Source organism: Pleurodeles waltl, chromosome 3_1 (genome assembly GCF_031143425.1).
Source record: "Pleurodeles waltl isolate 20211129_DDA chromosome 3_1, aPleWal1.hap1.20221129, whole genome shotgun sequence".
Lineage (NCBI taxonomy): Eukaryota > Metazoa > Chordata > Amphibia > Caudata > Salamandridae > Pleurodeles > Pleurodeles waltl.
The window spans coordinates 851,544,381-851,616,469 of NC_090440.1; positions in this window are offsets into that span (position 1 = coordinate 851,544,381).

A 72,089-nucleotide genomic window follows, 5' to 3' on the forward strand; every position below is an offset into this window, starting at 1 on the left:
ATATGGGATTTTGAGAAAAGGTTTGGGCCCCAGCAATTAATATGATGCAAATTAAGCACTTGTGCAGATACACCGATTCTTACATGTTAATCCCAAACTCCCGTAACTGTTTAATGTCCCTTACTCACTGCTACTGTTACCAGTAATTTCAGGGAAGGGGTAAATTGCAAAAATCAGCTTGAATCCTATTGGGCTTCGTATTAGAGTTTACAATACACTTACCGGTTCTATCAATAGACTATAAAACATACCATAAAATGATATAGTTGGAATGAGGCGTGATTTGATGGATATGCTGTGATTGAGAGACATCTACTCTGACACACCAAAGACTACTTGAGAAACAGAAAGCTTGATGACCTTTCTCACTTCAACAATTATGGAAATTAAGGGTATGCAGAGTTCCAAGGTTTTTTTTAGCTTCCTAACCCCTAAGGTTTTCAAACCTGGCAAAGTTTAGGATGGTTTTGAAAACTACATTGTAAGAAAAACAATTCTACAAAAGAATACGTTGTAGAATGCAAACATAGCAAATCCAGCTATAAGGGGGTAAGTCCAGCTATTTTCTTGCTCACTCATTGTCTCTAGACAGCCGGTAAGTTGCCTGTTGCAGTGATATTGGCCTGCCAGACAGGGCCAGCCCTATGTCTTATGTTTGAAGAACAGGTGTTTTTTTTAATTGCCACTGTGGTAAAGCTGTTAGCTTTGGGCTGGTATATATCACAACCTCGCAGTGTGGACAATAGGAGTGAAGAATATATATATGCCCCATCAACTTAAAGAAAATAAAATGATTCTCTATACAGAATGTTATCTTGCCACTGTCTTGTGGAGAGCATATCTCGTGCTATACAAGGTGTTATGAGCCATTTCATTTATACCATGTGATTGGAAAATGCTATCAGGAACACATTTGCCATGCACATGTAATGGAAACTGAAATGAACTTGGACCATGTTTGATGTCACTTATCATATACTATAATAATTGTTATGCCATTTATTACTACCTAAGATTAGCAACAGTGCATTCCAGTGACATGCACATTTTTGTCAGGTATCAAACTAGATTGAGACTGTTGAATGACCCAGTTCCCCATTGGCAACTGCAAAGGACTGGTCACACAATACTCATTCTGGATTGGAGGACTCATCGGGGCCTGCCAGAATAGAATCTGTTGGATCCTCCATATTCTGAAGGGGAAGGGTGGAAACAGGGACAATGGCTGCCATCAGAGAGGAGACCAGAGCCTGGATTGATCTCTGTTGGGCCGTTAAGCCAGTGTGAATGCCCTCCAGGAATGCATTACTCTGTTGCATTTGGGCTGCCAGCCCCTGGATGGCATTCACAATGGTTGACTGCCCTACAGCCATGGATCGCAGGAGGTCAATGGCCTCCTCACTCAGGGCAGCATGGCTAACTGGGGTAGGGCCTGAGGTGCCTGGGGCAAAGGAGATGTCCACCCTCCAGGGTGTGAGGGCACGGGCAACTCAATGAGGGGCTGCTGGGAGGGGGTTGCTGCTACAGGGGGTGGCGGCTGTACATGTAGCTGGGGTGGTCACAGAGGTGTCCGCCACCACCAGGGAGCTTCCATCGGAGGAGGTATCTGTGTCCGAACTGTCCCCTCCTGTCTCTGTCGTGGTGCTCCCCTCGCCCTCCGTCCCCCTGGTGCCCTCACTGTTGGTAGACTCTGCCTCCTGGGTCCTGTGGGATGCAGCTCCCTCCATCGTCGGTGCCTCTGCTCCTCTCCCAGATGATGCTAATGCACATAAGAACAGGGTGACAAAACAAAAAGGGGGGGAAGAGACAAAGGATACACTTGGTCAATGGCTGCTCTAACACCACTGTTGGCGTACACAACACCGTTACACACAGGGAACAGCCCTACGCACAAACCAATGCACTACCACTAATAGTGCTAACCACCAGGGCATGGGGAGGGGCACACACCGCCAACTGCAGCACACCTGGGACCCACACAGCCCTGACCAGAAGTGGATGCCTACAAGCTAGGTAGCAGGATTATCACTTCAGAACCCTGCCCAACATGGGACCCACTCTGCAAAGTCAGGCCTTGCCTAGGGGCACCCACTGACGCACATCCCCCCCTCCCCCCGGGCACCCCATGCGGAAGTTGTGATGATGGGCACTGTACTTACCCCCTTGTGGCTGCTGTGATACCCTCAAGCGCCCATCCAGCTCCGGATAGGCCACCGCCAGTATGCTGGCCAGCAGGGGGGGTCAGGATTAGACGGGCAAAACTTCCTCGTTGGGAAGCCATCACCAGCTGGGCCTCCACCGTCTTCCATGCCCAGCATCTCAGGTCCTCCCACCACTTCCGACAATGGGTGCTCTGCTTGCCGTAGACCCCCAGGGTCCGCACGTCCTTGGCGATGGCATGCCCGCCATATACCCTTCTTTTGATGGGCAGTGACCTGCAGAGAAATACACACAGGAAAAGGTATCAGTCAGACTGTCCCGCCTGTTGCACTTATGGCCCACCATACCCCTTCACATCGCCATTTGCACACACAGAGGCCAGCACACAAGCTGTACGCCGCCCAGGGGACATCCACCCACCCCCCCTACACAAGGCCTTCACACACACCACTCCATGCATTCATGTCACATGCACTGTGCTCACAGTGTACTCACCTGTTGGTCAGGAGGCCCAAACAGCAGTCCGTACTGGGGTAGGACCCCATCCACCAGTCACTCCATCTCTGTCAAGGTGAAGGCAGGGGCCCTTTCCCCAGTCACATGAGCCATGGTAGGTTCCAGACACAGGTCACAGTGGCACATGCAGTGTAGGTCCTCTCCTGTTGAAGGTCAGGGAGCAAGTGAGTGATCAAATAAAAAATGGCGGTCGCATCTGCGGTGGTGCATCCCGTCACCACCGGCGTACATCACCATTGGCGCTGTACCCCATAGGGCCCAATAATAACCAATGAGGAGTTGCACAATGGTGCACGACCGCCTACAAAACATCAGCAGAATTACCTCACTTCCACCTGTCCCTCCACACATGACAGGTGAATGCTATTTCGGGGTGGGGGGGGCAGGCCCTGGATAATAACTGCTTCACAGTTCAAAATTGGACATACCGGACAAATGGCACTTATACATTGAAATTTAACATCATGCATTGTACGGTTGTGGCTATGACGTACAGTTTGTGACCGGCTTCTCACTCTTTTGCCCCATAGATGGCTACTGCTGAGGATGAAAAGGAGATGGAGACACACCCTCATGTAGGGACCCCTGGTGGACTTGGCAACAACGGAGGACAGGCACATTATCCTCACCTATAGACTTGACAGAGCCACAATCACAGAGCGGTGTGCCCAACTGGAGCCTGAACGGATCTCTGCTATCCGTCACCCCACTGGGATCCCTCCTCTTGTGCAAGTCTTATCTGTGCTCTATTTCTTGGCAACTGGTTCTTTCCAAGTGACAGTGGGCTTGGCAGCAGGAATGTCACAGCCAATGTTCTCAATAGTGCTGACAAGAGTGTTGTCTGCTCTGATTAAACACATGTGCAGCTACATTGTTTTCCCCCAGGTGGAGGATTTGGCCACAGTGAAAGCTGACTTCTATGCAAAGGGATATTTCCCCAACAAAATTGGGGCAATTGATGGTACACGTATTGCATTTGTCCCCCCGTCAAAATGAACAGGTGTTCAGAAATCGTAAGAGTTTTCACTCAATGAATGTTCAGATGGTGTGCTTGGCAGACCAGTACATCTCCCATGTCAATGCTAAGTATCCTAGGTTGGTGCATGATGCCTATATCCTGAGGAATACAGCATCCAAAATGTGATGGCCCAACTACAGAGACACAGTGTGGCTAATAGGTGAGCCCTGGTTCACACTCAGTAGATGTTGGCTTGTGGGTATGGTATGGGCCATATGGGATAGTGTGTGGCTAAACGTTGTCCCTCAATATTTGCAGGTGACTCTGGTTACCCAAACCTATCATGGCTACTGACCCCTGTGAGGAATCCCAGGACAAGGACAGAAGAGCGTTATAATGAGGCACATGGGCGGACAAGAAGGATTTTCAAATGTACCTTTGGCCAGGTTTTGGTGCCTCAATCTAAAAGGTGGAACCCTGTGCTACTCACCCAAGAAGGTCTGTCAAATAATCGTGGCATGCTGCATGTTGCACAACCTGGCCCTCAGGCGCCATGTGCCTTTTCTGCAGGAGGAGGAGGCTGGAGATGGCCGTGTGGCAGCAGTGGACCCTGTGGACAGTGAGGATGAGGAGGCAGAGGATGAGGATGAGTACAACAGAACTGCAGTGATTCGACAATACTTCCAATGACACACAGGTAAGACAGTGTTACTACATATTACATTTTCATTTTATGGTTAATCTTTGTCACTGGCATGCTGTTATTTCTCACTTCTATGCCCACTCACTGTACCCTTTGGCAACTCATTTTGCAGATGTTGGTGCCCCACTATCACTCCTGGTGTGATCACTGCAGCCACCTACAGGTCTTTCCTATTTGAAATTTACTGTACAGTTGAATTGCAATGTTTGAACCTGTTGAAACAAATACATACTAAAATAAGTTTAACATATCAGTACTTTTTTAAAAGTGTGTTTATTTCAGTGCTAAGAAGTAGAGGGGCAAGTGCAATGGGCTGGGGTTATGATGGAGGAAAGTCCAGGGTATTGTTCCAGACTATTGGTAGCACAGGTGCATTGTCCAAGGGGCCATAGGAAGGGGAGCAATGGCAGTTCAAGGTGGACATGGTGACAGAGTGGGACACAAGGGTGACAATCAGGAGAGTCTCATTTCCTGGCGGGGGTCTTGGCAATAGTCTCTGGCTTCTGCCTGGATCAGAGGGACTGTTTGCGGGGAGGTTCTCCTTCTGCAGGGGGAGGGGTTCTGGTGGCCTGTTGGTCCTGTGGCAGGGCCTCCTGTCCACTAGCGGCAGCAGAGGTGTAAGGCAGTTCAGATGTCTGGCTAGTAGCAGGGGCCCGTTGTTGTAAGACTGCCTCCCTCATGATGTTGGCCATGTCTGCCAGCATTCCTGCCGCCTGTTCTCCTGCACGTTGCCCAGGATCTGGCCCAGTGTATCCTGGTAATGTTGGGAAATGAAAAGAACCGGGTGCAAAATGAGGAGATATGGCGCTCAGGGTGCCTAATCTACCCAAGTATATAACGGGGAACCCCACTAGGGAAACACCCAACCCTTGGAGGTCAAACAACCTCACAACTCAAAAAATACACAACAAGGTGCCCCTAAAGTATACAGATAACAACAAGATACAGAATTCACATATATATTCTTGCAAAAATCAGTCCATACTGCCACCAGTAAGTCTTGGAGTAAATCAGTGCAGGAAATAAATCAGTCCAGAGTTTAATGAGAATATGATTTCATATTAAACAGTCAGCCATCCAAAGCAATATGTACTTCCAGCTTTCCAGCCAACACGTGTTTAGTCTTTGGGAATAATCATCCCTTACGACTTCTTCAGGGCTTAAACATCCAATAACACCTTTAGTAATAGTCAATGATGTCAAATGATCCATAAATGATATGTTGCAATATAAAAATCCACCGGACATAAGTTCAAATACACTCAATGTTCTCAAGTTAGTATCTCCAATACACAAGTGCCGGCGCCTCCGTGTCAGGACGTCCAGCGAGTGCGCTGGTAATGTTGGTATGCTCCCAGGATCTCGGTGAGTGCCTCCCGGAGAGTCGGTTCCCTGGGCCTGTCCTCCCCCTGGCGCACAGCACTCCTCCCAGTTTCCCTGTTGTCCTGTGCCTCTGTCCCCTGAACCATGTGCCCACTGCCACTGACCACAGGTCACTGATTGTCTTGGGTATGAGGTGTGCTCTGGGGTCCCTGTAGTGGTGGACACACTGCTGATTGACGTGTCCTGGGGACAGAGGTATGGGTATGATGGGTGAGTGCTGTGGTGGTGTTTCCTGATGGGGGAGGCTCTGTGGTGGTGTGTGACTGTGCCTGGGCAACCAACTGTCCAGAGGTCCATGATGGGCCAGGTTGATCATCCAGATCCAGGCATCCAGAGTTGCTGTCATCACTGTGGGCCTCTTCTGTTGGGGGACTGGATATTGCTGGTACCTCCTCTCCACTCACATTGGCAGGGATACCTGTGGGGATGTAAATGCTGTGTTGTTGTTTCGGTTTCTGACATATTGTGCATGCATGGCTTGCCCTCTTTGTTTGTATTTGCACTGGCAGCTTTCACTTGTGTAAGTTGGTATATGCTGGGTTAGCTGATTCTCTCTAGTGTGCATTCTTTAGTGATAGGTGTCCATGCAGGTCTGTGAGTGGTGTCCATGCATTGGTATGACATGCAGTGCTTGGCATTGGGATAAGTGAGATGTGATGGTGGGGTGTGTGGGAGGTGGTGGAGTGATGGGAGTGAGGGTGTGGGTGGGGGTATGTGATGGCATGCAGGTAGGGGGGTGATAGCAGTATAGAGTTGACTTACCAGAATCTAGTCCACCTGTTCTCTGGTCAGGCCCTCAGGATGCATGATTGCCAAGACTAGCTCCTCCCATGTTGTTAGTTGTGGGGGAGGAGGTAGGGGTCCACCGCCAGTCCTCTGTACAGCGAGTTGGTGTCTTGCTGCAATGGAACGCACCTTCCCTGTAGGTCGTACCACCTCTTCCTGATGTCGTCCCTTGTTCTGGGGTGCTGTCCCACGGCATTGACCCTATCGGCGATCCTCCACCGTAGCTCCATCTTCCTTGCAATTAATATCTGCTGCACCTGTGCTCCAAATAGCTGTGGCTCTACCCAGATGTTTTCCTCCACCATGACCCTTAGCTCCTCCTCTGAGAATCTGGATTGTCTTTGTGGTGCCATGAGTGTTGTGTGAGTTGTGTGGGTGAGGGTGTGTAGGGTGATATATTCGGGTGTGTGATGTGGGGTGCCTGGGTGGTGTATAGGTGATGGTCGTGTGTGGCTCTGTCTGGTCTGAAGTCGTGGTGTCTGTATTGTGCCAATTGTTTGTATTAGTAAGGGGTTGTGTGTATTGTGGGTGTGTGTTTTATAGTGGTGTGGGTGTGGTGAGTGTATGAGTGTCAGGTGTGTGTAGTTTGAATTGTCCAATGTGGTTTTGCTTTGTATGTGTGTGTGTATTTTGAGCGCGGCGGTATGTACCAATAATGGTATACCACCATTGAATATCCGCTGTGGTGGTTCGTGGGTCATAATGTGCTGGGCGTTGTTCTGTTGGAGTAACAGTGTGGATTTTGATACCACCAGTTTATCACTGACCTTTGGTGTGGCGGACTTGTGTCTATTGCTGAACAGTGACGGATTGGTGTGTGTGTCATAATATGATGAATAGATAGCCACTGCTGTGGCTGTATGTTGGCGCAGTCAGCATGGCTCTAAGTGGGATTTACCGCCAATGTCATAATGAGGACCATAATCTTTCTTTTCTTATCCAGAGGATCAGCAAAATAATAAATGTTTTCTACGATTTGGCCAGCGTTCGGCTAATTATTGAAAACTTAGGGCCTCATTACCAGTTTGACGGTCGGACCACCAGACCGCCATGTTGGCAGTCCTAAAAAGCCTGTTTTTTGGTGGTCTTACAAACCGCCCTAACACCAGTCATACGGGCAGGACCGCTGAACACCAACCAAAAAAGGCAGACCCGCAGTGGCACAGAGGCCTGGAAATAAGTGTTCTGACCTTCAGTGCCGACAACACAGTGACCAACCACCGAGCATATTGCAAGCACATAGTCGCAGTGGCGGACACATATGGCAGTTAGCCAATGGTGGTTTAAACCATGGCTGCTTGCGATCAGCAAGGTAATACACAAAGGCACATTGGATGGATTTGAAAACAACAAAGCTGACACACATCACCACACTGGACTCACCTGCAAAGGACACTATGAAACAAACTCCTTGACACATCACAATTTTCACAGCAAGAGCCAGCAAGACAAATCTAATTTAATAATCCACACACAATAAAGTGGGCACCTCTTTTTTTAAATTATCTCACACAACTCCCTGTCCACACTTCACTCCATTGACACCCTATTGCACTACCCCTGTTTAGTAAGTCACTGTCACCCATTTTTATATATATTTTTTTCTCATTCAAAAAATCCCCTTTTTTCTGAAGATGAGTTGAGTCATGATGGATAAAATCATAAGAGTAGAGCCAGAATTGTTAGGAGCACAAGTCCAGCACACTCCTGTCAGTAGGAAAATGGAAATGTAGGACAGGATCATCGACAGAGTGAATGCTGTAGGCACCACCCATCGCACAAAGGAGGACATCAGGAAGAGGTGTAATGAACTCAGGGGCAATGCCCATTCCCTGGTCTTCAGACACCAGCTGCAGACTAAGAAGACTGGCGGTGGCCCTCCCAGTGCCACAAATACATCGCTTTCCCTGGGAGGAGAAAGTCTTGGCCATCCTCCATCCCAAGGGCTTGATTGAAATACCTGGGGGAGTGGAGTCTGACAAGTCACAACAAAAATGTCACCAAAATGTTATGTCATGTATGCTCACTACTCACCTTTTGCCACTTTTACTGATACTCCACTCGCCAGCCCATTGTTCACTTGCCCAAAGAACCCTCTTTGGCAACTCACAATTGAAATCTACTCACCTGGGTGGTTAACATTTGTATAGAGTGTGTAGTAAAGGGACTGACATGACTCCAACTCCCAGGAGGCACTGTTTTACTAACTCCAACCACCAGCACCGTGTTCTCTTCTCCAAATACTCCTGTTTGTGAACTCCCAATTGAAGTATACTTACCTGGGAGGATACCACAGGCTAACTGTAGAGAAGTAGAGGGAGTGACATGACTGTAAAGTCCAATAGCCCCTGTTTCTCTGAAACCAACCACCAGCCCAGTGTTCACATGCCCAAATAAGCCTGTTAGTGAACTCTCAAATGAAGTTTACCCACCTGGAAGTATATCATCTGTCAGGTGTGCGTAGTATAGAGAGTGACATGACTACAAAGCCCAATGTACACTGTTTCTGTAACTCCAAACATCAGCCCAGTGTTCGCTTGCCCATATACCCTTGTTTGACAGCTCAAAAATGAAGTGTACTCACCTGGGGGCACTATATGGATGATATGTGTAGTAAAGGGACCAACATAAATGCAAATCCCAGGAGGCTCTGATACAGTTACCTCAACCAACAGCAGAGTGCCCTAATCTCCAAATACCCTGGTTTGTAACTCCCAAATGAAGTGCACTCACCTGGGGGGATAACAGTTGTATAGTGGTGTAGTAGAGAGAGGACTACAAATCCCAGGAGGCACTGTTTCCATAACTCCAAACACCAGCACAGTTTTCCCTTGACCAAAAACCCTTGTTTTTCAACTCACAAACAAGGTTTACTCACATGGGAGGATGCTATTTGTCAAGTGTGTGAGGTAAAGGGAATAACCTGACTGCAACTCACAGGAAGCACTGTTTCTTTGACTCCAAGCACCAGAACAGTGTACATTCGATCAAAGAGCCTAGGTTGGCAAACCACAATGTACATTTACTCAGATGTGAGGATTCCATTTATGAAGTGTGTAGTAGAGGGAATGACCTAACTGCTAAGGCCAGGACGCTCGGCATCTCTCACGCCAAACAAAAACCCAGGGTCCGGATGCCCAAATAGCCATGTCTGTGAAATCCCAATTGAAGTTCACTTACCTGGGAGGATACCTTATGAAAAGTGGTGGGAAGTAGAGGAAGTGACCATAATGCAAAACCCAATTGGCCCTGTTTCCCTAACTCCAACAACAAAACCAGTTTCACTTGCCCAAATCCATCTAGTAAAGAACTCCAAAATTAACTCTACACATCTGGGAAGATGAAAATCATCAAGTGCGTGCAGTAGAGACAATGACATGACTGTAACTCCCAGGAGGTACTATATCTTTAACTCAAAACACCACACCAGTGGTTACGTGATCAAATACCCTTGCCTGCTATGCCACATTTGAGGTTTATTCATCTTGGAGTGACCAGGATACAGACCATGCCCAACTCTGAGATGTGTCTGGCTACCTAGCTCCATCTTGACCTTCTAACCCAAGAAGAAACTATTGAAGACAGAAAGGAGAGCTTACCTAGTGGGCAAAATAATGATCCCAAAGGCCTCAAGATGCATCACCAGAATGGTATTACCAGCAGACACATTCGCAATGCACTGACCACATGATAACTCCTGTCAGATATACTATAAACGCCTGGGTCTGCCTGCATCACATTCGACTGGGCCTCAAAATGGGCCAAAATCATAGCTTGCCTAACCACTGTGTAGCCAGCGCTGTTGGCAAGATGACATTTTCAGGGCATCCACCCAAGGGATAATATTGTGCCCATCACAGCAGCTGTTTTTGGCATGCTCCACAAATGTCATGTCAATACAACCAATACCATGTGTACCTATCACAATAGGAATGCCTGCAAATCAACTAAGTATAAGGTCTTTCTGAAATGACACTGTAGACTTGTCACTCTACAACCATAACATTGTATCTTTCAGATCAACAGGTTGTGCTGCCACTGGCCACATAGAGGCCACAGAACAAACTACTACTACCCCCCTGGATAAAGCCCTCAGTGATGAAGACACTCCTGGACATCAGGACGTGGAGGACAGTTCTGGCCCATCTGGGTAACCTAGTCAGACACCAACAGTGAGTCTCATTGTGGCTACTACATCACCTCCCAGCCCGGTTGCCTCTACACTACAGGCAACCATGCACCCCCATCAGTGTCCCTAGCACAGTGTCAACCGTCGTGTGCCCCCCAGTCCTGGATCCTGAGTCGCAGCATAAAACTTATGACAATGATGGTCCAGGAACCAGTGAGAGAGGGCACCCTGTGGCAAGGGGACAGGCCTGTGCGGGTAGGGTGCATGAGAGGGATGCTGTGGGCCAGCAGGGTGAGGCCACTGGGGAGTCTCCTAGCCAGGACACCATCAGCCACATCTTGGGGGGTCTATCAGAAGTCCCAAGGCATGATGAGCCAGATACTTTCTGAACTCCAGGAAATGAAGCAGCTACAGAGGGACTCCCATCGTGAAATGTGTGAACAGTGGGAGGCTCACAATGCCAACATGGCCTTCCTAACAGGGGTGGTGAGGGATATTAACACCACCCTAAACAGGTATCGACAACAACACTCTACCTCTTCCTTTGGCACATCTACACCAGGCTCTTCATTGGTGCCAGCCACTGGAAGGGAGACCCTGTCAGGGGAAGATCCTACCCAAGCCCTCCTGCCACTGTAGCACCAGATCACCCCAACACAAAACAGGGACATCTAGCAAGGAATCCAGGAGGTGTGGATGGCAAGACACCCACCACTGCCAGCAAGTGACCTCTTACAAAATGATCACCTTTTTTGTGCCACATATTCACTCTGTTGACTGTTCTTCAACCACCTTCCATTTCCAATTAGAGGAGTACACTGACCTTTGGACTTCCAATAATGTGGCATCTACACCATGACCTGCCCCTTTCAATTTTCAGTTGCATCATGCCCTAATTTAATTTTCTGCACGGATTTTCAATAAATCCACCTATCACAAAGTAATTGTCAGCTTGCTTCTGTTCCACATTTCACTATGTAGATATGTAAGACCATATGAAGCAATTAAGGAAGACCCAAGATACTAATGCAATGAGGGATATGTTACAGGTGCAGTGTCCTGCTAAGGATTACTATCAACACACAAACACATTGCTACAAGTGTCTGGTCACACCAAACATTTTATTTCACTGTGCAGCACATGGGCTGTTTAAATGTCTGGACTGTCATAGCCAAGAATGGCTGACTCATATTGACCCAAAGAACAGACCACGGAAGGAAGGGACTTGTCAGACATTGCCTTGTAGAATAGGAAAAAAGGAAAAGTGGCTGGTGTCACCAGCATGAGCCTTATCACATACCACACCAGAGTAATCCAACATCACATAAACCAAGGGACAGACAGAGGGCAGTGCTACGGTCCCTGATCACACAGCCATCATAACCCAATGCCCATGCATCTGGTGGTATGACACAAAAATATGTCAGTGTTGTGGCACAGGCACTAGTGGGTGCAATGATGAAACACAGCTACATACATGTCATACAAGAAGAGTGTTTAGCCAATGTGAAGGATGCATGATTTGCTTACAATTGATCACTACATATTTTATGCCCACGTGATGACACACATGATGCAATCAGCCCAACACAGCACACAAAACCTGTCCAACATGCACTTCTGACCTGTCACCCAAATACTGTTCAAGCTGCCTTGGCACGGGTCTCATACACCCCAAATCTGTGACCTACATTACCTGGAAAAATCCAAGTCCACTTTATATGTCAGAACAGTAGCAGATACCTGCCAATGTCAAATTCTGAAATGCCCTCACGAGGATGTCAACGTGAAGGTATCTGTACAAAGACAAAGCAAGGAGTATAGGCTTGAAAACATCCCTATTACACAAATCACATAGCAAGCATCTGGAAATTAAATTACATTGCAATGAGACTGACACAAACAAAGCAGCATCATTAAGGTTAGGATATGTCAAAGGCTAACTCTTCAAGCACACTTTGGCTGAATATTGCAGAGCATCAGCTCCCTTCTAATTGCCAAAACACTCAACTACACACATTCTCGCAACTACAGTTCTTTGTACCGTCACAGCCATTACATCACATGACATACACTCATGGAAAGTAGTTGTCGATGAGATCTTCCTGAAAGTCAGCTTCTTCCTCTTCACCACTGTCATCCTCACTTGGCATTTCAGGAGTCTCACCCAGTGGCACTGTAGGCTCCCCCTCCTCTGGGATGGATGAGATATTCTTCCGCAGGGCTATGTTGTGGACCATGCAGCATGCCACAGTGATCTGACACAATTTTCCAGGTGAGTAGTGAACGGCTCCAACAGTCCAGACCAGCCACCTAAATCTGACCTTCAGGAGCCCAAAAGCCTGCTCCACTACCAGCCTTTTACTTCCATGGGCCTCATTGAAGAGGACTTCCCCTGGTGTAGTTGGATTCCTCATTGGTATCAACAACCAAGGACGGTTTGGGTATGCGGAGTCTCCTGTTAAGGAATGCGGCATATGTTCAACAATAAGTCACTCACTTCATGATTCTAGCACTACACTGCACACACACAAACATGACATATGCGACTTACCAACCAGACAGGCCCTCTCTGGGTACAGTTGTGACATCAGATGGAGTATGGTTCTGTTCAGCATTATGAAGACATCATGGGCTTAACCCGGATAACGGGCACAGACCTGTGAAATGTAGAGATCCACCAAACAGACAACTTGCACTTTGATGGAATAGAAGTTCTTTCTGTTGTGGATACTTATTGATTGTCCAGTGGTGGGACCAAGCACACATGTGTGCCATCAATGGCCCCCAACCCATGTGGGATGCATGCAAAACCATAAAAGTCAGACTTCACATGGGCTAAATCCGTATGTCAGGGAAACTTGATATTGCTGTCCAGGTGTTTCAACATTGCTGACAGGACATCCTTCAACACCACACTAAACATAATTTGGGACATGCCAGCTTATAGGGCTACTGCATGTTGGAAGGACACTGTGGCTAGGAAGTGCAATATTGACATAACTTGTATAATGGGTGGTATGCTGGTTGGATAACTAATAGCTGCCCTCAGATCTGGCTCCAACTGACAACATAAGTCCACTATTGTTTGCCTTTTCAGAGGGTAGAGCAGGATAATGTAGCATTCTTCCAGGGTCTGAAGATCTGGCAGTGTATGGTAGACAGGAGGTTGTTGCATCATCCCTTTTCCTAGGTACCAGTGTATTACAAGACATGATTTGTAACATTAGTCATTGTTTCCAATGCAATAAACATGATGCATGTTAATGATATCATGTGAAAAGGCATTTTTCAATGGATCGACTTGGCAACCAGTGCACATTACAGCTGCAAAGTACACCAGGATCACAAGTGACCCCTATGGTTTTCCACACATGTGGACCAATCTCAAGGATGTGCAACACAATTGCCCCTCGAAATGTGACTGTCAAAATGACCTTCGGTGGGGGTGGACTGTGGCTTCGTGTTAATTGCCATCTGTGTCCTACAACATACTACAATGGTGTTTGAGTAGTAGGGCACACAAGACAGGATAAGCATGTTTGTGAGGTCAAAAATACATTTTCTCAGGTGTGACATAGTTTATATAGCCCAATACAGCATTTCAGGCTGCCAAAATGGTGGCTGTCTGACCTACTCCACTGGACATTAGGAACTGCCTGCGACTGCCAGCGGAAGTCATCATGGCGGTAGGCAGTTGCAACTGTGGCGGACACAGCCATGGGCTAATGTTGTTGCCAGTGGCGGTTGCGGGCCAATTGCTGTGTCTTCCCGCATTGACAACTGCATGCATGATGGACGTAACCGCCATGTTCTGCAGATTCAATCACCTGACCCCTAACTCTGCTGCCAGCAAGACCTCCATGACCTGAGCTGCTGTGTACTGCTCCTGGAAGAAATCATGCCACGCCCAGCAGATGATTGGGCCCATGCCTTCTCCCTAAGAGGAGCCGGAAAGGCTAGTGAATGAGGTCCTACCCCTGTATGGACAGTTCTTTGGTCCCCAGAAGAGCTGGTAAGGCCCTCACCATCCCTTACCTCCTCACAGACTAGAATGTGCCCATGTGTGCCAGTTTGACTACTCACGTGCCTGCTTTTGCAGACTGTGTAGTATCAATGGGATGTACAATGTGCAGTTATTGGTGGCCAGTTCCATATGTTACGTTCAGTCACATTGTGTTGTGTGAGGTTTTTGGGGTCCTAGATTCTCCTTGTGTTGGATGCTTAACTAGGTCAGAAGACATTACTCCCATCCACTGACATCTCTTTCCTCATGATTGTTGTAAATGTCAGACAACCTGTATGTGCATGACAGCATGAGCTGTGTATGCATGTTGTATGAGTCAGTTGAGAGTCCCGTGAGCAATGTGTTTAGTGCCACAGAGATTTCAAACCACATCTGCCCTTGCTAAACTGTTGTTTGGAAGACATATCATGACTCACTGTGCCCTTCAGGTTGTCACACACACCACATGCCAAATTGCTGTTGGCTACATGATGTACTATCATGCATGGAAGTGATGGGAATGGAGTGTTACGTAGATTCTGTCAGCTTAGCTTGCAGAGACCAGGGTCAGTCACATGTATCTCCCAGTATGGGACCTAGTCTAGGCTGTGGTAGAGTCACTGTTTCTATGCAACTGTGGCACTATGCCCACTGCCTGTACCCCAGCAGATCCTGTCATGTGGCTAGTACGAGGCTCTGGTGGCAAAACCTGCCCTAAATGTCTCATTCCTTGACTAGATTAGGAATGGGTACAGGGTAAGTCATTAATCTAAGCCATATGTGCACTTAACATCATTGTCGATGTGTTTCTTTGACTCATGACAGGTCCCTTACTCCTACAGCTCTGTTGTCTCCTTCCCACAGGTCATATTTGTCTAGGCTTATAGATTAACTGATAGTCCCACAGTGCAGACTGTGGTGCTCATTATGAGATCAGTGGTAAAAACCGCCACGGGGACAGCCGCCAAAATACCACCACCTTACGAGCACTGCTTGATTTCCGCCACAAGAAGGGCGGAAATCCGGCAATGCTCATGGTGGTGGATGGTGGTAAGCTGGCTCTGCTACCACCAGCACGCAAGTAGAATGCAAGTAGAACGCCGCCAGCTGTATTATAACAATTCATACGGCCTGGCGGTGTTCTGCTGGCGGGGTGCTGCTGGCGGTAGCAGCGCCCCTTTCCAGTTTCCTGCCGGAAGACCTCCTCGCTCAAGGTAAGTCGGGCTTCTGAGAGGGGAGGGGGGGAGGGAAGTTGTTGTGTGTGTGTATCTGAGTGTGTGCATGAATGTGTGAGTGTGTGAATGCGTCTGTGTGTGTTGTGTTGTTTGCGTGGTTGTATGTGTGTGAGTGAATGCATGTAAGAATGGTGAAGTGGGTGCGTGTCTGCATGTCAGTGTGATAGTTGTAAGAAAGTGTGTGAGCATGTCTGGATGTATGTGTGCATGAATGCATGTATGCCAGTGTGTGTATGAATGTGTGTATGCCAGTGTGAGTGATTGAGTGTATGCATGGTGCATGTCTGCAGGTGTGTGCATGTATGGGGGTGAGAGGGTGTGTCTGAAGATCGGAGGGGGTGGGGGGATGTGTCTGACGATCGGAGGGTGTGAGGGGTGTGTGTGAGGATCGGAGGGGGTGGGGGGTGTTTGGATGGAGGGGTGGGGGTGTCAGGTGAGTGTTGAAGAGATGGGGAGCTGCCACAGGTAGGACATACCGCCATGGTTTTCATGGAGTTACCATGGTGGTAGGCAGGCTCATAATGCTGGCGGCAGTACTATGCCGGCCTCCGGGCTGGAGATACACATCTCCGGCTGGTGGCTCGTACCGCCATGGCGGTATGAGTTGAGAAGTGGTGGGTTGGATGCGGCCAACCCACCAATCTCATAATGTGGCGGTATGTACCACCAGCCTGTTGGCAGTCATACTGCCACATTAACACTCATAATGACTCCCAGTGTGTTGATTACTGGGAGGCCATGATACTTGACTCAGATGTTTGGAAACATAGCAGATGCTGTAAAATGCATGCCTTTGTTTGTTGAATGCCATCTTTGTAGGATGGGGGCATATGTCCAAAAGAGTGTTCTGTGGTACAGGTACATAACACATAAACCCACCCCCTGAAGTGGCATGAGTTTGCATTTGTTATTCATCATGTCCACACATGGCCAGGGCAGAAACTTTTTGTACCCACCATGCCAGTCCCTTCATTGTTACTCATTTGTAATGTGTGAGTTTGTACTCTGGCTGTTTCCTATAGAGACTGCATGCAGTGAGTCATTCTCATAGAGTGTGAATGTGTTCGTCCATTCTTGTCTAGGGAGTTTACTCTTCAGAAGCCACATATGTGTGTAGTGTTTCATAGTGGCTCACATCACAGTACAGGTTGCTAGAGCATGGGCTACATGCTGTCAGTAAGTTTGCTGAGTCATTGTAGGGCCTGAGCAGCATAGTGGGTTCCTTCGCAGTCATGTCCCTGTACTTATTGGCTTGTATGTGTCACACTTGGGGAGTATTGACTAATAGAAAAGTCCTTGCTTGATGTTACTGACATATGTGACTCAACCATTTGTGATTAAACTTGTGATCCTTATCTCTTGATTTGTCTTTTACATCCATGCAGGTCAACATCCATCAAAACAGGCACTATGGAGAGCCATCGCCCAGAAGCTGTGGAAACCGGGGGGTCCACAGCCGGAAGAGAGCCCACTGCAGGAAAAGTTGGGAAGGTCTGAGATGCTGGTCCAGGAAAGTCACTGAGGTGCACCAGCTGGGGATTTCCTCCCAGCCCATCGGACCATGACCCCCCCCCATTGTACGTATTCTGGCAGTGGCCTATCCAGAGCTTGATGAGCATTTGAGGACAGCACATCAGCCACAATGGGGTGAATACAGGGCAAATGCCTGCCTGTCACATTGCCAAGTGAATGTGTCTAGGTTCTGCCAGATCCCCCTGACAATTAGGGATGAGCCAAGGGTCACATAGTAGATGAGTGATTGTTTGTGTAGACATGTCATGTGGTGCATCCTGATTTGCCTTGCCTATTTGCTAAGGAACCTAGGACACCACTGGGTAGAATCCAAAAACAACTTGCTCACCGGGGACGATATGTGACTGTGTACATTGATCAATCAACTACCTTTTGTTGTAATAGCGTGTGTAATTTCTATGCAACAGACCACTACTCCTCAATGTTTTATGCAAATGGTAAGTAAGTGATAGATCACTGTACTCAGCCATGTGTCTGGTGATATAAGTATATTGGCATCTATCTCCCAGGGGCTAGTTGTCGTCAGCATATGACGGGTGCTGATGCATCACTGCAGTCTGTAATGTGAAGATGACCATCATACATGTGACAGAGACTACTTTTTTTGGGGCCAGTTATAGATTAATACTTTCCTTTGGTACGTGGTGAATGTCTATTGACATGATTTATGTGCCATCACTGTTGCCAAAATTCTAAGTGCCTACATGTCAGCATATGTCCCTTTCTCATTAGTAAAACATTTGTAAGCTGCTTTTTCATGCATGGTCTACCTGGGTTGATGGGATGATGTCTGTATTCCCTCACATATATTTGCATGGCAGCCTGTGTGTGGAATAAGACATTTACAATGCGGGTGCATTTCATGTTGTGCCACATACAGGAGTGTCTCACCTTTGTTTATTGGCTGACACATTCCCTGACACATTCCCTCATGCATAAGAGCATGTCATTTGGCATGTACAACTGCAGTAGCAATGAGGGACATCACAGACAGGCCTAGAGATTTGAGCCACAATGTGCATTTCTATGCCCTTGGTGTAGCAGCATGTATCAAACTGCACTGCACATTTTAAATGGGTAAAGTTTGTGACCTGGCTGTTGACATGCATCAAGATATGACTTGCAGTTATGTTGAAATCACATGTGTTTTGGTACAGCCATTCATCCTCAGATAGACATCTGGGTCTACAAGACCATAATGGAGACAATCATGTAGCTTCCAATTGGGCAACATATTGTGGGCCTTCAAATCTCTGGGCCTCTTCAACACCCAAGAGACTAATGCCGTCTATTGATGCACTCAAAATCTGTCATTTTAAGGGGTGTCAGATAGTCTTGATTACCTTGGGGCTTGCTAATTCATTGTGTTGTGGATTTTGGGCACATCTCTCCGTGACATATTGCACATGATGTCTACAGAGTTTTTTCCATGCACATGTGTGGCCTATCAGAGCAACATTAGTACTACTCTATTTGGACAAATATCACTTGGTGACGTGCTCATTCTTGATATGTTTTCAGTGTGATATGAGTATTTGCATGTCACCTTCTCCAGGCTATTGTTCCTTTGTCATCAACATGGCAGGTTTTTTGAGCATCATTTCTTATTGTTGTGTCATTATGTATTTGACAAATAGATGTGTGCATCAACTTGTGTGGGATCTTAGAATGCATTTGTCATTGGCCTACTATTGATGACAACAGGTAACTGATGTCTACTCCATGGGGCAAAGCTTTGAGGGTGATGAGGTCTCCTACTTTTGAATGGTTACTGTGATTGCACAACTTTAGCCATGTAATTGTAGTTCTCTGAAATGCTGATTGTTCCTGCGGGCAACTGTTGACCGTGCATAGGGCATGAATGCATATGGTATGGCACATGTTTGGACCACTTAGGTAGAGTTTGTTACTGGGGCCAACTTGAGATCATGGCAATGTTTGGTTGTTCAAGTGTGATCATAGACCTGTGATGACCATATTTCTCTTTGAATTTGCAGCATCAGCACCAACAAGCAAGGGAGACATCATCATCAGATTCATCCTCCAGTGGACACTCCCTAGATGTGGTGGACCCATCAGGGCATCCCTGTACAATTTTTGTTCACCACCCTCTTTTCTATCACTGCCCTCCCTGTTGCTACTGACCCAGTTAGCTGTGCTCCCTCACCCAAGAGGGTGGGTGTCTCCTTTGAAGCAGGCACCTCCGCTCCAGCCGCAGTTAGCCCTGCTGCCCTCCGTTAGGACACTATTGACTTCCTGAAAAATATCTCTGTGTGTCAGTCAGCCATTGTGAATGCCATCCAGGGATTGGCAACCCAACTCCAGCAAACTAATGTATTCCTGGAAGACATTTCAGGCTCTGGCCTTCACACTGACGGCAGCCAGTCACCCCCACTTTCCATCCCCACTCCAGCACCCTCTTCCCAATCCAAATCCCCCTTTCCACTACGTACTTAAAGCACACAGACCAATCCGCAGGCACCCACTTCAAAACACCGGAACGCAACCAAACAATAGACACCCACAGACACAACATCAGTCACCACTTTCACAGACATCCCTATCACCCCCAGCATAACACACACCACATCAAGCATAGCCGGAGACACCACACCAACATTCAGTGACACACCCACCACGCCCAGCATAACTGCAGACACCACCCCAGCAGACAGCAGACATCCACCACAAGTACTATACATGTACACCACCCAGACAGACAGACATCGACCACATCCAGCCTACCGCAGACATCACCCCCAACAAACACACACATCTACCACTCAATCCCCCAGCACCTCCACCTCCCAGACCTCAAGACGCACAAAGGCACTCACTCCCCCATGCAACAGACACCACCCAACACACAAGCATCCCTCCCAGAAGGATGAACCTACGACATCCGCACCAACACAAAAGACAACAACTCACTCAACCTCTAAATCCCCACCTCCTTCTGCTGTCCATCCCCATGTACCAAAGTCTGACTTTTGTTTGAGCTTGCCCTTTCCCCTATTCCCTCTAAACGCCCCAGACCCAAGAGGTCCGACCCACCTCCCAACCCCACCTATCCCACCTCCAAGTCCTTCTCTTCCCCCTGTAAGCACCCACACCCCTCCCCCCCAAGAAGAAGACTATGCCTCCCAAGAAACAGCCCACTCCTCCCAAAACCAAACCCACCCCTCCTTAATCCAACACACTCCCTCCCCAAAGATGATCTCTGAGGTGCCTTCCTGCCCACTTGATGCCCATTCATGTAGAGGTTCCCTGGCAGTTAGGAGTCAAGTGACAGCACCATGATGTCCCTGTGCCAACACACATGGACAGGCCATGGACTGTTCATGTTTTGAAGTTAGTAAACCCAAACAGTTGCCTTTTTGGGTATTCATTTGTCCTGCATTTCCTTTTCTACCTTTATGTCATTCCTGAGTAACTTGTGTTGTCTGCCTACAGATGTGTGTGTTTCAGCCTGCCAGATGATTCATTTGCTGTTGTTTGCAGTATCTGACTTTGTGGGCAGTGCTTGTGTACCCTAAGACAAGGGTATATGTTGACTGTATGGATATGTGGGTCTAAATGCAATGATAATGTCATGGCATTGTGTTCTGTTTGTTATGGTAAATAGTCTGTCTTGTGTTGTCCAATGTAAGCATGTATGGTGTTATACTTGTTCCCCTGATATGGATTATGTATTCATCTGATGTGTGACAGCTTGAGTTTTGTTTGTGCAGACACGGAGTGTGTTCAACTGTGCTACCTTTGTTTGCATTTGACTGTGCATATGTCCATTTAGCTGTGTGTACCTTGCAGCTACTTCATGTAAAGGCATGTCCCATGCAGTTGGAGTTGTATGTGCTTTGTTGACTTGTACATCGACATTGTGCAGATAAGCATATCATTTGGGTCCAGTATTGTTTGTCCCAGAGATATCTGAATGGCCATTTCCTGTGCAAATGTTGTTTTATGGGCAGCTGTAAGGTAATATTTGTCCCAGTGTAACTTCCTTCACTGGGTGTTCCTACTGGCCCCATCCCAAATGCGCAGGAATTGTTTGCATAATGAGGTTTGTTTATTTGTCTCTTTGACTATTGTGCATCCCATTGTTTTTCCATTGTATTGTAATGTGGGTGATGTGGGTGTCCATTGCAGGGCTGTTTACTGGGAGTGTTGTTTGTGTTCCATGCCACATCCATATATATGTGTCTTGACTGTGATGACAGCCCATGGCATGTGAGGAATGTGATTGTGTGAGTTGTACTTCTATATGTGATGTTTGTGTGTTGTTGGTGTTGTGTAAGACAATGTTGTGCACTCTTTACTATCCCTGTGCCTGAGCTGAGCAGACGTGGGTTTTTGTGTAGTGTTGCAGTGCAGTGTGTGAGAGACGTGCCCAAGGGGGCGTATTGTGACTGCGCATGTGCCCTTCTCTGTGCATGACTCTGGCTGTGTACACAATGACATGTGTAATTGGTGTCCGTAGCGTGACCCCCATATCATGTGGGTGAAGGTGCAATGATCTTTTGTCACGGTTAATAACACAGGTAGATGTGTGTATGTACGGCAGCACCGGATGTATAAGACTGCCACCTGCTGAGACATGGTGGTTGGACCGCCACAGTCAGTGTGCAACCTCATAATGTGTTCAGTGGCAACACAAGCTCTGCCGGCCTGTTTGTGCAGCCTTGTGACCGTTATAGTTTGTGCTGCCTGGCAGTGCCAGTGGACCGTGGCAGTCTTTGCTCCATAGGCCAGCATGACTCGTAATCTGGCAGTCCGACCGCCAACCCCATGGCAGTCAGACCCCCTCCACCATGGTGGTCCTAAGACCTCCAAACACAAAATGAGGCACTTAATTATTCATCTGGCTACTAGCTAAATCGAAGAGAGAACTTCCTACTTCACTGCTACTTCCTTGGCAACTGTATATATAGTGTGGAGGATTATTTAGCCAAATGTACAAAAAATGGAATCCAGGCACCCAGTGACTGGTGGTGGGCATCTTATAATATAAATACAAGAAAGTATCTGAAATGTTTCTAATTTAGTGCATAAATAAACATGCAAAATTATGTACAAAAGTAAGTGTATGAATTGAACTAAATATACAGATTTTTTTTTAAACAATAAAATCAATGTGAAACAAATACATATTATATAAAATTTAAATAAGAAATGTACAAATCAAACTTCTGTTTCAGGAGCTTTGGGTTACGGCGCACAGTCTTGGAGTATTTGTCTGTCTGCGTTTGACACTATGAATTTGAGAATGTTTTAAATGCATGTTGCATAACCGTTGCCTTCATTCATGAGAATGAATTTTTTAATGTTCTTAATCCACTTTTGAGTGATTTCTCAGAGCTGCATCCATTTTGAGTTTGACATGTAGATAAGTGGGCTCATGTCACGAGTAGCCCCTTAGCCCATTGAGCCATCCACACTGGCATTGTAGTCACCTGCCTAATGTGCCTTAGAATCGTAGTTTCTTTTGTAATTGTAATTGTATTTATATGTCACTTGCCACCTCCCACAAAGTATTGAAATGCTACTCCGGAACCGAACCTGGATCAGTGGTGGATTAGTATGGGAAATATAAGGTGTTAATTGGAGCAGAGGACAAGTGAGGCTGTTTCAGAATCTTTGGGTTATGACCCTGATTACGAGGTGCACGGTGCTGGCAGGGTGCAAACCTTCATGTGAAACTTACATTACCACGTGGTAACACTACCATTACTACGTAATTATAACTTGAACCATCTGGAATGAGCAATTGCTATCATAAACCATGCATAATTCCCAATTGTGTGGAGTTTGATGAATCTATTTTACCACCTACCATGATTAGTCAGTAAGTGTATGCAGGGACACTTTGTGGGCTTGGGTGGAGGGAGATAGTGTGGCAAGATCAGGTATGCTACAGCTAAAGTTTCATGCAATTTCATCTATCTGAATTAGATCCTGGAGAAATCCGGTCCAGTGATCCAGAACCCATGACAACCAGGTGCTATAACATTGGACCACTTATGATAAGGCAGAGCAAAGTTCCAAGTTTTAAATCCAGTCCGCCTAACTGATATGCATCACCTGTGCAGTGTTTTAAGTGAGTTGAGTCCTGTCGTTGCGGACCCTCAATTTGTCTACGCGAAAGAAAACTGGGAACCAAAAAATATAAAATCTTAGTGACATGCTTGGAGCCTGTAGCAGACTCAAGTCATGGTGTATGGGACCAGATGGGTACAAAAAGAAAAGGAAGGGGAGGAACAGGACCAGGAGAAACATGACTAGGGGTTTAGAAATCTCATGAGGACTGGGAGGATCAAGAACAAGGCATCCGGGGCCACAAGGAAGAGAAAGACTGGGGTAGGAGGACCAGGAGACACTGAAACAGCAGAACGAGGAGGGCTAGGAGGGTCTGAGAGCACCAACCAGGACTAGGGTGACAAGCAGAACTAAGTGGACCGAACTTAGAGGAACAGTACCAGATGAACAAGGGGCATAAGGGTCACGTACAGAAAAAAAACAGAAGCACAGAGATCAGATCAAGGAAGACCAGAGGGCCAAAAATACTAGGACAGCTATAAGAACCATGAAGGTCAGGACCTAAGGGACAGGGCCAAGAGTACAAAGTGGAGGTGACTGACCAGAACCTGAAGTAGCAAGACTAAGGAAGGGAAATCAGATGTTACAAGACTAATTAGAGTTAGGAAGTCCAAGGGTAAAGGACAAGGGTGTCCAAGAGGACCAGGACCAGGGTGACCAGGCTCAGGAGGAGCAGAATAAAAGTACCAGGACTGTTGGGTGCGGTACCTGAAGTAACAAGAGGACAGAGAACGGAGCCAGAAGCATCTGGACAACCCAAAACTAGCTGAGGAAGACTCGGTCAAGGTGACCCAGGCCTAGGGAATCATAAAGGAACAGGGCAGGAGGGGCCAGGACTTGGGAATGAGGAGAACCATACATTTTGTAATGACCAGCATGAGTGGGCAAGAACAAAAAGGGTCAGGAGGATGATATTCAAGGGGACCAAGACTGATATGGCTAAGGGGGCCAAGAGAATAAAACCCACAAGTCTTCAAAGTATAAGGACCAGGACTAAGAGGCTCAGGTCCAGTGAACACAAAATAACAAGAGGGACAAGGACTATGAAAACTAAAAATAGAAATGACTAGAACTAGGAGGGCCAAGTCATAGATGACAAGGGCCGGATCAGATCAGAGACTCCGGCACCTAGAGCCATAAAGATGATTCTAAGAGGACCAGTACCCCAAGGGGCAGTGGGACAAGGACCAAGGAGACCAACAATATCAGGGCAAAGAGGGCCAGGACCTGGCATAGCAGTACCAGGAGGAGCAATGAGAGGAAGAAAAGGAGAATCAGGAGTAGGGAAATCAAGGGCCAGGTGATGCAATACTAAATGGATCAAAAGGATAGGGACCAGGAGGATCCAATCCAGGAAGACTAAGATTGCCAGACACAGGAGGACTAGGCTGGGAAGGGTCCTGTTCCACAGGCCCAAGAAGACCAGCAAGACCAATGTGGGGTGAATCAATAAGCTCAAGACAAAAAGAACAAGTACCAGGAGGACTAAGAAGGACCAATACAAGGAAGGGTCAGAACAGGAAATTGCCAGGAGGGAGAAGGACATGCTTGGCCATCCTCAACACAGCAGACAAAAGAGCTATTATTCTACTCTGTGTAAAGGGAGGTTCATAGTTTGTTTTCTTCAAATGATTTTCTTGGATGAGCAGAAAAGTTATTTGTAAATGGACTCAAAACTGGTTTAGAAGATATGTGTGGTATAAGCCCACTGGGGTGCAATTGTAAAGTACATAAATTAATTTCTTTAATTAAATTAATTTCTTTAGTCATTTATTGAATTCTTTAAATGTGCAATCTTCCGCTGATTCAAGGCCTGGGGGGCCCACTCGAGCGTGATCTACGATGCCTATGATGGGGTATATACCAACTGATCATTTAATAAACTTTTTGGACTACAATCTTAAAGCAAATAGATTACGAACTGTGGATATTAAGGGGCATATTTAGGAGCCCCTAGCACCTTCTTGTGACACATTAACGTCACTTTTTTCTGATGCTTATGTGGCACAACAAGGCCAAAATCCCTGTGCCATATTTACAAAGTGGTGCAATGCTTGCATTGCACCACCTTGAAACCCTTGGAGCTACATTATGCCTGCACCAGGCAAAATGTATTAAAAGGGGGTGCTCCCCCTTTTGCGGGGGGTGGGAAAAAAATGGTGCAAGGAAATCTAAGAGATTTCTTTGCACCATTGTTTTCAGCACTTTTAACGCCTGCTCAGAGCAGGTGTTAAAAGGGGGCACACCATTGTTTATAATGGGCCGATTTGTACTCTGCATTAGTAGAGGCAACATTTTGGTGCTACACCGGCAAAGTACATCAATAGCGTCATAAAAAATGACACTATTGCATCCTACCCTGTGCCAGGGTGTGCCATATTTTAAATACGGCTCACGCATGGCGGAGATAGGGGGCGGTAAATGGCGCTAGAAACGTGGTGCTGCACTGTATGCTACCGTTCTTAAATATGCCCCTAAGAGTGCCCAGAGTTTGTATGAGATATGTCAACACAATATTGTAGCATTTAAAGATGTCATCACATTTGTGAAAGGGAGAGTAGCCCTTCAATTGTGTTGCTAACTTGAATGCTGTTTTTAAAAAAAATGAAGTTCACTGCACATTAACGTTGTGACCAAGACTACGAAAGCTAAAACATACGGGCTCTGCTGTACCAGCCTAACCGCTCAGTTTATAATAAAGGATTTGGAGTGCCGTTTTGTGTATTAAGGGACACTGAGTGCAATATATATATATATATATGTGCACACATATATATATATATATATATATATATATATATATATATATATATATATATATATATATATATATATATATATATATATACATATATATATATATTTACATAAATGTGTGTGTATGAAGGGAAACAGATGAAAACATTGCTCCTGCAAGCAGGGAGCTGCTATTTCAAGCATCTCCCGCAGGTTGTGGGGAGCTGGCTATGACTGAGGGGTCCTTGATGCTCCCCTGGTGGTCCTGTCAGCAAACATCTTGCTTATGTACTGCTTTGAAGTCATAGAATGTCTTTGAAGCAGCACACAAGCAATATGTTTTATTCAAATGTTGCTTCTGGCTTACCGGTAAAGCTCACAGACTGTCACTCAGCAGGTTGAAGGTTCAAATCCTGGTATCTCATAGCAGTGTATCTGCTTATAGCATTTTGAATGGTAAACTTTCCTTGTGATGAAACAGTGAAGCCTTTTTTCCCTGGTAAAATCTGTGGGTTGAATGTCATAGTAATGTCTGGATGCTGTATAATCAGGATTAACCTGTGGTGAAGTGTTTAAGGTCTTTGACACTCACACTGAAAGATGAGAGTTCTAATTGAGGTGTATCTGGGGTCATTTCTATGCTTGAGTTTCTTTTCGACTTCAAATGTTTACAGTATATTCTGAAAGTCATCTCACTCTTCTTAATTGACAAATGCATTTTTCTTTTCAATTTCTCCTAAAGTATCTCATTCTAAGTGTATCATTCATCAAAATTGGTGATTATAGAGGAATGTCCCTGTGCGCATATGGTTGGGTGGTTATAGGGGTTGGCCCCAGAGCATGTGCGGCACTGGTTTGATTAACGTATAGTAATTAAAATTACTTTACATTAAAAAAGCATTGAAATTCACTAAAAATAAACAAAGGTTACAGAGACTTTATAATTAGGTTCTGAATTTACTTGCACAAAAGAAAACTATAGAAATTCAGCAGTTATGGTTATAGTGTTAATTCAAGTAACTATAACTCGCTCCTTAAGGTAACTATAACTAGTGCCCTCCTCATACACTGCTAATTACCCCAGATATTACAGCACTCATGGAAACTTCTATAACATCATTAAAAATATAAATGAAAGTTAACAGTCAAATTACTGAGGAAAGCACTGCATGGCGGGGGTGCGAGTTATAGTTACCTTACAGCGCATGTTATTGTTACTTGAAATAACTCTAACTATAACTGCTGAATATCTTTGGTTTGTACAAGTAAATTCAGAACCTAACTATTACATCCCTGTAACCTTTGTTTTTTCAGCAAATATATATATATGTGTTTATGTATGTATGTATATATATATATAAATTTATATATATTTAGATATATTGCCTACTGCCGTTCCCCAGTAGGTAGTCATAGTTAGAATCATGTTTTCATTGAAAAAGCATTTTTTGACTTGCCTGCATCTTTGGTGTTGTTTGACGGATCTTCATGAAATTTTTCAAAAAAAGAGTGTCAGTGATTCTTTTTAAGCAAGGAAAGTTTTGGGGTAATCTGTTGGGGGGGCAAGGAAAAAGGAGGGGGGGTAAAAAGACATGGGCTTCCCATGTTAATTCCATAGGAGTTTTAAACACGGCTACAGCCCGAACCGCTGGACACAATTACACCAAATTTGGCAGAAAGCTAAAAAAAAATCCACAGATTGTGCTTTTTATCATTTAGTGTAAATCAGTTCAGTAGTTTTTGAGATAGTAGAGGGAAAATTAATTTGTATATCTATGCCCATGGATCCATTGCAACATTTTCACAGTGAATGAGCGTGCCAACAGGAATACTGTGATTGGCTGGCCGAAACCTGAGCAGAAAGATGCGGCCTCCATTTTAGGTTATGGGACCAGTCCTCGGGCTCAAAAAAAAAAAAAAAAGTTGAGTATGTGATGAGGGTGGAGGTACCGTGATCCCAGGGGTGTAATGTTGGGGTCTTTGAGAGTCAAATTATGACCTTAAAATTAGATTTCTTTCCACGACACTCGATATTTGAAAATATGTCACGATGCTCAGCATAGGCCCAGTGTAACGTTGTGACGAATTTGCGGATATCCGTGAAATGTAAAAAAAACATTTGCAGACTCCTTCATACACTAAATCATTCACACATAGAAGCAGACACTCATGCACCCCATCACAGACACACTCAGAGAGTCATACACCCACTTTCAGACCCACTCAGACACTAACACACCCTCTCACAGATCCACTCAGACCCTCACGCACACACTCACTGACCCACTCAGACCCTCACCTACTCACTCACAGACCCACTCAGGCACTCCTACTTTGTCCATTGTAGGAAAGTAGCCTCTTTCTAGCATGGTTACCCCCATTTGTGACCTGTTTGTCAGTGTGTTTGACTGTGTCTACTGGGATCCTGCTAACCAGGACCCCAGTAGCTACGCTCTCTCCCTCTAAATTTGGTTTTTGGATACTGTCAACACAGTATTTCACTCATAATTGGCATACTGGTGCCCCCTTATAAGTTCCTAGTATATGGTACCTAGGTACCCAGGGCATTGGGGTTCCAGAAGTTCCCTATGGGCTGCAGCCTTTCTTTTGCCACCCATCGGGAGCCCATGCAAAGGCACCTACAGGGCTGCCATTGCAGCCTGTGTGAAAAGGTGCATCCACCCTTTCACTGCCATTTACACTGCACCAGGTCACTTATAAGTCACTCCTATTGCAGGCCTTCCAGCCCTGAAGGCAGGGTACAGAGTACCTGTGTGTGAGAGCACCCCTGCACTAGCAGAGGTGCCCTCACAACCTCCAGGACCATTTCCCCGGACTTCGTGAGTGCAGGGACGCCATTTTACGCGTGCACTGGACATAGGTCACCACCTATGTCCAGCTTCACAATGGTAACTCTGAATATGCCATGTTTGGTATCAAACATGTTGGAATCATACCCAAATGCTTTTGCAAGCATTGGTTTTATGATTCCATGCACTCTGGGGGCTCATTAGAGGACCCCCAGTACTGCAATTACAGCCTTCTGAGGTTTTCCAGGCAGCCCCAGCTGCTGCCACCTCACAGACAGGTTGCTGCCCTCTTGTTGCTCAAGCAGCTCGAGCCCAGGAAGACAGAACAAAGCATTTCCTTTGGGAGAGGGGTGTTACACCCTCTCCCTTGGGAAATAGGTGTTATGGCATGGTAGGGGTAGCCTCCAAGAGCCTCTGGAAATGCTTTGCAGGGCACAGATGGTGTCCTCCTTGCATAATCCAGTCTACACCAGTTCCAGGACCCCCAGTTCCTGCTCTGGTGTGAAACTGGACAAAGGAAAGTGGAGTGAGGGTCCCTAGGTTTTGCCATCTTGGATTCCAAGTTGGCAGGGAACTCTGGGAGCATCTGAGTGGCCAATGCCAACAGGTGACATCAGAGCCATCCCCTGATAGGTTCTTATCCGGGTAGGTGACCAGTCCCCCTTTCTGGGCTATTTAGGGTCGCTCTTGTGGGTGGCTCTTCAGATTCGGAATGCAAGACTCCAGCAGGAATCCTCTACATCCTTTACTTCACCTTCACACCAATGGAACTGCATCTGAACCCTCCAGGAACTCTACAAACTGCAACAAAGGAGCAAATATGACTTCTGCAACATTGTAACTTCAGATCCTGCCAGCAACTGCACCTGTTTCCAGGTTGTGCATCCTCCAAGGAGTGCCTGTTTTCAGCCTGCACCAGAAGAACAAAGGAATCTCCCTTGAAGTGAAGGAGTCACTTCCCTGCTTCAGCAGGCACCCCTCTGCAGCGACGACCGGTGGCTTGGGTCCCTTCTCCTAAAGAAGTGCATGGATCCAGCAATACGAGTCGTGGACTGACATGTCCTGACGGTCCAGACGTCCAACTGTCCAACTTTGGTGGAGGTAAGAGCTTGCCTAGCCATGCAAGACAGTATACCTGTGCAGTTGCCAAGGCTTGTTGGCATCCTTCCACAAAGTTCTTCATGTACCATGCAGCTCCGGCCTCCAGCACTCTACCCTGCTATGCACAGCTTCCTGCGTGGTTCTTCGGCAGCGTGGGGCCCCTATGTGTAGTGCTGCATGGACCTTCTTTTCCACTTTCTTTGTCCCCAAGCTGTGGGACTCCTGTGCATGCTGCATGGTCTTCTGAGGGCTCTCTGAGTTGCTGAGAGCCCCCTCTGTCTCCCCTCCTGGGTAAAGGCCACCAGGTCCCTCCTGGTCCCGGACAGTGCCATTTTCTAGTAACCGTGAGCTTTGCATGTGCCAAGGCTTGTTGGCGGATTTTAGCAACACAAACCAGACTGCAATCTTCCATCCAGCGAGGGACATTATCTGCACTGTACTGACTGTTATTCTTCACTGGTGGTTCTTCTTAAGCACCTTCAACCGGGTTAGTAGGGGCTCCTGTTCTCCCCGGACTCTTCAGTGCTTCTTGGACTTGTTTCCCTTCTTTCACATGTCTTCAGGTCCAGGAATCCATTGTTGGTGTCTTGCAGTCTCTTCTGATTCTTCCATAATCTTCTTTCTTGTGTTCTTGTATGTTCTAGGAAAGTTACTGTGATTTACTCCTGCTTTTCTGGGCTCTGGGTGGGTTCTATTACTTACCTTTGGTGTTTTCTCATTCTCCCAGCGTCCCTCTACACACTGCACTTGCCTAGGTGGCAAACCAACTTTTGCATTCCACTATTTTAGTATATGGTTTGTGTTGCCCTTAGGCCCATTTCTAACTATTGTGATTTTCACTATTTGCACTGTTTTCTAACTGTTTTACAGCTATTTCTGCATACTAGTGTATATATTGTGTATATTACTTACCTAAGGGAGTATAGTCTCTAAGGTATTTTTTGCATTTGTATCACCAAAATAAAGTACCTTTGTTTTTGTAACACTGAGTAGTTTCTTTCATGTGTGTGAGTACTGTGTGACTACAGTGGTATTGCATGAGCTTTGTATATCTCCTAGTTAGGCCTTGGCTGCTCATCCACGCTACCCCTAGAGAGCCTGGCTTCTAGACACTGACTACATTTCAATAATAATGGATAACTGGACCTGGTATAAAGTGTAAGTACCCTTGGTACCCACTATAAACCAGACATCCATGCTTTAAAATGCCTCCCTTCTCCTTTCTCTCACTGGTCCTAATGCCCATAATCAGTTTCTGTCTGTAACAGCGGATACTCCAACGAAACAACCCATACAACTAGTGTTAAAAGTGAAAGAGCGAAGGCCGATATTCCAAAATGCCAAGGGTAGTCAAAGTAATACCAAACACCATTTGCCCTTTCTAACACCACATATGTTATCCATTGCATCATCACTAGCGCCTAAACAGCCTACCAAAAGCTGCAGAAGGGATCGAGAAGGGATCAGGACTATAACCTCCATAAATTAAAGAGAACTTTTGGAGACATTTACTTTTTTATATTTTGGCTGCTGCTTCTTAACTCTATGAACAGAGGTGGAGAAGGTGGACAGGGGTACCTGAGTGCAAATCAGGTGTAGTATTTGTTGCCCATGGTTACCCTAAAATGATGTGGTGGACACAAGAACGGTGTCAAGTGCCCTGGTGCAGGTAAGGAACACCTCTCCTGGCCTCTGGATGAATAGTAAAAGACAGAGATTTATGGCTAACAAACAACCCCTTATAATGTGGTGCCCTGGTGCCACTGCACCTACTGCATTAATGGTAGCTACCCATCTCCCACCTGCTAACTACCGTGGGTGGATAGATTATGCAACGAGGCAGATTTTCACATAGACAATGACATGAAAGCGCAAACGTTGCAGACATATGAGCTCCTCATAGCTTTATGAAAAAAAGCACACAGTGAAAAGTCTCTGTGGTAAACTTGTTGTGTGGAAAATGATGTATAATGATTTCTGCCAACTGTGATTGTGACATATGTGACTCACTTGGAGTGGGGTTCAAGAGCCCACTGCTGAGAACACCATCACAGAGCCCACTGCTGAGAACACCATCACCGCCTCTCCTCTGTTTCACCCTGGATGATATGCTTGGGGGTTAAGCTTTGTGTAGCAGGGCTTACTGCAACTTTCTCAGCATCAGCTATGCTGCAGCACAGCTTATTTGTGTCATGGGATTTTATCTCATGGAATTTTATATTACGTTATCTCACGTTATGTTATTAGAGATTATCTTGAGCTAAATTCCTGAAGCAGAACAGTGTTGAGTCCCAGGGAAACTCAAATAAAAGAAATCGGGATGAGGTTAGGAGGGTTGGGAAAGTAGGAATGGATGCCATGGTGTGCGGTATTGTAAATATGCTGCTACCATGGTGTCATTAGGTGGGGCGGGAGGGCACTAAAAAAGTGGTGCATCTGGAGTGATGCACCACTTTTCTGGTAAATTGTGCCCTAAGCGTGCGTGATGCACAATGCAACACATACTGAACAATTAAATAATTGGGACATACAAAGATCTCAGACACCCTCTTGTCACTGCTACCCCACTCCTGAGTTGTTGGACAATACTGAAGCAATCCCATATGTCTAAAATTGGAATGTATTAGAAGCTACGCGGTTTACACATGTATAGCATGGGAATACCCCCAGCAATACACATTGAATGCCAACTACAGCAGTGCCAGGCGTAAATGGGGCCATGAGAAGGCATGCAAGGTGCCTTTCATTGGCATGGTAAATATGAGCTGGTACACTGTATCACTGGAGTGTAATGTAAAAAATATGCACTGGTGGGGCACTATGATGTCAGTGTCTGGGAAATGTGGCACATTATCACCCAGGTATGATGAAATGATGAAGGGCAGTGTAGTGCAGCAGCCCAGCTTCATGTGCTGTGCTGCATCATTTCAAATGTGCAGGGGTGTGTAGTTGTCACTGACATGCAAAGCATCTCTTTACTTCCCTTGATGATATATATGATGGCCAACACCAACACAGCCACACAATCTGCATAGAGTAGGAGTGTCTCTGTTGCAGGTCCAAATGCACATGTGTAGAAAGGGACACATCCTTTAACATTTACTAACAGGAATACTGCCTGCCACTTACAATCACTGTTGATCATTGTAACACACATTGAAAGATACAAAAACTAGTCCAACAAGGTCAGTCCTTTGTAGCACTACTATCATGCCACCTCTGGGATAGGTGGCATAGCAAACTGATGCATCAACACATAATCAAGTTTGAAAATGTGTTAGGTCATTATGCCACCACATATTTGTTGTAAGAGTGATGGAAGGGAGTGAGCTGACCCCATGCACCCTCCTTGACACTTTGAGTCATATGTTCTGCATCCTGCACCACCCATTGTAAGGATCAAGCACCTTTTGTTTATGTGTTCAAACAGGGAGGTCTCCCTTCCTGCACAACAACACAAATAAAATAACTCTCTGGTGGCACAGTGTGCCACTAGGGGCCCATAAATGAGGGCCTTGGTGAGTGGCTCTGCACCATGTAACTAATGTACCAGGATCAAGAAACTGATGACTTCTGTCAACAGCGACTACAGCCCAAGATTGACATTTCTCTATCCCATTGCAGAGGATGATACCTTACCTCGTACGAAGCTGCCTGTCCTGGATTTCTCTGATGAAGTGGATCACCAGCTGCTGACCACCATTGCCGACACTCTCCAGGACAACCTCAGTGCCATGCAGACACTATCTCCAGTCGCATGAAGGGCACACAGCATTGCGGGATCTCCACATGACACACACAACAGACAATACACACCACTAGCCAGCCCAGCCACAGCCCTGGACTCCCATAACCCAGACATTATCTTCCAGAAAACAGCAGTAGGAGTCCAGCGTGAGCTGGCACAGCAGGTGGGGGTGGGGGTGGGGATGGAGAACATGGCAGGCAGCCTAGAGGGAGTCCAGAGATGCCTCAGTCCAAATAAGGTCAACTCCGCTGCCATCAGAGGCACCCACTCTCAGCTACTGGGACTCCAGCAGTCCCTGGCTGACAAAGTTGGTGTCCTGAGGCAGAGGCTTGAACAAATGCCCTCCCAAAGTGGCACCAGTGTGATTGACAACAGGGTGGGTCTATCCAAACTGTCCTGGAGTCCATGCAGTGGATGCTGACCTCCCTCAGTGACAACCTGGCTGCCTATCACTGTGATGCTGCTGCTTTCTTGCTTCAGTGATACCTTTCATATTTCCCCAGATGACAGCTGCCAGGGCCTTTGAATCCACATCTCTAGCCCCTGAGGTGTATGAGCCCCATCACCTTCAACACCAGCACCACCCATGGCATGGGAGGCACCGCACACATCAGAGGATGAAGATGTGAAAGGTGCATCATTCACCTAAAAAACCACCCGGTAGCTACAGTCTGTAGCACATGGACAGTATCTCCTTAGTTGTATACTTAAAATCATGCCAGTGTTATAACAACTGGCAATGTCCCCCCTTCACTCTCCCATGTTGACTCATCATGCATGGACTGTCATTGTGCCAATCCTAACTATTGGCAATTTCAACACCTCCTCACTGATGCACTCCTCTCCTACACATGTCTCATGAAATGACCCCCCTCTAACCCCACCCTTGGACTCTGACTGGACATCCAGTGGCTTGGGGTCTCTCATGGGGTCAATCTCCTGTACAATGTACATCATCAGAAACAAAATTTGCACATGTAAATACATTCACTAAAATTACACTTGTGTTGAAGTTATGTCTGATGCAGTAACTGTTTGAACTGTATGCATTGTGTGAAGACAATACACTGAGTACTTGCCAAAACCAAATGCATGGCTTTGTGTGAGACACCAAGCCACACATGATGACTGAAACATGATTGAGGTTGCTGATAACTAAGTGGACTAGCAATTTATTTTTGAGTCTCTTGAGCATGTCATGTAACAGATGGCATGCATGTATTGCAATGACTTGTATGATATACTACACAAGTGTATGGGAAAAGCTAGGATGGTAGCACCACTAGAACATTGATGTGGCAACCACATTATTCATGTGTAAGACTGTGAGGGGCAGCCATGAATGTGCCATTATCAATTTCCCAATTTAGGAGATGTGCAAAGACAACAACTTCTACAAATATGCAAGTCTCATTACTTACCAACTCCAAGAAATGCTGTAAGATAACCTGTTTTGGTATGTGTAACCATACACATCCAGAGTGTCATGTACATTGCTGAAGAATGTCTTGAGTAGCTGATGTGATACCATTGCCAATCTGACAGCTACTTGGTCATAGGGGATACACATTAACTACTGGTTGCAAACACAAAGGCATGTGTCTAACTTGATTTGTGCAGACATGATACCACCCAGACAATAAATCATGATGGAGACCATATAGTGATAAATAACTAGATTTGACAATACAAAAAAAGTTATGTCTAAAAATCCCTAAACTGACTAACCTACCTACGCTAATCTAACCTATACTATCTTATCAAAACGTATTCCGACAGCTAACTTATCCAATTGTAACCTATACTATACACGTAACACCACATGATAAACATCAACCCCACCCCTCCTTAAGAGATATCAGTATACAAGGACAACAGTGAGTACAGCTAAACATTGTCTTATTAAACTTATAGCCTAAACAAATATATATATTTTTGTATTTTTTAAAACTTTTATTTAATTTATTTATTTGTTTATGTAACACAAATACCCAAAACCTATGCCATCCCCCAAAAAACACCGAAGAACTGTAGAAATCCAAAAACCCACCACCTAAGAATAAAAGTGATGTCCTAAAACTAATCTACACTACGATAACTAAACTAACCTTAACTATCTAAAATTCCAACTGTTAAGAAACTTATAAAACAAGGGGAAGGGAAGATATGCTCCACAAGGTAGGGCCCAAAATGATCTCCTGCTGCTTTATTTCTTCATGGAATTGAGCATTTTGTAGATTTTGCCTGTTTTTTTTCTAATTTGTCCATCCTCATCTTCAGGGGAGTCACATCCTGGCGCATTTCTTGCTCAAAGGTTTGTGCCATAAGTGGAGGTCCTGGCTGGGGATGTGATGGTGCTGCTGTTGGTTGTCTTGAGGTAGATGGTGTGGGACATGCAGAGCCACCCCTGCCCTCTTCCTTTAACTTGCCTGGTGTGTGGGTGCTGGTTTGTGGGTGTTTGGGTAGTCATCCATGGGGAAATGCCTGTCAGGACCCCAATGCTTTTTCTATTGTGTAACACCGGGCCATCCCTCAGAATCCTTTTTCCACGGCACGGATGTGCCGGTACTGTTCAGCACGTTTCTCAAAACCTTCGCTTCTGTGCTGATGACATGTTGGCTGCTGAAACATGGATGTAACATGTCATGAAAATGTGCATTGGGCAGAGGATGAACAAGCATGCAATATAAACAGCATCATTAGATCACACATGTTGGCCACCACAACTCACAATAACAACATCAAGGCCAAGGTAAACACACATTTGCACCACACCCACCTTCTACATATTGTTCATGTCCGAGGTGTCAAAGCTAACCAATGTTGTGCAATACCAGTGGGCAAGCTTGTAACATCTCCCAAAGACCAGACCAATATTCACCATGCTCATCCTACATACCAGTTGTATGACCATGGTAGGTCGCACTAATCATGCTGGATATCTCTTTATTGTCCCTCGGAATATACCATTTACCTTGGATATGTTGACATGTGCCACACTCATCAAAACAAGGTCTGCAAGTAAAATGTGGACTCATCAGCCTGTGTGCCTGATATGGCAGGACAGATGTATGGACACACAGCAATATTGAATATACATGTTACAGTTATTGTATGTGATAATAAGTCAATAAGTTAAGGTCAGTGTGTTGCACAACAACATTCAGCACCCCCATCTCAAAAGTGCGGGCATGCATGCCCCACATCTTATCAGCACAGGGATCTAGCAACAGCACTGGCTAATACTGTTCATTGTGTGAAGCTGTTTGAATTACATCATGGACACTCTCAGGACCTGACATATCTGAAGAGGTAGTGAGTACAGGCATGTCGTGTGACAATGTTGTATGGACATCCCTCATGTCACACGCACATGTCAAGATCTATGAGGATGACCTAGCTTGCCTATGTTGCCACATCCAAAATAGAGAATGGGTTATAAACAACATGGGTGTGCAAATCAAATGCCGTGTTCATGTGTGGTATATAGAGCTATGTCCTGCCTGTCTGAGGTGCTATTTACGAGCCACTTGCGCCTTTGGTGTGTCACTTTTCATAGGGCAAAAGGTGAAGTACAGGCGGCACAAGGGGGTTAATATTAAGCCCCTTAGTGACCTATCACATGGTCCCTAATCCTACATGCCCTGAGCAACTTTGTGCTCCTTGTGGCACACAGAGCAGTGACATATATTGTGACCTCCATATTGCCACCCTGCATGTATGCTTTGAACCCTGTTCTTCTGGCACATCACTGTGTTTGTCTGGATATACACCGTGTCCACCAAACAAAAGGCCCTTGCAGCACACATTGCCCCCAGTGCATCACTTTGTTGTAATACACATCCTCGACATAACATCTGACATAGTGTCCATTTCCAAGTATGGATAGTGGGGTCCAAATTGCCATAAATGCAAATTTAAAATGGCAATGAACACATCATACAACATCACACACCACCCTTGCATTACACATTAGACATACAGGATGACACTGAATGGTAGCATTGGGGTGTTCAAAGTTTGCCACCTCTCCAATGGGGTAAGAGGCGGGTCCACCTGTAAGACATGATATGAGGCATAGCACTATGAATGTTGAACAATTAATACCATGGACAAATGCTACACATTACCCATGTTTTGCTGATGGACATAGAAGAGTTAGATTAGGAAGGAAGCATACATGTGAGCCCTCAGCATGTCTCTGTGATAGCCACTGGTAGGCCAGTCTAACATACACAGATATGTGCTGGAGCCATACATACAAGTCACTGATACATCAGTCACGTTTTGCAGAGGACATTCTGCAGACAATTTTCACAAGCATAGCACACTGTTCAGTCACTCTGCACATACATGACTCATGGAACACACTCATCCATGACTCCCTATACTCCTGCATCATTTTAGACATCACATGTACATGACCATGCAACATGCTACAGTGGTCAGGCCCTTGATGAACATAGACATTTGTCTCTCGTTACCATGTACTCTTGCACCATGACACGTGTGTATTGGCTTTGGTGCACTTCAAAGTCTTCTGGCTAAACACAGGAAACTAAGACAGTGTTAGAAACGAGTCTTTGGTTGTCAGTCAGGTTACCCCCGTCCAAGGAAGGACCCTCACTCTAGTCAGGGCAAAGGAGAAACAAACCTGGTTAAACCCCACTCACCCCTCAGTAGCTTGGCACGAGAAGGGAGGCTTAACTCAGAAGCAATGTGTAAAGTATTTATACCAACACACACAGTAATACAGTGAAACACTACAAAATGGACACCACACCAGTTTAGAAAAATAGGCAATATTTATCTAAATAAAACAAGACCAAAATGACAAAAATCCAACAGACACAAGTTAAAATCTGAATTTTCAAAAGAATATGGCCCTCATTATGAAATTGGCTGTAAATCCCACTTACCCTCATTCTGACTGCTGCCAACATACCGCTGCCGCAGCGGATTATCGCCACCCATATTATGACCCACACATAGCAATCCATCACTACACAACAACACACATGAGTCCACCAGCCCAAAGGTCAGTGAAAAACTGGCGGTAACAAAACCCACACCATTACGCCAACAGAACTACGCCCACAGCATTATGACACACGAATCACCACAGCGGACATTCAATGGTGCTAAACCATTGGCGGTACATACCGCCGCACTCAAAATACACACAACCTAACAAAACTACACCACATTGGAAAATTCAAACTACATACACTTGACACAGATACACACACCACACCCACACACCCACACCACTATAAAACACACACCCACATTACCCACAACCCTTTACCATTACAAACAAGTGCCACAAGAGAGATAGCAAGACCACAGACACACACCACCATCACCTATACACCATCCACGCACCCTACATCACACACCCCAACACAGCACCCCACACCCCCTCACCCACACTACTCACAATACACCCATGGCAGAGCAACGACACCCCAGGTTCTCTGAGGAGGAGCTAAGGGTCATGGTGGAGGAAATAATCCGGGTAGAGCCACAGCTATTCGGATCACAGGTGCAGCAGACTTCCATTGCGAGGAAGATGCAGCTATGGCGGAGAATCGTGGACAGGGTCAACGCCGTGGGACATCACCCCAGAACAAGGGATGACATTAGGAAGAGGTGGAACGACCTACAGGGGAATGTATGTTCCACGGCAGCAAGACACCAAATAGCTATACAGAGGACTGGCAGTGGACCCCCACCTCCTCCCCCACAACTAACAACATGGGAGGAGCAAGTCTTGGCGATCATGCATCCTGAGGGCCTGGCAGGAGTAGGAGAAGGACTGGACTATGGTAAGTCAAATCTCTATTACTATCACCCCCCTACCTGTATGCCATCACAAACCCCCACCCTTAACCTCACTTCCATCACTTCACCACCTCCCACATACCCCACCATCACAACCCACTCATCCCAATACCAAGCCCTTCATGCAACACCAATGCATGGACACCCCTCACAGACCTGCATGGACACCCATCACTAAAGCATGCACATAAGAAAGAATCACCTAGCCCACAAAATCACTACTCACACAAGGCAAAGCTGGCAGGGCAATAACAACCATACAGGGCAACACACCCATGCACAAGATGACACACACAGAAACAATAACACTGCATTGACATCCCCATAGGTCCCCCACCCAACGTCACTGGAGAGGAGGGGCCAGCAACTTCCAGTCCACCCCCAGAAGAGTCCCACAATGATGACAGCAGCTCTGGACGCCTGGATCTGAATGACCAACTTGGCCCATCAGGTATCTCCGGATAATCGGTAACCCAGGCACAGTCCCATACCACCACAGAGCCTCCCCCCTCAGGAAACACCAGCACAGTACCCACCCAGCAGGCCCATACCTCTGTCCCGAGGACATGTCAAACAGCAGTGTGTCCACCACTAGAGGGACCCCAGGTCACCCCACAAACACAGGACGATCAAGGACCTGGGGTCAGTGGCATTTGGCACACAGTTCAGGGGACAGAGGTACAGGACAACAGGGAAGCTGGGAGGACTGCTGTGCAACAGGTGAAGGACAGGCGCAGGGAACCAACTCTCCAGGAGGCACTCACCAACATCCTGGGAGCATACCACCATTCCCAGGAGATGATGGGCCAGATACTGGACAGGTTGCAGGAGACCCCGCGGCTACAGGAGGGACAGTACCTGGGGATCAGGGAGGACTTGAAGGACATCAACACCACCCTGGTCTCCATTGCAGGGATGCCAACACCATGAGGGAGGCAGTGGCACACCACCGAGCCCCTGACACTAGCCAAACCAATGAACAGCCCTCCACCTCTGCTGCCGCTAGTGGACAGGAGGCCCCGCCACAGGAACAACAGGCCACCAGCACCCCACCCCCTGTAGAAGGAGAACCACCCCGCAAACGGTTCCTGAGTTCCAGGCAGAAGCCAGAGAACATTGCCAAGACCCCTGTGAGGAAATAAGACTCTCCTGAATGTCACCCTTGTGTCCCACTCTGTCACCCCGTCCACCTTGAAAAGCCATTGTTCCCCTTCCAGTGCCTCCTTGGACAATGCACCTGTGATACAAATAGACGGGACTCTATCCTGGACTTTCCTCCATCATCACCCCAGGGCAGTGCACATCCCCCTCTAATCATTAGCACTTAAATAAACACCATTTGAATAAATACAATTATGGAGTCTGTCAAATCATTTAACCATGTATTTGTTTAACAAGCTTTAAACACTGCAATATAACTGTACAGTAATGTATACATAGAAATGACCTGTAGTTGGCTGAAGTCAACACACCAGGAGCGATAGTGGGGCACAAATATCTGCAAATAGAGATGCCAAAGGGTGCAGTAAGTGGCCATAGAAGTGGGAAAATCAGCCTGTCAGTGACAATGTCAAATACAAAACTGTCAATGTAAAGTGTAATTACAGTGTCTTACCTGTGTGTCATTGGAAGTACTGTCGTATTATAGCACTTCTGTAGTCCTCATCCTCATTCTCGGCCTCCTCATCTTCACTTTCCATAGGGTCCACTGCTGCCACACGCCCATCTCCAGCCTCATCCTCCTGCAGAAAAAGCACCTGGTGACGTAAGGCAAGGTTGTGCAACATACAGCATGCCACGATGATCTGGCACACCCTTTTGGGTGAGTAGTACAGTAGTCCACCTGTTAGATGGAGGCAATCGAACCTGTCCTTCAGGAGGCCGAATTTCCTTTCTGTTATTCTTCTTGTTCGCCCATGTGCCTCATTGTAACATTCCTCTGCCCTTGTCCTGGAATTCCTCACAGGCCTCAGTAGCCATGAGAGGTTGGGGTAACCAGAGTCACCTGAAAATATTGAGGGAAAACTGTTAGACACACACTAACCCTTAGGGCCCACACCATACCCATACACCAACAATCCCTGGGTGGGAACCAGGGCTCACCTATTAGCCACATCCGGAGCCCCTGGAGTTGAGCCATCACATATGGGATGCTGCTATTCCTCAGGATAAAGGCATCATGCACAGACCCAGGATACTTTGCACTGACATGGGAGATGTACTGGCCCGCCAGGCACACTATCTGCACATTCATGGAGTGAAAGCTCTTTCGATTTCTGAACACCTGTTTATTTCTCCAGGGGGGGGGGGGGCAAATGCAATATGTGTACCATCTATTGCCCCAATAATGTTGGGGATATGTCCCATAGCATAGAAATCAACTTTCACTGTGGCCAAATCCTCCACCTGGGGGAAAACGATGTAGCTGCACATGTGGTTAATCAGGGCAGACAACACTCTGGTCAGCACTATTGAGAACATTGGCTGAGACATTCCTGCTGCCAAGCCCACTGTCAATGGAACACAGATAGGATAGGAAATGGAGCACAGATAGGACTTGCACAAGAAGGGGGATCCCGGTTGGCTGATGGATAGCAGATATCAGGTCAGTTTCCAATTCGGCACACAGCTCTGTGATAGTGGCCATGTCCAGTCTATAGGTGAGGATAATGTGCCTGTCCTCTATTGTTGCCAAGTCCACCAAGGGTCTGTACACGGGGGATGTCTCCATCTCCTATTCATCCACAGCGGTTGCAATCTAGGGGGCAAACGGTGAGTAGCTGGTCAGTATTCCATATTTCCAAACACTGCACTGCATTGCATGTTGTGACTGTAACACAATATTGTTGTTTAGGCCCAACTAGTGCCTATGTGTACTGTGACGCAGTTAGGTGCCATGGCCTGCCCCCTCCCCGAAATGACGTCTGTCTGTCCTGTATGGAGGGCCAGGTGGAAATAAGGTAATTCTTCTGATGTTGAGCACCGTTGCGCAAGGCGGTCGAAAACCGCAGTGCAAATCCTCATTGGATCCCATTGGGCCCTATGGGTTACAGTGGCCAATGGTGATGTACGCCGGTGGTGACGGTACGCACCGCCTGGACGTGACCACCAGTTTCTATCTCTTCACTCATTTGCTACCTGACCTTCAACAGGAGAGGACCTACACTGCAAGTGATGCTGTGACCTGTGTCTGTAACCGAGCATGGCTCATGTCACTGCGGAGTTGGAGAGACTGGTGGATGGGGTCCTACCCCAGTACCGAATGCTGTATGGGCCTTCAGACCAATAGGTGAGTACACTGTAAGCACGATGAATGGGTCATGAATGCATGGAGTGCTGTGTGTGAGGGACTCGTGTAGGGGCAGTTGGGATAAGGGCCCTGGGCAGTGTGCTGCATGTATGGTGGGCAATGTCTGTGCGTAAGGGGATGTGAGGGCTGTAGTGGGCCGCGAATATAACAGGCAGGACGATCTGACTGATACCTTTTCCTATGTTTATTTCTCTGCAGGTCAGCGCCCATCAAAACAAGGGTATATGGCATGCCATTGTCAAGGATGTGCGGACCCTGGGGGTTTACAGCAGACGGAGCACCCATTGTCGCAAACGGTGGCAGAAATTGAGTCGCTGGGCATCGAAGACGGTGGAGGCCCAGCTGTGGATGGCCTCCCAACGAAGAAGGGGTGCCCGTTGAACCATGTCCCCCCATGATGGCCTGCATACTGGTGGTGGCCTATAGCTGGATGGGCGCATGGCGTTGGGGTGAGTACAGTGCCCCAATATACTACTTGTGTGTGGTGGGGGGGCATCTGGGTGGGGGATGTGGGCCTGTGGGTGCCCCCAGGCCAGGCCGGCCAGTGCAGGGTAGGGCCCATGTTGGGCAGGGTCTGATGTCAACCTCCTCCAACCAAGCTAGTAGACCTCCACTACTGGGCAGGGGTCTGTGGGTCTCAGGTATTCTGCATTTGGCGTTAGGTATCCCTGTCCATGGGCTGGTGACTAGCATTGTGACTGGTAGTGCATTGCCTGGTGCGTAGGGCTGTTCCCTGTGTTTGAGTGTGTTGTGTAGACCAACTGTGGTGTTGTTGCCGCCATTGACCAAGGGTATCCTTTGTCTCTCTCCCCCCCCCTTTTTGTTTTGTCACCCTGTCCTTATGTGCATTAGCATCGTCTGGTGGAGGAGCAGAGGCACCGGCGACGGGGAGAGCTGCATCCCACAGGGCCCAGGAGGCCGAATCCACCAGCGGTGAGGGCATCAGTGGGACGGAGGGTGAGGGGAGCACCACAGCGGAGACTGGAGGGGACAGTTCTGACAGTGATACCTCCTCTGATGGAAGCTCTCTGGTGGTGGCAGACACCTCTGTGCCCACCCCAACTACAGGTACAGCTGCCACCCCCGTAACAGCACCATCCTCCCAGCAGCCCCTCAGTGTGTTTCCCGTGCCCGTTAACCCAGGAGGGTGGGCATCTCCTTTGCCCCAGGCACCTCAAGCCCTGCCCCAGGTAGCTCTACTGCCCTGAGTGAGAAGGCTATTGACCTCCTGCGATCCATCTCTGTTGGGCAGCCAACCTATGTGAATGCCATCCAGGGGCTGGCAGCCCATTTGCAACAAACAAATGCATTCCTGGAGAGCATGCATTCTGGCATGGTGGCCCAACAGAGATCAATCCAGGCTCTGGCCTGCTCCCTGATGGCAGCCATTGTCCCTGTTTCTAGCCTTTCCCCTCCAACTTCCTCTGCCCAAACCCATTCCTCTCAACCCCAACCTATCCCAAGCACACAAGCAGACCAGCATGCACCCAGGACAAAACACAGGAGTGGTTCAGGCAAACACAAGCACCACACATCATAACACAGGCACTCACACAAACACCATCCAGATGCAGACATACCAACATCAACTGCCTCCACTGTGTCCCCCTCCTCCTCCTCGTCCACCTCCCTCCCAGTAGCACTACATCCTCATCCACTACCACCATAACCCCTATCACTACACACCCCTCACTGGCAGTCAACACCCCCACTTCCATACACACGTCCCCTGTGTCCTCTCCCACTGTGTCTGTGCCCCCTCCTCCCAAGGTACACAAACGCAAGCACTCAGGCACTCAACAGCCATCCACCTCACAACAGCATCCAGCCCATGCACCTGCACCCAAATACAGCAGACAGACACCTCCTACAACCACTTCCTCTTCCTCCACTCCCAAACCTTTACCCTCTTCCCACCCCAACGTCCCTAAGAAGCTTTTCCTCTCCACCACTGACCTCTTCCCTACCCCTCCTCCACCCGTCCTTCACGTCAGGCCAGGGTGAAGAAAACTCAGGCAAGCACCTCAGCCACCAAGTCCAAGGGCACAGTAGTGTTGACAGCTACTGCAGGTGGGAGAGGATCCCGGGCACCAGGCAGCAACACTGACAGGGTGCCTGCACCAGGTGCATCAAGGAAGGGCAAGGAGGCACCACCAGCTGCGACAGGGAAGGGCAAGGAGAAATCCCTGGCTGCTAACAGGAAGGGCAAGGGGCCTGCACCAGCAGCCAGAAGGACAGGAGGCCTGGTGCTGGGACACATTCAGAGCCCCTACCACTAACCATGGTGGTTCAGCCATCTGAGGCTGCAGGGGAAGGGCTGGAGCCTCCCCCCACCACTTCCAGCACTGCTACCAGCACGACTGCCAGCACCACCACCAGCACTGCCACCAGCACCACTGCCAGCAGCAGCAGCCCCAGTGGGCAGCTGTCCGAGCCTGCAAGGGAGGGGCTAGAGCCTCCCCCCACCACTGCCAGCCCCGCCATTAGCACCACTGCCAGCAGCAGCAGCTCCAGTGGGCAGCTGTCTGAGACTGCAGGGGATGAGCTGGTGACTCCCCCCACCACTGCCAGCTCCGACACCAGCACCCCCACTGCCATTGCTACCACTGAGCAGCCTTCACCGCCGCTAGACAGTGTGTGTAGTCCTGCCTCCAGGGCTGTTGTGCGTCCTTGCCCCTGCAAATCCAGTGGGTCTAACACCCAGGTGAGAGCCTGTGACCTTGCACTCCCCAAGATCTGCATCACAGGGCACAATACCCCCTCCAGAACCAGGATGAAGCACACTGGGCACAATGCCCCCTCCAGAGCCAGTGGAAGAAGCCATCCACTCACCGCATCCTACCCAGATGAAGCACACTGAGCACAATGCCCCCTCCAGAACCAGTGGAGAAGCCATCCACTCACCCCATCCTTCCCAGGAAGAAGCACACTGGCACAATCCCCCGTCCAGAACCAGTGGAGAAGCCATCCACTCACCGCATCCTTCCCAGAATGAAGCACACTGGGCACAATACCCCCTCTAGAACCAGTGGAGAAGCCATCCACTCACCGCATCCTAGCCAGGATGAAGCACACTGGGCACAATGCCCCCTCCAGAACCAGTGGAAGAAGCCATCGACTAGAGAGACTGTGGCTTTGCACTCCCCAGGACCAAGCAGTGGGCAAACCACCCACTAGAGAGACTGTGGCCTTGCACTCCCCAGGACCAAGCAGTCGGCAAGTCACCCACGTGAGAGACTGTGGCTTTGCACTCCCCAGAACCAAGCAGTGGTCAAACCACCCACTTGAGAGACTGTGGCCTTGCACTCCCCAGGACATCGCACAGGGCATGTTGCTCCCTCCAGGAACAGTGGTGTTGTACCATCTTCCGGCTGAGGTGCCCTCCATTCCCCATCCCTCTGAGGCGCCTGTGTATTTTCAACCTGATGCCCCTGCAATGTTCACTCTGTGTTGTTGCAGGAGTGAGGTGGGGCCTTGGCCTTTGTGTTGTGGCCCTGTGGCCCACGGACATTGAGGACTGGGCAGTGTCCCTCCATTTGTAAATATGTATATATGTTTGTAATTTAATGCACTTATTCATTTTCTTTAATCGTATTACACTCGCTCTCTTCCAATCATTTTGTCCATGCATTATTGCTGAGGGGCATGTGGTGGATATGTAATGTTACTGCATCTGCTTGTGTGTATGGTGTTGGGGGTGGGGGATGTTGCGTGTGTGTGTCACTCTCTTTTTCCTCCTCCCTCCCTTGTGTGCTTGGCGGCAGTACTCAACGTGGTCGTCTTCGCCGGCATTGGAGTTCGTAATGCAGGAAAAGGTAGACGAGCATGGGAAACTCGGGCTCCATGGCGTGGTGGTTGTTCCCTGTGTCCCCAGAGGTGAGTCCTTTGACTTCTGTGTTCTGTTTCTGCCGTGCTTTTGATGTCATTGGTACTTCCCGGGAAAAGGTGGCAGATAGGCTGGTCATAATGCAGTGGGTGGTACATTGTCTTTTGCCTGGTTTGGCGATTACCGCTGTGGTGCTTGTTGCAACTGCAGTGGCAATCTGTGTGTTAAAGTGGCTGTCTGTCTGAGCAGTTTCCGCTGCGGTAATAATTCAATTTTATTTACCGCCGGCCTGTTGGCGGTATTACTGCCGCTTTATCACCGACCGCCAGGGTTGTGATGAGGGCCTAAGAGTCTTACTCCATAGAAAACAATGGAAACAATGATTTTGCACAAAGTACCTGGTTTGTGTCAAAAAGAAAGCCGCAAGGGCGAGTGTGTGTCGGAAAAGTCAGCGATGCGTTTATTCCTTCCTCGCAAGAAGGCCGTGCATAATTTTTTCTCTGGTCAGGTCAACGATGTGTCGTTTTTCTCCCTCGTAAGAGAGTGATGAGTCGATTTCGAGACGGAGCACCTCAGATCCGTGCAGAGTCAGGATGACTTTGACGCCCAGGGATGATGCGTGGAAACTCCGGACGCACAGTGTTAGGAAACTTTGCTCCGTAGGGTTTGCGTCGCTATCATCAGCCGCAAGGAGGTGTTGCGTGCCTTTTCTCCAGCTGCGATGCGTCGAACTCCCAGCCACGATGCAGGTGGAACATCGTTTATCAGCCGCGTAGCAGATGGTGCGTCGAAAACATCCCCGCATGGCGTTCTGTGCATAGATTTTCAGCTCTTGTTCTGCCAACTTAACCTTTCAAGGGCCCAGGGACTTGATAGGGCACCACCTGACAGGGCAGGAGTCTCAGCAGAGAGTCCAGGTGCTGGCAGAGGAAGTCTTTGTTGGCCATGAGACTTTGAAGGAAGAGGCAAGCTCAGTCCATGCCTTGGAGATTCTTCTCAAGCAGGAATGCACAACAAAGTCCAGTCTTTGTCCCCTTTCACATGCAGAAGCAGCAACTGCAGGATAGCCCAAAAAAGCACAGTCACAGGAAGGGGCAGCACTTCTTCTCCGCTATTCAGCTCTTCTCCTTGACAGAGGTTCCTCTTGGTTCCACTTTGTGTCCACTACTTATATCCCTTTCTGCCTTTGAAGTTGTTAAACTTCAAAGGGAAGTCTCTCTTGTTTGCAAGATCCTGCCTTGCCCAGGCCAGGCCCCAGACACACACCAGGAAGTTGAAGACTGCATTGTGAGAGGGCAGGCACAGCCCATTCAGGTGTAAGTGACCACTCCTCCCTCCACTCTAGCACATATGGCTCATCAGGATATGCAGGCTACACCCCAGTACCCTTCGTCTAACTGTCTAGAGGGGATTCACAAACAGCCCAACTGTCAAACTGACCCAGAAAGGGAATCCACAAACAGGCACAGTCACAGAATAGTTTAAGCAAGAAAATGTCTACTTTCAGAAATTGCCATTTTCAAACTAACAATCTAAAAAACAACTTCCCTAGCAGATGTATTTTAAAATTGTGCGTTCTGAGACCCAAAACTCCATATTTCTATCTGCTCTCAAAGGGAATCTGAACTTTAATAATATCTGAAGGCAGCCCCCATGTTAATCTATGAGAGATAAAGCCCTTGCAAAAGTGAAAAACAAATTTGGCAGTATTTCACTGTCAGGACATGTAAAACACATCAGTAAATGTCCCACCTTTAACATACACTACACCCTGCCCATGGGGCTACCTACGGCCTACCTTAAGGGTGCCTTACATGTATAAAAAGGGAAGGTTTGGGCCTGGCAAGTGGGTACACTCGCCAGGTTGAATTGGTAGTGCAAGACTGCACACACACGTTTTACACAGGAACACCTGCACTTTAGCACTGGTTAGCAGTGGTGAGGTGCCCGAGTATCAAAAACAGAGTCCACACACATCAACAACCTGGGAAGCAGAGGCAAAAGGTTAGGGGAGACCACGCCAAGGATGACAAGTCTAACAGACAGGAATAAACCATTTGTCTGACTGACGGATCATTGCTGCCCTTGTCATGGATGCAGGTTGGCACAGACACTCTACTCACACTGGCATTTGTCATAACATAGTAAAGTAACCCTACTGGCAAACAGACATGCAAAAGCAAAGTCAGAACTAGCCAAGGTGTACTTACCCACAGGTACCCGACCTTGATTCCCAGGTGGTTCAAGAAGTCCTGTTCCCCGGCAATTAGGTCAGCCCACCAGTGCTTCCGCTGGTGGTCTGTGTACTCCACATCAAGTATACAGGTGAGCTGGTGGTGGACCTTGCCTCACTGCAACTTCAATGCCTCTGTCTTATAACCAAGGATGACCCGGCCACCCATGGCCACCATACTGGGGAGGTAGTGACAGAGAAGCCAAACAAAACCTCCCAGCTCATCTGCAGTCATGCGCCTTGCCCTTCGCTTCCCCGACATGTCCCACCCAAACTCCACTGCAACCCCAAACTACCCCCAACTACTCCAACAAACTAATCTACCCCAGAGACAGACACCCAACAATACCCTATAAATATCAACACAAAATTACTACAAACACTAAAAAAAAGTCTTTTGGGACAAAATACAGGCGGCACAAAAGACTCACAAAAGACCACTCCTCATTCCAACACCAGCATCCCCCAAACTCTCACACGCACAGACTGGAAGACTTTAAAGGGAAAGTGAAAGTAACTTCACTTTACCATGTTTGCAGCAAGGAAATTCAATTGTGTCACTTCCTGGACCTATGCGTCACATTTTTATGTGATGTGCCATTTTTTAAAAATAAATGGCAGCCATGCCTATATTTTTGACGGACGGGTGACAGGGTACAATGTATTATTTTTGACACACATCATTTTTTGAATACACAATGGCAGAAATTGCCCAGATGCGTGGTTTTATGGACGCAAACATTGAAATGTGTTTCATTATGTATGTTGGTCTGTGGGATGCATGGAAGGAGTGATATGAACTGCAGTGTGGCTAAGTATGATACTATTTTTCACATTCATATCTTCACATATGCACAATGTGTGTACTGTGAGTGTACATATGTGTGGAAACTTGCATTGTTGATCTTATACCAATAATCTTTTACATTTCCTCTGTTTGTTTAGCCCCCCAGCTTAGGTTAGCTGGCCCATGTGCGAAACAGGTTCATGCATGATACCATTGACAACTGTATACATAGGGATGCTGGTGACTTGGCTTGGTATGTAGTTGGCTAACCCAAACCTATGTAAGTGCATGTGTGTGACAATCTAAACTGTGTTCCAAGGGCCAGACATCATGATATAATGCAACATGTGTAAATGACAGTTCCTAATAAATGCCAGTTGATTAATATGGTGGGCTGATATGTTTTATGGTTGGTTTATGTGTGACATTCTACTGAGTGGTATGTGTTCTTCATATGTGATCAGTAATGCCTACTACAGTGGTCTGTTTAGGGATGTAACTGCTACAAACTTTTGAATCCTTCATAAGTAATTGCCTACCATCCGAGCAAAATGTTTTGTTCATATCAGTGTCAAACATGTTACCCTATGTAGATATATGTATCCTGTATCTAAATGTTGTTACAGTTACAGGTCACACCAAGCCTGGGACACCTAGGGGGTACGTGTAAGATGAGTTTTGTGTCAGTTTTGTTTGGACATGCACTTTGACTGCACAATTCTTCACCATATTCTTTTACAAGGACTTCCTTTTTAGCACAGAATCCGCATAGCAGGGCTGCTGTCAGGCAAGGATAGCAGGTTACTCATCAGTGCACCAGTGGCATTTGAAACACCCTCACAGTCCCCTTGGTGCTGGTGTGACCCCGTGCTCAAGGTGGATCCCTCAGCACAGTTCACTGTGCACAAGCGACAGCCCCCTGACTGTGTATAGAGTGTATGGAGACCCCTCAGGGGATGTTTTGGATGACAGGTGGGCATCCTCAAGTTTTGTTAAGCCACTGCAGTGCACAGTCAACTGCTGAAATTCAACTGCACAACTGAAGTCCCATGCCTTGCCCTATTATACACTAGGGACATACAGGTTGTTGAGGTCAACCTTGCCCTATTATGTACTAGGGACTTTCAGGTTGTTGATGTCAACCTTGCCTTTTTATATACTAGGGACATACAGGTTGGTTGTTTTGGACTTCTCTTATCATATACTAGGGATTTACATGACTATGTTATATTATTTGGTATGTGTTTCTCTTATGCATTGTTAGGTCATTGGTCGATGGAGGAACATGGTCATGTCTGTAGACCCAGCGTACAGATAGTGTGAGTTTCCACTTGCATCACTGACACTTGTTTGTGCTGGCTAACCACACAGGTGGAGTTGTTGGCAATTTGACTGGGATATTTGCTGTCCTACACAATGTCCGTGATTATGTGTATGAACTTGCATAGCTACAATGTTGTTTTTTAACGTGAGTATTTGACAATCTGTGATCATTTCCACACACTTAAGCCAGATTGTGTACTGTAGACTTCTAGGTCAATGTTCCTGGCACAGTTTGTGCAGATATTCCTTGTTACACATCTTCCTTTATCCTCACTGTCTAGTCCTTCATGCACGTCATAGTAATTCATACATGTGAACGTTACCAACTGACATTGCTTCTTCAACAGCTAAGCAATATTTGCCAAACCATTTCTATTGTTTGTAAGATGTGATGACTGACCCCCACACATCTCTCAACACCAGCCACAGCACTTGTTTAGTGTCTGAGCCACCTCCACACTGATAAAGTTAAGTAGAGGAGTGTGAGAGAGATCAAATTTTACTAATATATTAGTGTCAGAGAAGTTAGCATATGGTGACTAATTAGCCTACATTTAAAAGCCTAACAGAGAAAATAATATGAGTTGTAAAATGCGTACGTTTGAATGATGGTGAACCATATGCCCACCATTCGCATTAAACACCATGTTTTTAGCATGAGAGTTTTGCATTTATATTAAATGAAGTACTGATGTGAATTAATGTTGAGCATTTTATTAAGATGTAGGATATTATAATTGAAAGTATTAAATTAATATGAAATAATCTAAGTTACATTGAATTAAATGGATTTTATTAATGTAAATTACATGTGTGCAGGAAAATAAATGTAAGTTTAGAAATTATTTTAACATGTTCTAAATAATATTTGCAATAAATAGTTTGCTTTGCATATTTGAATTGTAAGGTGCACAATAGGTTTAATTAATGTATTAATGTGTATTAAGGCTTCTTATTTTGACTAGACCTGAAAGATTCATTTTGCACCAGTAATGGTAAACCACTTGATTATTCTGTCCCCTCTGACCTGAACCGAAATTAGCAGCGCTGCGATACACCAGTTTTGAAACACAGGGATTTACAGAATTTAAAAAATATGGTGCACTCCCGTGTTTCCCCCTGCACCGGTGCTAAATTAAGCAGCCTGTGCCAATGCAGGCATCCTAGCACCATAGTGCAGGGGTGTCTGTGTTGAGGGGTGTGATAGTTTATGTACAGGAAAGTGTCCCTTCCTGAACATAAACAATCATCAATGGCATTTTGTTTCTTCTACGTGTGGTGCAGAATGCAGTACACATAGAAGAAGCAAAAAAGGAAGAGGAATGAAAGTATTCATCCTTCGTTGTGCCATGCTAATGCCACCCCTGGGTTGGCGTTAGATTTTGGCGCTACCTCAGATTTCCATTTTCTTGTAAATCTGGGGCAGCGTCAAAAGTAATGGGTGTTGTGGTGGAATGCCTGCTGCAACACATGTTGCACGCCCCTCGGGACACAGAAACCTGCATCAGAGGGGCCCATATTTATAAGGAGGTGTAAAGCCACAGAATGTGGTATTACATCCCCTTGTAAGTATGGCAAAGTGGTTAGCGCCACTGGAGCGTCGCAAAAAGTAGCGCTCCAGTGGCACTAGGGCCTTGTAAATCTGGCCTGTAATATTTTGTCGAAAATGTGTGAAATCATCCGAAGACAATGCACTTTTGATGAGAAGATTTGCAACAGTAGCATGCCATCTGCAGCCACTGGATGCTGAATCTGATGTCCGAAGTGCGCCCATCTGAAGGCCTGATGAATGGATTGTGCATACTTTTAATTAGTGAGGAACTTTGAAACTCATTTGGGATCTTTGAAATTGAAGTCAGTGTTCGCTTAGATCTCCTCCTGCCTCGATGTTGTTCTGATGTCTGCTAGAGTTTGTTCATTTTTGCATTCACTTTTGTATTAGGTCTGCTGTCACCCGACTATTCTTTATGTTCCCAGATGAGTTTTCTCATCTTATTGTTAATTGTCCTATTCTGTGGTTCAGTAATAATATGGCCAAGTAATTCTGAACTGCTGATCTGTCCCATGTGCAGCCCATGTTCTGCACTGTCCTGATCCTTCTGTCAACTGACGCCAGAAAAAGGTGACCATTCTGCCTGATGAAACGTCACTGTAGGTTGTTTCTAATGAGAGGTATAATTAAATGTGGTTGTCTCTTTTTCAGTTAGGGTACTTACACCAGCGTAATTTTTATAGAGAGTTGCCCTAGTTGGATGATTTTTCCAAATTATTTATATATTTTTTTTATATTGCATTTGCCCACATGTGTTAGTCCATTCCTACACATGCAAGTCCAAATTTGTGTTAGTGATAGGAATGGCCCAGCCCTGAAACCTGAAATCTGATATTTATTGTGAAAACTATATTCTAATGATTTTCTGATGTCACCATCATCTGCTTTGAATTCCAACAATAATATGCATATTGTGTTCTTGTTAATTTACATTATTCCTTTGGAGTATCTAACAGTATTGACGTTTAGTAGGTTAAATCTTTTCAGACGTTTTAGTCAGCCTATGGTTTTCATGTATGTTTGTAATTTAGTTTTGCGCACCATTTACATGACATGACATTGATTTTGGGATTGTAATAAAGCTTTGAAACTTTATTCAGTTTGGAGCTTGATTTGGTGTCAAATTGTTTATGGTATCTAGAATTGATTATGGTATAATATCATTGATTTGTGATTGAATGATTCTGACTTCTTCACTCTTCACCAAGTCCAAAGATTCAGTCAATCTCAATAGGTGAGAATAGTGATGGTGTCCCATCTGCGCGCTGGTAGGTCTTGAACCTGGAGCGGGGAGAAAATTTCTTCCCAGGCTCAGCGCGTCAACAAGTGTCTCTGCTGTACTTCCACATTTGTTTGTTTGATATGAGCAGTCACACACAGATACAGTCATCATCCTTAGTCACATGCACTATAAGTGTGTTTGGATTGTGTAACTACTCCTGGCAGTTATGAGTAGGACATGCATGTTTCAACATGTCTTTGGCTTTATTCACACGTACAGTTTGGCAAGGGTGTGTGACTTGCTATGACATTGCTTGACATGCATGCAAGATACCAACAGATTACAGTCTGACAAAACTAGGGCCAGATGTATAAAAAAAAAAATCACTAGCAAACTTTGCGAATCGTAAAATTCGCCCGTTTGCGAGTGCAAAAAAGTGGTCTGCGATGCATGAAAGGCATTCGCAGACCACAAATAAGAAATCAAAAAAATTGCGATTTCTTGCGTTGCGACCTGGTTTTGTGAGTCGCAATTTGCGATTCGCAAAATCCAAATCGTAAGGAGATGCTGCAAAAAATCACAAATTGCGATTTTTCGCTGAATGGCATTTTGCACATGCAAAATACCATTAAAAGAAACCAGGTGGTAACCTGGTGCAAAATTTAAAAATGCATTTAAAATGCCCTTTTGGCATGTGTGCACCTTACATGTCCCCAAAAATGTTTATGGGGTGCAGCAGAGGGGGCCTTAGGCCCCCAGCACCCTGGGGTTTTGCATTTCCAAAATTGCGATTTCTGGTTCAGAAATCGCAATTTTGGAAATGCAAAAAATTCACAGATATGGGCCAACAGGCCCATAGCTGCGAATGGGGCTGGTATCGCAATTTGCGATTCGGTAATAGCATTTGCGATTTTTACGAAATCGCTATTACCGATTCGCAAATGTGATACATGGCACTTTGCGAGTCGGAAATAGCAATTTCTTAAAAATCGCTATTTCCGAATTGCAAAGGGCCATGATGATACATCTGGCCCCTAGTCATTTAGGTGCATTTAACTCTCTATTAGTCATACATGTGAGTGCCACTGAGGGTTATGTTGTAAGTTGTCATTTGTGATTGTGACATTCAGACATTGAGTTGTTACATAGCAGACACTTACCTACTGTTGTATGTACTGACTTCTATTGTCCTACCTAGGCCAGACATCTGAACAGCAGTCATCACATGTTTTTTCAGTGTGGCAGCTGTCAAATGTCAACCAGACACACTTGTGTGATATGTGTGTTGCTATGTAAAATAATTTGTTCAACAAGCTATGCACAAATTTCACCAGCACATTCATTTATTAGTGCATTTTGTGTAGTTCCTGAGTGTGTTCCTAATTGATTTCCTACTGTTGTGGCCTAGTCATGCTTTCCAAGAAGTGGGTTAGTTGATGAGGCATGTGAAGGTCAAAAAAGTACTCTGAGACAAATCTGTGTTCCAGTAATGTATTTAAAAATGTGTGCTCAGTGATGATTAAAGTACAGTCTCTAAGTGAAGAAGTTGTACATGATATTGTCCCTTCTGCATGCTCCATGCTCCAGCAGCAGAGTTTTGTTCTTCCCCATCGTCCCGTGGTGCTTCATTGTTATGATCCTCCTCCCTGGGACCTTGACCTGTTACTGTCAGGGGACATTGGTGCAAACACAGATGTTATGCAAAATTTCATAGAATAGGATTATTTTGCATACAAGGGGTGCTGCATATAATAATTTTCCTCCAGATACATCTAGGCACCTGAACCTGGATTTCAGGATGCCAAGTGTCCTTTCCACTGCATTTCTGGTCATTTTGGGTGCATCCTTGTAAACCTTCTTGGCATCTGTATGTGGGATTCCATATGGGGTCATGACTCATGGCTGGATGCCGTAACCTTGGTCTGCTGCAATGGAAGGTGAGAAACAGTGTCAGACTTTCATTTGTGTTTCTTTCTAACTGGCCTGCCAGACGTATTTGTCATTGGAGTGGAGAATCTGACTATCATCTGACATTGTGTGGGTTCCTGTTTGCATGCATGATTTTATTGCTGTGTGGTGGTGCCATTTCAGTCAAGGATTGAGCCTCAGGGGCATGGTGATTGTAGGATTTGTCTGTCATGACAGTTCACCATGTGAGATATATTTGTGATGTTGCAAATCATTGTACATTTGTCTTATAACTTTTGACCTGTAAAAGAGCCATGTTGTGTGAGTTTGTACCTATTTTGTAAGTTTTGTGCCCTGTGTGTTGCATGTGTACCCCCTCCCCACCCCTTGGACATAGTACACCTCCCTTGTGTGGCATCATAGCTTGTGATGTATTACCATATATGTGACTAGTTTAAAAACACCTATGGCACAGAACAGGGCAAGAGGTGTTTTTCTACAACGTTCTGCATCACTGGTAAAGGTCAGCAATGTGCCATATCTCCTAGATATGGGGCATTTCTGACCTCTACCAGTGTGCTGGCAGTAGTTCAGCTGCCAAGCTCCAATGTAGACACCCTTGTAGAGTGGTAATAAGATGTCAGCTTTGCAGGTTTGATTGTTTATGTGCAGTGAGGTGTCCCTTCCTGCACATGATCAATCAATGATGGCAATTTCCTATTTCTATGTGTGCTGCAGTATGCACTACACATGTGAAACGTATATACAAAAAGAGTATCAGGTATTTGTCTTCACAGGGCAATGGTGATGCCAGCTCTGGGTGACATTATTTGATGGTGCTTCCTCAGGTTTCCCGGTTGTCGTAAATGTGGGGCAGCGCCAATAAGCAAGTTGTTTGACGGTGGCATGCCTACTGTAAAACCCAGTGCTGACCACTTCCACACTAAGGGGGTCATTCTGACCCTGGCGGTCGGTGATAAAGCGGCGGCCAACCCGCCAACAGGCCGGCGGTCAAAAAACTGCAATTCTGACCCAGGCGGGAACCGCCAACACAGCCCGCCGCATTTACACTCCGACCGCCACGGCGGAACAAACAAACAGCGCAGCGGTCACCGCCAACAGCCAGGCGGCAGACAATGTACCGCCCACCCTATCACGACCCACCAATCCGCCACCTTTTCCGGGGCGGGAGCCCCGCCTATAAAAACACGGCGGAAACAGACATTTCCAATGGAAAACGCTCACCTCGAGACACTCCACACGGAATCCGGACAGCATGGAACCCGAATTGAACATCATACCTGCTCTCGTCTACCTGCTCATCTACCACGAGTACGAACTCCGGCGCAGACGTCAACGGTGAGTACTGCACCTACGACACACGGGAGGGGGAGGAAGAAAGGTTATGGGCATACACATATGCGACCCCCCCACCCCCCCCAATATGTACACACCAATGCAGAGCAGGAAGTCACAGTGACACCACACAAAGACCCTTTAAAAATACAATGACACAACCAAATTTGGAATAAATTTTCATGTACCAAAAAAGCACCTGGAAATAATTGAGCAACCGTGAAAAATATTTACAAAAACCAAAAAGATATACACATCAGTGTATCACTGAAGTAACAAGTCCTGCACATCCTACGAATCTAACATGTCCGTGGGCCAAGGTTCTGCGAAACAAGGGCAAAGCCCACACACAAGACCTGAGTCCTTTGGAGAGAACACTGCAGAGGCATCTGATGTCAAAACTACAGGCACCTCAGGGGGAAGGGAAGGGGGGGCCACCACAGCCACATGAGTCCACGACGCCAGATCCACGAGGAGCCACCATGCCCACTGTACCATCCTGGGGAGTGCAAAGCCACAGTCTCTCAAGTCTCTGCAGTGGGTGGGTTGCCCACTGGACCATCTTGGGGAGTGCAAAGCCACAGTCTCTCAATGTCTCTACAGTGGGTGGGTTGCCCACTGTACCATCCTGGGGAGTGCAAAGCCACAGTCTCTCAAGTCTCTGCAGTGGGTGGGTTGCCCACTGGACCATCCTGGGGAGTGCAAAGCCACAGTCTCTCAATGTCTCTACAGTGGGTGGGTTGCCCACTGTACCATCCTGGGGAGTGCAAAGCCACAGTCTCTCAAGTCTCTGCAGTGGGTGGGTTGCCCACTGGACCATCCTGGGGAGTGCAAAGCCACAGTCTCTCAAGTCTCTACAGTGGGTGGATTGCCCACTGTGCCATCCTGGGGAGTGCAAAGCCACAGTCTCTCAGGTGGATTACAGAGTCCACTGGTCAAGGAGGAGGCATGGTGGGCACAGTGAACCATAAACAGTGCCTGAGACGGCGGGACCCAGTGCAGCGGTGCATGACATGGCGATGTCCAGCGGAGTGGTGCTTGACAGGAAGGGTCCAGCGGAGCGGTGCTTGACAGGAAGGGCCCAGCGGAGCGGTGCTTGACAGGAAGGGCCCAGCGGAGCGGTGCTTGACAGGAAGGGCCCAGCGGAGCGGTGCTTGAGACGGCGGGGCCCTGTTCAGCGGTACCTGTCTTCACGGCGGGGCCCTGTTCAGCGGTACCTGTCTTCACGGCGGGGCCCTGTTCAGCGGTGCTCTTCTGCACGGCGGGGCCCTGTTCAGCGGTACCTGTCTTCACGGCGGGGCCCTGTTCAGCGGTACCTGTCTTCACGGCAGGGCCCTGTTCAGCGGTGCTCTTCTGCATGGCGGGGCCCTGTTCAGCGGTACCTGTCTTCACGGTGGGGCCCTGTTCAGCGGTACCTGTCTTCATGGCGGGGCCCTGTTCAGCGGTGCTCTTCTGCACGGCGGGGCCCTGTTCAGCGGTACCTGTCTTCACGGCGGGGCCCTGTTCAGCGGTACCTGTCTTCACGGCGGGGCCCTGTTCAGCGGTACCTGTCTTCACGGCGGGGCCCTGTTCAGCGGTACCTGTCTTCACGGCGGGGCCCTGTTCAGCGGTGCTCTTCTGCACGGCGGGGCCCTGTTCAGCGGTACCTGTCTTCACGGCGGGGCCCTGTTCAGCGGTACCTGTCTTCACGGCGGGGCCCTGTTCAGCGGTGCTCTTCTGCACGGCGGGGCCCTGTTCAGCGGTACCTGTCTTCACGGCGGGGCCCTGTTCAGCGGTGCTCTTGCAGTATGTCAAGGGAGTCATACCTGGCCTGGACACCCTGCTCACTCGCCCTCCGACCGTGCTGTGTCAGGCCCCTTCGGGGAGTGAGTCCTGGGCCCTTTGGTGTCGTCCCTTGCAGCCGGGATGGGGTTTGTGGGGCCCTCCTGCTCCGCACTCCTGGTGGTTGTCCTCTCCGCCCTGCTGTCCTTCCGCTCCTTAGATGGGGCTCTCGGGCCCTTGCCTCCCCTGGCTGCTGTGGCCGGTGAAGTGGCCGGAGTCACCTCCTTGGGGGCAGCCGTCTCTGTCCGCTCACGGCGGGCCTTCAATTTCCGGGTCCTCTTGCCTGGGGGGGGCTGGCTGTCCCCTTGCTGCTCACCGAAGTGTTACTGCCACCAAAGGGTGGACTCCACATGCCATGCACCACTTGCACTGTAGAAGTTGGGCTGGTGGTGGCTGAGGTGCCCTTGGGACTTTTCCCAGTTGGAGGGGGGGGGTCGGGGGAGGGAAAGAGGTCAAAACTGGAGAGGTAATTTTTCTTGGAACCAAGGTAAGGGGTAGGAGTAGTGGTGAGAGAAGTGGAGGAAGAGGATGTGGTTGTATGAGAGCCAGGTGTGCTGTCCTTGGGTGCAGGTGACTGGGACGTAGGCTGTGGTGAGGTGGTTGGCTGTTGTTTGGGTGTCTGCCTGCGTTTATGTGTCTTGGAAGAGGGGGTGACAGACACAGTGGGAGAGGACACAGGGGACGTGTAAATGCCAGTGGGGGTGGTGACTGCAGGTGTGCGGACTGTAGTGGAGGGTTTGCTGGTGGTGGAAGAACTGGCCGATGTTGGGGTGCATGCAGGTGTGAGTGTAGACGTCACAGGGAGGGAGGAGGGAGACGAGGAGGACGGGGACACAGAGGTGGTAGTGACTGTTGATATGTCTGCATCTGTGTGTTGCTTGGGTGAATGCTTGTGTTTTCTGTGGTGCTTATGTTTGGATGAGCTGGCCTTGGGTGTTGAGGTGTGTGCAGGCTGGTCTGATGGTGTGGATGGGATAGGTTGAGGTACAGGAGACAGAGAAAGGGTGGAGGCAGATAGAAGAGGGAGACTGGAGACAGGGACAATGGCTGCCGTCAGTGCTGAGGCCAGAGCAGTGAACGCTCGTTGATGGGCAGCCTGACCCGAATGAATGCCCTCCAGGTATGCATTGCTCCGATGCACCTCCCTTTCCACCCCCTGGATGGCATTCAGAAGGGTAGTCTGCCCAACAATGACCGTCCTCACCAGGTCAATGAGCTCCGCACTGAGGGCAGCAGGGGTAACAGAGGCAGGGGCTGAGGTGCCTGGGGCGAAGGAGACGCGCGCCTTCCTGGCCGAGCGGCCACAGAGCGAAGACTGAGGGGCTGCTGGGAGGGCGGTGCTGGTGCGCTGGGTGGCGGCTGTACCTGTTGTTGCGGGGGGCACAGATGGTGCCGCCACCGCTAGGGAGCTCCCAAACGAGGACGTGTCCGTGTCGCTGGTGTCTCCACCGGCCCCCGTTGTGGTGCTCCCCTCGCCCTCCGGATCACTGGTGCCCTCGGTGTCTGTGTCAGTGCCCACCGGGGCCTGGTGACCTGCAGCTCCCTCCTGCTCCGACGCCAAATCTCCTCCGCCGGATGATGCTAAAACACAAGAAGACAAAGATTTAGGGTGGGGGGAGAAATGAAACAAAGTTGAGTGCATGCCTTAGCAATACCCTTTGCGGAGAGGACAGACACAGGTGCCTCGTGCACTAAGTCGCGAACTTGGGGTACACTACTCAGTACTTCTGATTAGGCAAACAGGTCTAGGGACAACACACGCGCACATGTGTGATGCTGGAGCATGGGTAGCTGCACTTGGCACCCTACAGAGGTGGGGGGCGGGGGCACAGGGCCATGCCTAAGGGAGCGGACTACACTACAGAGAGCGCCCTGGCCTAATGTCACCCACAGCCCTCCTCCCCCACCCAGACGCCTCCAATGCGCATACAGATAGGAGAATGTGCGGATACTCCCCCCCTTGTGTCTGCTGTGCTGTCCTCAAGCGCCCATCCAAATTAGGGTAGGCCACCGCCAGGATCCGGGACATCAGGGGGGTCATGGTGCGACTGGCACCCCTCCTAGGTCGGGAGGCCATCCCCAGCAGTGTTTCTGCGGTCTTCCTCGTTCCGCGGCGGATGTCCTCCCACCTCTTGCGGCAGTGGGTGCCCCGTCTGTTGTGGACCCCCAAGTTCCGGACTTCATTGGCGATGGCACGCCAAATATCGATTTTCTGGTGGGCGCTCACCTGTTTGACATGTACAGGGTGGGAAAGAGAAACCGTCACATATCTGCACGTTTGGAGTACATGCCCCCCCCTCCCCAACCTTGTCATGGTTCCCATTCTCTCATCTGTCGTGCGTTGCACTCCTCATTCCCTCCACACCCCACCAACTTACATCCCCCCCCTCCACACAGGCATAACCCATTCAATGTGCACTGAGTGTACTCACCTGTTGGTCTGGAGGACCGTAGAGTAGCGCATACTGGGGGAGGACCCCGTCCACGAGCTTCTCCAACTCTTCTGAACTGAAGGCGGGGGCCCTTTCACCAGTAGCAGCAGCCATTGTCACTTCCAGACCGAGTTCACAGCAGCACTTGCAGTATAGGTCCTCTCCTGTGGATGATCAGGTCTCGAATGATTGAGCAGATAGAAAATGGCGGTCACGCCCGCGGCGGTGCGTACCGCGGCGGTGCGTCCCGCGACCGCCGGCGCACATCGTCATTGGCTCCTGAAACCCATAGGCTTCAATGTTAACCAATGCGTCTTCGCACAGCGGTCTTCGACCGCCTACCGCCACGGTGTGCCCCGCCAGCGCAGTGACCTCACATCCCATTGTCCCACTTCACAGGTCAGGCATCGGCCATTTCAAGGGCCCACATGGCTTAATTTCTAATGCGTCACACAGGCCTAGGCCTTGCAATGGCACACATACAAACATATCAAACCATACATTTACCTGTACTGTGCAAGCTGTGTTGTACGTACCTGTGAGTGGATTGACTCTGTACTCCATATTCTCCTTCCTAGGCACCGTCCGCTGGGACTAGCGATGAGAAGGAGGAATCCTCGCGTGTACCGGCCGCTGGTGGACCTGTCCACAATGGAAGAACGCAACATAATACTACGATACCGACTTGACCGAGCCTCCATCCATGAACTGTGTGCCCAGCTGGAGCCAGCCCTGATGTCCCCCATCCGCCAACCCACAGGAATTCCCCCTCTAGTGCAGGTTCTGTCTGTCCTCCATTTCTTTGCAACTGGCTCATTCCAGACAACAGTGGCCATGTCATCTGGGATGTCTCAGCCTATGTTTTCCAAGATCTTATCCAGAGTGTTGTCTGCCCTGATGAAACTCATGCGGAGCTACATCATTTTCCCAGAGGAGGGTGATTTGCCTACAGTGAAAGCTGATTTCTATGCCCTTGGACACATCCCCAACTTCATTGGTGCAATTGATGGGACCCATGTGACTTTAGTCCCCCCAAATGACGATGAACAGGTGTACAGGAACAGGAATAATTACCATTCAATGAATATCCAGGTGGTCTGTTTGGCTGACCAGTACATCTCCCATGTAAATGCCAAGTTCCCAGGGTCAGTGCATGACGCGTATGTTATGCGAAATAGCAGCATTCCCTATGTGATGGAACAGCTACAGAGACAGCGTGTGTGGCTAATAGGTGACTCTGGTTACCCCAACCTGCCGTGGCTATTGACCCCAGTGAGGAATCCCAGGACCAGGGCAGAGGAACGGTACAATGAGGCCCATGGGCGTACTAGGAGGGTGATTGAGCGAACCTTTGGGCTCCTGAAGGCCAGGTTTAGGTGCCTGCATATGACAGGTGGATCCCTAATGTACTCACCAAAGAAGGTGTGCCATATCATCGTGGCGTGCTGTATGCTCCACAACCTGGCTTTGCGACGCCAGGTGCCTTTCCTGCAGGAGGATGGTCCAGATGGTGGTGTTGTAGAAGCCGTGGAGCCTGTGGAGAGTGAAGAGGAGGAAGACTCTGAGGACGACACAGACAATAGGGACAGAGTGATACAACAGTATTTCCAGTAACACACAGGTAAGAATCACCCACGCCATTTCACAATTGCTTATAGCCTCCTGCATCTATACTTTCTGTAGTTCCCCACAGATGTTTTTAATTAATTTTTGCCTTTCCCTTACCTTCTCAGTGCTGTCTGACTCAGTACCTGACTTCTGCTTGGTTCGCCCATGAAATACAGCGTATTGACATTGGTATGTTGTCATGACTAATTGACAGAACAGAAATTGAACAGTAATATGTAATACATTTGTAAATAATACAGCATGACTCAAAACAGATTTGTGTGCAAAATGTGATTTATTTACAGTGCTAGATATCGGTACATGTGATTCTAAGGGTGATGGGTGGGGGTGGAGGAATATCCATGGCAGAGTCCAGTTCTCAGTCTCACAGGTGCATTGTCCTTTTGCCTGTGGAAGGATGGAGCATAGGCAGTTCATGGTTGGACAGGGTGGCAATGTGGGACAGTGGGAAGACTTGAGGGGGTATGTCCTGCTGGCGGGGGTCTTGACATCCTACTCTGTCTTTTTCTTTGGTCTCAGGCTCCTCTTACGGGGTGGTTGTTCTTCAGCAGGAGGTGGGGTTCTGGGGGGCTGTTGAGGTGTTGGGACCTCCTGTCCACTAGCGCCGGCGGAGGTGGTAGGCTGTTCCTGGTCCGGGCTAGTGACAGGGGCCCTGTGTGGTGCACCATGGTCCCGCAACGCGTCCTCTATCCTGTGGAGGGCCAGGACGATGGTCCCCATTGCGGTGCCGATGATTCTCAGCTCCTCCCTGAACCCCATGTAGCGTTCCTCCTGCTGTGCCTGGATCTCAGTGAACCTGGCCAGTACCGTCGCCATCGTTTCTTGGGAGTGGTGGTATGCCCCCATGAGGGTGGTGAGGGCCTCTTGGAGAGTGGGTTCCCTGGGCCTCTCCTCCCCCCCGTCGCACAGCAGCCCTCCGAGCTGCCCGGTTTCCCCCGGCCTCTGTCCCCTGGACGGTGTGCCCGCTACCACTGCCCCCAGGTCCCTGTTGTTGTTGGGGTGTTGGGTTAGCCTGGGTGCCCTGTAGTGGCAGACACACCGCTGATTGAGCTGTCCTAGAGACAGAGGCATGGGCCCGCTGGGTGGGAGCTGTGCTGGTGTTGGCAGAGGGGGTCGGGTCTGGTGTGGCCTGTGGCTGCCTGAGGGGAACCGACTGCCCAGAGGTCCCCGATTGTCCGGGCTGGTCATCAGGTTCACTGTCGACAGAGCTGCTATCCTCAGTGTGGGCCTGTTCCGGTGGTGGGATGGACACTTCTGGACCCTCCTGGCTGGTGTGTTGTCGTTCGGGTCCTGCATGGGGTAAGAGAGTTTGGTTATTGTTTCTGTGTGTGCAATAGCGTGCGTGTTATGGGTGCCCTTGTCCCCCAGTGCAGGCATTCCCTTGAGGGAGGTGTTGTGAGGGTAGTTAGTGGGGGGGGGGGTTAGTGCAGTGGTCATGCTTAGGTGATGGGTGCCCATGATTTGTGTTGGCATGCAGGAGTTGGTGTTGGGATGGGTGGGTTGTGCTGGTGAGACATTGTCAGGGAGGATGTGTGCTGGGGGGTTGGGGGTGAGGGTGGGGGTGTGGGTTGGCATGCTGGTGGGGTGGGGGGGATATAGTAGTTGAGATTGGACTTACCAGAGTCCATTCCTCCGGCTACTCCTGCGAGGCCCTGAGGATGCAGGATGTTCAAGACGTCTTGCTCCCACGATGTGAATTCGGGAGGGGTGGGTGGGGGTCCGCCGCCAGTCTTCTGGACCGCGATGTTGTGCCTGGAGACCATCGATCGGACCTTCCCCCGTAGGTCGTTCCATCTTTTGCGGATGTCCTCCCTATTCCTGGGATGCTGTCCCACCGCGTTGACCCTGTCCACGATCCGCTGCCATAGCTCCGCCTTCCTAGCTATACTGGTGTGCTGCACCTGCGAGCCGAAGAGCTGGGGTTCCACTCTTAGGATTTCCTCCACCATGACCCGGAGTTCTTGGTCCGAAAAGCGTGGGTGCCTTTGGGGTGCCATGGGGTGGTGTGGGTGAGGTGTGGGGTGGTGAATGTGATGATAAGTATGTTGGTGAGTGGTGCTTTGTGCTACTATGTGGTGTGTGTGATGGTGTAGTGTGCCTCAGTGTGTCTTGCTTTGGATTGTCTGCTGTGTCTCTCTCTCCTTCTCTCAGTAATTATGGTCGCAGGGGTTTGTGGGTGATGTGGGTGTGTGTTTTATAGTTGGTTGATTGTGTGGGAGTGGTGTGTGTATGTGTATCAGGTGTGTGTATTTCAAATTGTCCAATGTGACTGTGTTTTGGTGCTGTGTGTGTATTCTGACCGCGGTGGTGTGTAGCGCCAATGGAATACTGCGTTTGAATGACCGCCGTGTGGATTCGTGGGTCGTAATGGCATGGGCGTATTTCTGTTGGCGTGACGGTGGAGGTTTGGTCATCTCCAGTTTCTCGCTGCCCGCTGATGTGGCGGGCTGCAGTGGAGGACGGAATTTTGGAGGTTTGGCCGTTGTGGGTCAGAATGACCGTGGCGGTTAACCGCGGCCGCAGCGGTGTTATGGCGGTCTCCTGACCGGCGGTAAGGGCCTTTTACCGCCGAGGTCAGAATGACCCCCAAAGTGATGTGTGCGAAGGGGCCATACTTTCAAGGCAATGTTAGGACACATATTGTGGCTTGTCACCACCTTTAACATGCAGAGAGGGCATTGCTTCACCAGAGCATCATTAAAACTGACAGTCCAGTGGTGCAAGGGGCTTGTACATGTGGCTGTATGTGAGGGTGATGTGCATTGGATGTGTGGGGTGATGCCTGTTGCATATGTGTTTTTCATCTGTCATCTATACTTTGTCCATGTGTGTGGAGTGTATATTGTTTGTCTCACATGTTTGGTATGTTGTATGTGTTATGTAGTGTCTGTTCACTCACCTATAAGTAGGCCATTGCCATATTGTCAATCCTGGAAGCGTTGTATTGAATATTGAGTGCCAGAAGATAGGCATCATGCACACTGCCTGGATGTTTAGCGAGGATGCTGTTGAATATCCTGTGATGGTCCACAAACGCCTGCACATATATGGAGTGCGTGTGTTTCCTGTTCCTAAAATGTGTTCCATTGAAGCAGGAGGGACAAGTTGGACATGTGTGCAGTCCATTACACCTAGCACATGCGAGAACCCAGATTTCTGGTAAAATCTTTGTTTTGTTCCCTGCTGCAGTTCCTTGGTGTTGGGGAACAGAATGTGGTGGGGAGTGAGGCTGATGATTGTATCCTGCACCTTAGGGAGGAAGGCAGAAAAGGAAGATTGTGAGATACCATCAACTTGTGCTGTAGTGGTCTGAAATGAGCCAGAGACCAGCATGTGGAGCACAGCCAGGAGCTTTGTCATGGGTGGTATGATTGTTGGACTTTCCAACAACCATACAACCTGTGATGTCGCAAGCCTTGTGGTGGGGCAGGTGTACTATGGACTGACGCTTCAGATGGTAGTGTCTGGTGACCTCTTGTTCCCTGAGGCCAATGATGGATGTCAGTTGGCGAAAAATTCACTCTCTCCTTCTGTGCTGCCTTTGTGGCTGCTGTTGTGGTGGTTGAGGGTGTTGTGGTAGTGCTGGTGGCACTTGGTGTCATCACTGTTGTTGTCCCCGGGTGCCAACCAGGAGCAATAACCGGTCCGTGTTGTCCTGTTGTTTCCCAGAGCTCCTTCTGTGAGTTTTCCTCACATGATTATGGCTGTGCAGCATTTTAACGCCTGATCTGACCAGGTGTTAAAATTTTGAATCAAATCAGTTAGTGTCATTTTTCCTAGGCGCCACTAGGCTTGCACCATTTTTCTGATGGCTTGTAAATATGGCGTTTGCAGGTTAGCGTAATTTCTTAGGAGGGAATGCATATCAATGTCATTAAACAACACAAGGTAAAGCAGCACTTATAAAAAATGGTGCAAGCCAAGGAAAAGTGGTACTATACTGCTCTAGCGCCACTTTATAAATATGGCGCTGGGTTAGCGCCAAAGTTGCTTCAAAATAAATGGCACAATGCAGCGCAAACGTTTCTTTAATATGGGCCTTAGTTCACAAATATTCACCAGTAGTGTCAAACGTTTTACTTTTCTCTCACATACAGTATCTTCAAAGTTCTCACATCTGTCTAATCCTTCCATACCTCTGAATTCCTTGCATCCCATGCGTTACGGGTACCTCTATTTTTTGCACACTTCATCCACCTTCCATTATCTCCAAACTTCAGATGCCTCTTGCTTATGTTCATATCGCCACTGACAGGGTGCTATTTTGCCTCTTCGTCGCACATTCAATTGCGTTTGAATTTATACATACCTGTTTTAAATACATAATTCTTACCCTGTAGCACCTTAAGCTTCCATGGCTATTTGTTCATTGAGTGCTCAGGGTACAGCGTGGTTTTGTCTCTGAGGAAAACAAAAACATTCAGGGCCTCATTCTCACCCTGGCGGTAATTACCGCCAGGGCGGAGGTCGGCGGTAGCACCGCCAACAGGCTGGCGGTGCTCCGCCGGGCATTCTGACCGCGGCGGTACAGCCGCGGCCAGAAGCGGAAAGCCGGCGGGCTACCGCCGACTTTCCGCTGCCCGTCTGAATCCTCCATGGCGGCGGAGCGCGCTCCGCCGCCATGGGGATTCAGACACCCCCTACCGCCATCCTGTTCATGGCGGCTCTCCCGCCATGAACAGGATGGCGGTAGGGGGTGCCGCGGGGCCCCTGGGGGCCCCTGCCGTGCCCATGCCAATGGCATGGGCACGGCAGGGGCCCCCGTAAGAGGGCCCCAAAAAGTATTTCAGTGTCTGCCCAGCAGACACTGAAATACGCGACGGGTGCAACTGCACCCGTCGCACCTTCCCACTCCGCCGGCTCAATTCTGAGCCGGCATCCTAGTGGGAAGGTTGATTTGCCCTGGGCTGGCGGGCGGCCTTTTGGCGGCCGCCCGCCAGCCCAGGGCAAATGTCAGAATCACCGCCGCGGTCTTTCGACCGCGGTGCGGTGTTCTGACGGCGGTACCTTGGCGGACGGCCTCCGCCGTCCGCCAAGGTCAGAATGACCGCCCCAATGTCTTTCGTGGTGGGAGATACATACTGCAAAAATAAGACGTAAGGCAAAAAATCCCATTTCATCATGGGTGCCAACTTACGTGACAAATCACTTCCTGTTCAGGCAGAGAAGAGCATGCATTAAGGTGCTGGGACCGGAGGTAATTCTTCTGAAAACTTGTGCTGTATGTCTGTTTCTCCCACCTTTGATCATATGTGGGACGTATGAATTCCACTTCTCAGTTTCTTTTGTTTTTCCTTGATCCTTAGCTTCCTTTCGGTGATCCTCAGGGCTAAACATGTTCCTTCTATGTGCCTACCAGTAATTTGTTTGTTTGGTACGTAACCACTTGCATAATCCCAAAGACCAAGGGCCTGATTTAAGAAAAGTGGTGCTGCATCCAATGCAGTGCCACTTTTCTTGCACCCCCCTACGGCCACCATGTGTGCGCCGTATTTGATATAAGGCTCACCATGGCGCAGGGTAGGGTCAATAGCGCTGATATTTTTTACACTTTTGATGTACTGTGTAGGATTAGCTCCAAAATGTTGGCGCTAATCGTGCACAGAAAATAGGGGCCCATTGAAACCAATGGTGTGCCCCCTTTTAACACCTGCTCTGTGCAGTCGTTAAAAGTAGGCGCAAAAAATGACGCAGTGGAATCTCTTACCTTCAACTCCTCCATTTTTGTGGTCCCCCTAATGGGAGAATGCACCCCTTGCATACATTATGTCTGGTGCAGGCATAATGTGGCGCAAGGGGTTAAAAGTGGTGTAATACGTGAATTGCACCACTTTGTAAGTATAGCGCAGTGATTTTGGCCTCGTTGGGCCACATTAGTGTAAACAAATGAAGCCAATGTGGTGCAAGGAGGCGCTAGGGCCTCTTAGTCTCGGTTCAAATCAATGCCCAAATCGTCTACAGTTTACAGAAATTATTTGAGTACAGTTGATACCTTTAGCTCCAGCTTTGTAACGAGTGCCCTTGAACTTCTCAATTATCCATTTTAAAGTACTAGCGAACAGTGCATGCCGCGAAACTTAATTAATTTTCCATTAACGTAAATGTTTCCTTTATTTAACCTTATCCTTTCCTTAGCACCTTGCAGCCTGTCTCCACTGACACATCACCCGTCCTCCTGGAACTTTCAGTCCCTCTACCCTCAACAGTTTCATGATAACCTTCACTCTATTGTTCAATACTAAGCTACTCTCATTTCCTTCACCTCTAACATTCTCCAGTATTTCTGAACTAGAAGGTGGAGGAGTGAAACATAATACCTGTTAAGTAGATTGAAATTTGGGATCTTTGTATTTCATGAAGTAGTGCAACGTTTCCCTATGTTGCCCAAGGCAAAGTTTCACTTTTCCAGACTGTTTGCCACACTCTACACGAAAGGGACACCAGGTTGAAGTGAACAGTATTTCCTTGTTATGACGTTGCAAGGTACTAGCCCATAGTAGCAGCACCCCTAAGGGTCTAACATGGGCCACTTAAGCTCTACAAGGCTGGACTGACCTACCAAGCATCAGGCGTTTTCCAGGGAGGCTGGAAGGGTGGGGAGAGCACTTTTGTTACTGTGTAACCATTTTTGTAGCAGTTTTGTAAACACTGTAGAGTTTCTTGTATAGCCAACAGTTTTCAGGCAACAAAAAAACGTGTCAAGATAACGCTGGCGATTGATGAACCTGCTGGAGAGAAATCATAGTTTTGTCTAGTGGCAGTTTTGACTCATCTGAGGTAGCACAGATGGTTAATATGCTTGCTGCAAAGAACATGTGCTATGCAGATTACAGAACAATATTTTATGTGCATGGCTCAGTGGGATACTGCCTTTGTTATAGAGATCCTTTTGTTACTGTGCAGTTAATTAGTTGCAGTCATAATCTGGCACAGTGAGCTATGAAGTGCCATCAAAGAGCTGCATGCAAACAGCATAGAATCGTTTAGAAAGTTATGTTTTTCCCCAGTCCTTGATCATCGTAATTTTGCTAAAACAAGTTTGTTTGGGTAGAAATGAATAGTTACTTCCACATTTAACCCTAAATTACACTCGGAATCCTGAGTTTATGCTTCCTCAGACCAAGCACTCTTAAAAAATGACTACCACTATGGATGACGTAAATCCTATATCTTGTAGTTCCCTTTGTTGTGCACAAAATTTTCTTTTAAACTGATTTACATTTGTATATTCCCTATTTGCCAGATGTAAAGTGCTCCAACACCCTATGCTAGTTATAAAGGCGCTATGAAACAAATTAAATGCATGTGAGAGAGGGGCCATGGAGAGGTGAGAGGCACTGTTAGAGGGTGATGGTGAGGGAACCATTGAAGACTCTAGAGAAAGATTGCTGTATCCTAGTGCTCTGGAAGGTCATCATTTACTATGCTTTAAAAACGAATACAATTGAATATAGAATGAAAAATATGTTGTAGAAATCACCATTTCTTTAAAAAAAATCCATATTGTCTTTGGGAAGAATGCAGTGGTCAGGCTCACTCGCTATGTACCCTATGGGGGCTGGTCTGACAAAATTTGCCAGGGCTGCTTTGGGTTCCCAGTCTGGCCCTGAAGCTTAGTATTCCTTGTTGACCACCGTTTAGGCAAGGGCCGACTCGTGTTCACAGTAAAGCTTCTTAAATCTACGAGGTGACATTATTCAGTTTTAATGGTTTCAGCTGAGAAGTTACAGTGTAAGTTCTCGGTTTCTGGGAATCTCAGCGGCCTTTATCCAAATGCTGCAAGAAGATTCTAAATAATGTTGTACAATAACACTCTTTCATTTGTTAGATCTCACATATTCTCTCATGCCTTTGAACCTTTCGCGCCTCATTCACTGACACTTACATCACAATCATTCTCTTACATTAATAATTTTTTCCACCACACCCACTGTGCGGTAATCTGAATGTAAGCTGTTTATACTTTAACCATTCTGTAATCTTTTCTATTCTTTCTAGAGTCGAATGTCACCATTCTCCTGCATGTTGTTTAAGAATGGTTCACTTGCCCCATAGCCACTTGTAGTGCATCTTTAAAACGCCTGCCTCATGCTATTTACCCACTGTCAGGTACATTTGAAGCTTTAAACTTTGACACCACAGTATTTCGTCAGTAACTTTGAAACTTATGCTTCATACACTTAGGGGGTGATTCTAACCCTGGCGGTCGGTGTTAAAGCGGCGGCCAACCCGCCAACAGGCTGGCGGTCCAAAAAATGGAATTCTGACCCTGGCGGGAACCGCCAACACAGCCCGCCAACTTAACACTCCGACCGCCGCGGCGGTACAGACAAACAGCGCGGCGGTCACCGCCAACAGGCAGGCGGCAGACAATGTACCGCCCACACTATCATAACTCACCAATCCGCCACCTTTTCCGGGGCGGGAGCACCGCCGATAAAAACACGGCGGAAACAGACTACGAACGGGAAAACGCTCACCAAAACACACTCCACGAGTACGGAGGACAGCATGGAACCCGAATTAAACATCCTACCTGCTCTCGTCTACCTTCTCATCTACCACGAGTACGAAGTCCGGCGCAGACGACAACGGTGAGTACTGCACCTACGACACACGGGAGGGGGAGGACGAAAGGTTACGGGCACACACATATGCGACCCTCCCCCCCCCAATCATGTACTCACCAATGCAGAGCACCAAGTCACAGTGACACCACCCAAACACCCCTGAAAAATGCTAGGACATAATCATATTTGGAATAAATATTTATGTACCAAAAAGCTCCAGAAAATTAGCGTACAACCATGAAAGATATCCACAACAAAACAAATGACATACACATCAGTGTACAGGGAGTGCAGAATTATTAGGCAAGTAGTATTTTTGAGGATTAATTTTATTATTGAACAACAACCATGTTCTCAATGAACCCAAAAAACTCA